Source organism: Dendrobates tinctorius, unplaced genomic scaffold, assembly GCF_039654945.1.
Source record: "Dendrobates tinctorius isolate UK_male_01 unplaced genomic scaffold, ASM3965494v1 ptg000043l, whole genome shotgun sequence".
Taxonomy (NCBI): domain Eukaryota; kingdom Metazoa; phylum Chordata; class Amphibia; order Anura; family Dendrobatidae; genus Dendrobates; species Dendrobates tinctorius.
In genome coordinates this window covers 1342043-1402990 of record NW_027361711.1, presented here as the reverse complement: position 1 = coordinate 1402990, position 60948 = coordinate 1342043, and the positions used below count along the sequence as shown (strand labels likewise).

The window sequence follows — 60948 nt, the reverse complement described above, 5'->3', positions numbered from 1 at the left end:
GGGGACGCTAGGCTCTAGTCCCTTACCCTATGATGAATATGTGCTGTTGGGATATTTTCTTGTGAGAACAATGTTAGCCTATGTGTATTGAATGATCGATTGCAGATTGGTCACTGCACACCTGAAATACAATCTAAATATATCAGAAAATAAACGACCGCCGATTGGCAAATATTTACTGGACGGCAGTCATTTAGTGCTGCTGGTCGGTTTGTGTGAACAGATCCTGTGTAGAGAGTAAAAAAAAAACAAAAAACTTGTATCACAAGTTATGTAATTTTCTTTATTTGATTTACAAAAGAAGTTACATGATTCAATATGAAAATAAGAAACTGTCTACAAATCTCAGACAGTAATAAACCATTAATTTACAATGCATACAGGAGTCAGAAGAACAACTCTTGTAGAAAAACAAAACCTCACCTCTAAATGTTTTTAAAACCAAATACTTAAAATCTATGAAAGGGGAAAAAAGGAACCACAAAAGGTGGTGTTTAATCACCCTCTATCACATGCCCAAGAAAGCTACATTACAGCAACTCAATATACAAAAATTAAATTAAAATGGAAAAAAAAACCTCTCTCACTCCATTGCAATTCAACGTAGCATTCACATATGTATAGCTTTCTTCCTGACTCATGTTTGCAGATAGTATAGGTGATTTAAAATCAGGAGAACTGGATCTGTTGAACGCCGGATATCTGTTGTTAAAGAAAGCAAGTGTAAATGTTGAGTGATCAAACACAAAAATGAGGACACTGTTAAATGCAGTTATATGTAGTAAAATAATGTAACAATTACTTAATGTCCACATTAAAGCTATGTGCACATGTTGCAGATTAGCCTGCTGAATTTTCTGCAGAGAATCCTCATCTCTTGGCAGAAATCGCAGTGAAAAACGCTTGCGGTTTTCATGCAGAATTGATGCGGATTTCTTGCGGATTGTAAGGCTGTGTGCACACGCTGCGGATTTTGCTGCGGTTCCGCAGCGGTTTTGGCCGCTGCGGTGTACAGTACCATGATTCCCTATGGGAATCAAAAACCGCAATGCAGACAGTGCAGAATTTTCCGCGCGGATTATCTGCGGTTTTCAATCCGCAGAAAGAATTGACATGTCAATTCTTTCTGTGGATTCCGCTGCGGTTTGCCATCTCCTCCATTGAGGAGATGAAAAACCGCAGGGCAAAACCGCAGAGCAATCCGCAGGTAAAACCGCAGGTATTTTGACCTGCGGTTTCACCTGCGAATTTTACAAAATCCGCGCGGATGAATCCACACCTAATCCGCAGCGTGTGCACACAGCCTAATGCTTTTTTGCTGTGCGGATTTGTTTGGTGGTACTGGGAATGGATTCGGTTGAAATTCCTTGGATTTTTCCGCAACATGTGCACGGCAATTCTTAAAGGGAACCTGTCACCCCCCCAGGCGGTTTTAAGTAAAAGAGCCACTTTGACAGAATGCAGCATTAGTGCTGCACAAGGTGGCTCTGTTACTTAGCTTCCGTTCCACCGCAGAAATAATCGTTTATAAAATTGTTCAAAAATACCTGAAATTTGACAGGGGGGCAGGTCTTTCTCCCTCTGACAGACTCCTCGTATCCATCAGTCATTTCGTATTTGGCGCCACCTCTCAGTTTTCTTTTGAAATGCTGGCGCCTGCGCTGTACTATAGTTTCGTGGGCATGTGCAGTTAGCGCTGCCCGTGCTGTCAGATCACATCCCGGCCTTCATATCGCGCGGCCACAGATCCCGCCCCGCAGTCGCTTATGATTTATTCACACTGTGGGGCTGGGAATCTCGGGCATGCGCAGTAGTTATCTGTGTCTCTCATGCCCAAGATTCCCAGCCCCGCAGTGTGAATAAATCATAAGCGACTGTGGGGCGGGATCTGTGGCCGCGCGATATGAAGGCCAGGATGTGATCTGAGAACATGGGCACGTCGGGCAGCGCTAACTGCGCATGCCCACGAACCTATACTACAGCGCAGGCGCCAGCATTTCAAAAGAAAACTGAGGAGGCGGCGCCAAATACGAAATGACTGATGGATACGAGGCGTCTGTCAAAGGGAGAAAGACCTGCCCCCTGTCAAATTTCAGGTATTTTTGAACAATTTTATAAATGATTATTTCTGCGGTGGAACGGAAGCTAAGTAACAGAGCCACCTTGACAGAATGCAGCATTATTGCTGCACAAGGTGGCTCTTTTACTTAAAAATGCCTGGACTACACTGCGGATTTGATGCAATTCCACGCGTCCAAAAACACTGCGGATCCGCATCAAAATCTGCAACATGTTTACATACCCTTAGGCTAGTTTCACACTTGCTTTTTTTTGCAGCGCGTTTTTCCCGCAAAAAAACGCATTGAAAAAACGCATACAAAAGCATACAACTGCTGCGTTTTTTTCAAGCATTTTTATGAGCATGCATGAAAAAAACGCAGCGTTTTTATGCGTTTGTATGCGTTTTTAGTGCGTTTTTACCGCGTTTGCGTTTTTTTCCAACATTAGGTGGCCCCTCACACTAACCCAAACCATGACTTTACTAACCCTAACCCTGACCCTAACCCTGACCCTAACCCTTAACCAAATCATACTTAACCCTAACCCAAACCCTAAACCCTAACTAACCCTAACCCTGACCCTGACCCTAACCCTGACCCTAACCCTTAACCAAACCATACTTAACCCTGACCCTAACCCTAACCCTGACCCTAACCCTGACCCTAACCCTTAACCAAACCATACTTGACCCTAACCCTGACCCTGACCCTAACCCTTAACCAAACCATACTTAACCCTAATCCTGACCCTAACCCTGACCCTAACCCTTAACAAAACCATACTTAACCCTAACCCTGACCCTAACCCTGACCCTAACCCTGACCCTAACCCTTAACCAAACCATACTTAACCCTAATCCTGACCCTAACCCTGACCCTAACCCTTAACCAAACCATACTTAACCCTAACCTTGACCCAAACCCCAACCCTGACCCTAACCCCCCTTAACTAACCCTAACTCTAACCCAAACCCCTAAATTCCATGGTTAAAAAAAAAAAAATGCATATGCAAAAAAACGCATACATGAGCATGCCAGTGCGCACATATGAGCATCCATAGGCTATAATGGCCATTTTTAGCGCAAAACGTGCGCATATGTGCGCATGCGCTTTTTTGCAGGGCCAAAAAATGCAACATGCTGCGTCTGGAAAATACAAACGCACACCCCAAAAAAACGCAGCGCATGAAAATCGCATACATGCGCTTACAAGCGCGCAGGTATGCGCACCCATGTTAAATATAGGGGAAAAAACGCATGCGCACATATGCGTTTTTTTCCAGCGCTAAAAAACGCAAATGTGAAACCAGCCTTAGAGATGAGCCCAAAACTATGCAATACCCTAGACCAGTGTCCACTTCAGTACACTGTGGCAGCCGCACCTGAGACATCTTGGTATACAGTGGGGAAAAAAGTATTTAGTCAGCCACCAATTCTGCAAGTTCTTCCACTTAAAAAGATGAGAGAGGCCTGTAACTGACATCATAGGTAGACCACAACTATGAAAGTCAAAATGAGAAAACAAATCCAGAAAATCATCTTGTCTGATTTGGCAAGATTTATTTTGCAAATTACGGTGGAAAATAAGTAATTGGTCACATAAAGCATGCAAGATTTCTGGCTCTCACAGACCTTTAACTTCTTCTTTAAGAGGCTCCTCTGTCCTACACTCATTACCTGTAGTAATGGCACCTGTTTGAACTTGTTATCAGTATAAAAGACACCTGTCCACAACCTCAAACAGTCATACTCCAAACTCCACTATGGTGAACACCAAAGAGCTGTCGAAGGACACCAGAAACAAAATTGTAGCCCTGCACCAGGTTGGGAAGACTGAATCTGCAATAGGCAAGCAGCTTGGTCTCATGAAATTAACTGTGGGAGCAAAAATGGAAGACATACAAGACCACTGATAATCTCCCTTGATCTGGGGCCCACGCAAGATCTCACCCCGTGGGGTCAAAATGATCACAAGAACGATGAGCAAAAATCCCAGCCACACGGGGGGACCTAGTGAATGACCTACATACAGCTGGGACCACAGAAACAAAGGCTACCATCAGTAGCACACTACGCCGCCAGGGACTCAGATCCTGCAGTGCCAGACATATCCCCCTGCTTAAGCCAGTACATGACCGTCTGAAGTTTGCTAGAGAGCATTTGGATAATGCAGAAGAGTATTGGGAGAATGTTATGTGGTCTGATGAAACCAAAGTAGAACTGTTTGGTAGAAACAAAACTTGTCGTGTTTGGAGGAGACAGAATGCTGAGTTGCATCCAAAGAACACCATACCTACTGTGCAGCATGGGGTTGGCAATATCATGCTTTGGGGGTTTTCTCTGCAAAGGGACCAGGACGAATGATCAGTGTATTTGAAAGAATGAATGGGGCCATGTATCGTGAGATTTTGAGTGCAACCACCTTCCATCAGCAAGAACATTGAAGATGAAACGTGGATGGGTATTTCAGCATGACAATGATCCCAAGCACACCACCAGGGCAACGAAGGAGTGGCTTTTTAAGAAGCATATGAAGGTACTGGAATGGCCTAGCCAGTCTCCAGATCTCAACACTATAGAAAACCTTTGGAGGGATTTGAAACTCCGTGTTGCCCAGCGACAGGAAGTGTGGTGGCCATCTTGCTTTTGGGCAGAATGACGCAACCGGAAATAGGGCGGCCTTTGCCGCGGGATGCGCCGTTTACACACCATTGCTTAGATTTGAATGAGGTATAGGAGGTGGGCGTTTCTTATTAACACACTCATCATGTGCCTGCGTCCCATAAGGGGTAATGGTGGACGGCGTGCGTTCCAAGTCATCTCAGGTGGATGTGTTCTATTTGATTGGCAGTTTATTTAAGTGCCCTCCTCATCAGTCTGCCTCACTCCATTGTCATCTTAGGAAGCAGCCTGTATACTCTGTGATGATGCCCAATTTGTGCTAATAGGTCCCCTGAAGAGTCATTAAGTGACGAAACGCGTCGGGATGCACAGGGACTTTGTAGGGCTATGGTTCATAGGGATTAGATGTGGACTGCCCTTGTTAGGGCGGGAGTCATGGGTGTCAGAATTTGTAGCTCAAACAGGGCTTGTATAGGGTGAACCCCCTTTTCTTCCTGACCTGATATGACTCTGATGGGACATCTGATCCTGGACATCCTCCATCTTCATGTGGTGAGATCTTTCCTTTTCACATTATGTTGATGGCCTTATTATTTTGATGTCTTTGTTATATACATGAATAGGCATATTCCTTGATAACCTTTACAGGGTAGAGGTCTTTTTAGTTCCTCTGATAAGGAAACTGTTCATTTTTTACTTGGCCTTTTTTTCATTGATTTAGTCCAAGTATCTTTTTGGTCCAATCTCCTCAAATTTTTGGACTTGGAATAGCCATATGTATATATTGGTAGTAATCTGTTACAGAGACTTATACAGTTACCCCCATTATGATCTGTGGCATTTGATCTAGTGATTTACTTGCACTACTATCTTTGGTAGCTTTTACATTAATTATTAAAAGTTATGTTTTGTTATTTCTCTATTGCTGATTTGCTACTCTGTATCGTGAGAATTTGTGGGTATTGAATCCACTTTTTTGCTGTATTTCTATTGTTCTTTGGGTATGGCAGGTTTTCTGTCAACTGGTCTAAATACGGACCAATGGCTAGCTGAAGCAAAGGAGGTATTTTCTGAACAAACGTTCACACAGAAAAAGTATCTCCCCACATATAGCGTTGCCTTTAAAGAACTTACTAAGGTATATCGTGACCAGATTATATCCTGGTGGGAGGTACAGAGCCTTGAAAATTATCTAAAGGCTGGTATCGTCCCACGAGGATTAAGAATCAATATTTCTGCAGGGGCACGACATAAGAACCCCAGTTTCATTGCCAAATGGGAAAAAGAGGCTACAAGTAGTTCCCTTCGTCTCATGCAACTTCTTTTAGAGGAAGAAAAGAAAACTTTGAGTCTTTTGAATGACCGTTTGAGAGACCAAATTGAAGTGACCAAAAAATTCTCTACGGAGACTGATTTTTCCTTAAAGGAAAGTAAGTTAGAAACTAATCTTGAGCGTTTCCAATATCATCTCAAGGAGCGTAAACATCGCCAATACTTGAGGGACGCACAAGATTTTAAGGATAATAAGGCCTATTTGGTTATTAGTAATCGTATTAACAATATTGATCTTGAAACTGATTTGTCTTCTACGGATACTGACTTCTCTGACACTGAGGGAAGGGGTAGAAGCAATAGGGGGAGAAATAGAGGTAGAGTTAGAGGCCGTGGTAATCGTGGTCCTCTGGATAGATCCGACACTACTGCGGGATCGCATTTTTTAGATCAGAGTTATCCTCTAAGGAACCGTCAACATCCGGTACGGAAATAAGAATCGTTCCTGAGGATAACTACTAATATTACCTTACCTTTCAGTCGTGTCCCTAATTCAGCATCTTCATCGGTCGCTAACGGTATACAGGTGGTTAATCTGTCCTCCAGGGTGCTCAACCGTGAAGAACTATTGGTTCTGCAAAAGGGTCTTACATTTGTTCCCAGTACAGACTTTGATCTGTTTCGGTCTATAAAAGATCTTAATCTGTTTTTACGTAAGGTACGTTGGAGAAAGTTTTTTCGTCAACAGGATAACCGTACTTGTATAGATATGGGGATTCCTGTTGATTTGTTGCCAGATGTACGCCTGTTATCTAGTATTGGTGTAGTGAACCCCAACGATCTTGGAAGGGGTCCCTTTACTGATTTAAAAAACAGGAGCACTAAAATGCCCCCTCCCATTGGAGATGTGTCTGCTATAGATATCTTTGAAAACTTGGTTATACAAGATTTGAAATCCTTACAAGGAAAGAAGATCTTTTCCAGGTATAATTGTACGAAAACAGAAATGGCAGTTATCAATAAGCTTGAGCAGGATGACCACATTGTCATTAAACCCTCAGATAAGAGTGGCAATGTGGTCATCCTTGACTCTACACAATATTCTAAAATGTGTGAGACCCTCCTTGAGGACAGAGTGAGCTATGAGATTTTGGATCATAACCCTACTTCTGACTATTTGTTTGAACTTAAAGGCATCCTGGATGAAGGTCTATCCATGAGAATTATTGATAAATCTGAATTTGATTTCTTAATGCCTAAAGATTCAACAGTTGCTACCTTTTACTGCCTACCGAAATTACACAAGGGTCTTTCCCCTCTAAAGGGGAGACCTATTGTGTCAGGAATGGGCAGTATTAGCCACAACATTGGCATTTATCTAGATCGTGTCCTGAAACCCTTCGTTGCCTCGTTACGATCCTTCGTACAGGACACTCCTGATCATCTTCGGAGAATAGAGGGATTATGTGTTGATCCTGAGGTTAATCTGGGTAGTATTGATGTGGAGGCGCTTTACACTTCCATACCTCACGATAAGGGGCTTGAGGCTGTGTTATATTTCCTGAATACCAGAGGATGTCAATACCGGGCCCCACAGCGAGTTTGTCATCAAACTACTTCGTTTCTGTCTCACTAAGAATTTCTTCTTGTTTGATCATAAGATCTACCACCAGCTCAGGGGCACCGCTATGGGGAGTCCATGTGCCCCGGCATATGCAAATTTGTTCCTGGGCTGGTGGGAGGAGACCCAGGTCTTCAGGAGTGGCTTGGATGTTATGGGACGAATCGAGCTGTGGGTTCGTTATATTGATGACATCCTGATTTTGTGGAAGGGTTCTAAGGATAGTTTTTCTGTATTTGCAGATACACTGAATCACAATGAGTGTGGTCTATTTTTTACTTCTGTGATTGACCCGTTTTCATTGTCCTTTCTTGATATATTGATTGAGAGGAAAAGTGATGGTACTATTACCACCTGCACTTACAGGAAACCCACGGCTACTAACTCTTTGTTGAGGTGGGACAGCAGTCACCCTATACATCTTAAACGTGGAGTACCTAAGGGTCAATACCTTAGGATACGTAGAAATTGCTCTACAGATGAATCTTTTGAGAGACAGGAGAGAGAACTCAGACAGATTTTTGGATAGGGGTTATCCTCTTGATGTTTTGAAACGTGCTTACAAACATGCTAAGGGTAAAACTAGAATTGAACTCTTAAAACCCAGATCCAGAATTGAAAATAAAGGTGAAATGAGGTTGATTACCACTTTTGATAATGGAGCAAGTGATGTACGTGCTATCCTGGCCAAACATTGGCCTGTGTTATTAATGGATAAGGATGTTGGAGGAGAACTTTCGATACGACCTCTAATCACGTACAAGAAAGGCCGTTCATTGAAGGATCGGCTGGTCAACAGTCATTTCACCAGACCTTCCCTTACAACTTGGTTGCCCACCAATGTGAATGGTTGCTTTAGATGTGGCCACTGCGTTGCTTGTTCCCACATTTCCCCTAGTGCTGGCTTTGTCAGTAATGTTACAGGACAGGCATATCAAATTAGGGAATTTATTAATTGTAGCAGCAAGGGAGTGATTTATAAGGCCACATGTACATGTGGCAAAGAATATGTGGGTAAAACCATTAGGGAATTCAAACGTAGGATTGGGGAACACATTGGAGACATTATCCATAAGAGAGATACCCCTATTTCACGCCACATTAATCAGTGTCAAGGAGGGAATGTTAATTCCATCCAATTTCTGGGGATTGAAAGGGTAAAAAAAACCACCAAGGGGTGGTAACTGGGATCGCATCATTCTACAAAAAGAGACTAAATGGATCTTTTGTTTGAACACCATGACCCCAAGAGGGCTTAATGACCAACTCAATTTTGGCTGCTATATTTAGGGTTTGATATGTGTGTTTTTTATTATTTCCTTTGTATATACTGTAAAATACCCTTTTTATATATATATATATACATATATACATATATGTTTGCTACCTGTATATTCTGAGTTTGAATTTTTGTTATTTTCCACCTTTGTTTTATTTTGATTCTGGTAATGCTCTTTTGAGGCCTTTGGATTTGGACAATATCCATCCCATGATTTTTGTGGTTGAGGCCTTTTAGAAATGCATAATCTGTCTATCCGCTTGTTTAATATCGGCTCACGGACTGATTTAAGCGCGCATGACGATATTGCCTTCTGGCAGTATTGCGACCCTTGTCGCATGTTTTACTTCCGCCCTGCTGGCACTGATGAAACATGAGTGCGCATGACCGGAAGTATGGCGGCCATTTTTCCTGCTGGCGCCGACGAGTGCGCATGACCGGAAGTGTGGCGGCCATCTTGCTTTTGGGCAGTATGACGCAACCGGAAATAGGGCGGCCTTTGCCGCGGGATGCGCCGGCGTTTACACACCATTGCTTAGATTTCAATGAGGTATAGGAGGTGGGCGTTTCTTATTAACACACTCATCATGTGCCTGCGTCCCATAAGGGGTAATGGTGGACGGCGTGCGTTCCAAGTCATCTCAGGTGGATGTGTTCTATTTGATTGGCAGTTTATTTAAGTGCCCTCCTCATCAGTCTGCCTCACTCCATTGTCATCTTAGGAGGCAGCCTGTATACTCTGTGATGATGCCCAATTTGTGCTAATAGGTCCCCTGAAGAGTCATTAAGTGACGAAACGCGTCGGGATGCACAGGGACTTTGTAGGGCTATGGTTCATAGGGATGAGATGTGGACTGCCCTTGTTAGGGCGGGAGTCATGGGTGTCAGAATTTGTAGCTCAAACAGGGCTTGTATAGGGTGAACCCCCTTTTCTTCCTGACCTGATATGACTCTGATGGGACATCTGATCCTGGACATCCTCCATCTTCATGTGGTGAGATCTTTCCTTTTCACATTATGTTGATGGCCTTATTATTTTGATGTCTTTGTTATATACATGAATAGGCATATTCCTTGATAACCTTTACAGGGTAGAGGTCTTTTTAGTTCCTCTGATAAGGAAACTGTTCATTTTTTACTTGGCCTTTTTTTCATTGATTTAGTCCAAGTATCTTTTTGGTCCAATCTCCTCAAATTTTTGGACTTGGAATAGCCATATGTATATATTGGTAGTAATCTGTTACAGAGACTTATACAGTTACCCCCATTATGATCTGTGGCATTTGATCTAGTGATTTACTTGCACTACTATCTTTGGTAGCTTTTACATTAATTATTAAAAGTTATGTTTTATGTTATTTCTCTATTGCTGATTTGCTGCCCCAGCGACAGGCCCAAAACATCACTGCTCTAGAGGAGACCTGCATGGAGGAATGGGCCAACATACCATCAACAGTGTGTGCCAACCTTGTGAAGACTTACAGAAAACGTTTAATCTCTGTCATTGCCAACAAAGGATATATAACAAAATATTGAGATGAACTTTTGTTAAAGACCAAATACTTATTTTTCACCATAATTTGCAAAATAAATCTTGCCAAATCAGACAAAGTGATTTTCTGGATTTGTTTTCTCATTTTGACTCTCATAGTTGTGATCTGCCTATGATGTCAATTACAGGCCTCTCGTCTTTTTAAGTGGGAGAACTTGCACAATTGGTGGCTGACTAAATACTTTTTTCCCCCACTGTATGTAAAAGGAGCATGGAAATTGTAATAGGCACCCAGAACTGGGGCACTTTAGAAGTTGCCCTGGTCTAGCTACCATAGAGGACACCGGATGAGAGTGGTGCGAATAGTTTTTCTCATTTTATCTACCACTTTATTTAGACTACATATACCTTCCAACAAAAAAACAAAGCAATACATATGGATTCATTCTAGCTTTGATTATTCTATTGACTATAATGATCGCTACCACAAGAGAAATTGTGTATCAGTTTGAGGTTAATAGCATCGCCATATAACTTATCAAATCCTATATTAATTTTTCCATAAAATGTACAAGTGCAAAGAGAAGTCAAAATGCTTTATGGGCAGCTCCTGAACCATACCTGTTGATATGAAGTTGTATAGACCATAACATTGGGCTGCTGTCCATCTGTAGTTATTAAACCAGCTGGTAACTGACCTGCTACAAAAAGTAAAATGGGCACATTGAGGCAAGAATAACATCTCACAACTCATGTTCAATCTCCTGTTATGTGAGCATGATCTCCCAAAATACATATGAATGGGTTGTATGATTTCACAAGGCAATGTCACGCAAAGAATTGCCCACACAGCGTTGGTCCAAGTTACGCTTGGTACAACAGCAGGGACTCAACGTCTGAGGTGGTTACACAGATCCTAAAATGGAGCTTGCAGAGATCCATGCACTTGCTGGCATTTTTTTTTTTTTTTTAAAAAAGACTTCATTTTCCACTTTTTTTTTTAAAGACAATGAGAATATTAACAAATAACAAAGAGTCATACACATACACAACACACGATCATACCAGTCCTCATGCTCATTCCACCTCCCAGATATGTATCACCTTATGCAGACATATGATAGAACTAAATATACAGAAGGCTCTGCTGGGAATGCCATCATTATCCACTGTCCCATACCTTATCAAATATAAGCACATCTCCTATTTTGTAGACTGGACCATATATAGCGGAATAGCTGTATTGACTAATTGCAGCCAGTGGAGCATACAGGGGACTTCTGTGGATTTACATGCCATTATAATTATTTTTCTAGCACAGAAAAACAGAATTCTAAAAAACAGTCTATCGTAGGAGCCATCAATAAGCTTACCTATAATCTCCAGCAGGCACACTTTAGGGGACAACACCCTAGGGAATTCAAAGTGTTCAAGAAGAAACAGAGGTAGCTCACACGAGGATGGAAGAATTTTTTTCGACAGGACTAAATTGAGTGCAAAAAGGAGCTCACCAATGGGGAAGATCAGATAGAAAGGAGATGACAAACTGGGAGACATGATCACATTTAGAAATGTACAAATCTTGATAAAAATCCCAGAAAATCTCATTAATCATATACGCAAAACCCTAATTGCATTCCTGATACATGGAATGGATACAGGAGGCCACTCAGCGTGAGCCAATATGTCAATTTCTTTTGCAGAGACGCTATTGTTGGCAAGAGAAATTACAAAATAGAATGTTCTGAATGCAGTAACTGCACGGTTCAGTGATCACATGCGGATTCACCTGCGTTCAATAGACGGCAGCACTTTGGATGCAGCGAACATGTGTAGCATCCAAAGCACTGATAGTTTCGGATCATGAGATCTCGGCAGATCTCGATACATCGTAAAGGTATCTGACCCAGACAGTATCTCATTCAGAGTGAAGGAAGGGAGGAAAATTGAGAACCAGAGCAACAAAGCAATCACCATACACACAATCAACACACATCATACCATACAGAAAACCACGTGTAATTATCAAAAATAACATTCCCCAACAAGTAACATTATTCCTGCTGTACCTTGCCTAACATTAATAGTGTAACCCTAGACCCTAAACACTATCTGAAGAACTACAGTTTTTCAGAAAATCTGAGAACAAATACGTGCTGGAAGTCACAAATCCGTGACCCTTGAAATAAAAGGTAAGTAACTTACTGTCACACTTAGCGATGTACCAGCGATCCCGACCAGCGATATGACGCGGTCAGGATCGCTGGTACATCGCTAAGTGGTCGCTAGTGAGCTGCCACATAGGCAGATCTCACTAGCGACATCGCTGGGGACGGTGATCGCTACTTACCTGTCACACCAGGCGATCCTGCGTCCTCCCGCCCGGCTCCACGCGTCGCTCGTCCTCACAGCAGGAAGCGCCACAGGAAGCTGACGACGAGAAACAGTCCTGAACGTTCTCGCGCGATCAGCGATAACCAGCGGGGGAGCCTGTCGCTGGTAAGTATCAGACACAGAGATATCGCTAGCAATATCGCTATAACGTCACTAGTTATAGCGATATTGCTAGCGATATCTCTTAGTGTGACATGCCCTTATGGTTAAAGTGGTTAGGATTTGGTAAGATAGACCTGATGAGCACACCCACTAGAGCTCTTTATAATGTCCAAGAGTCCACACTGCCATACATAAAGAAGCCGGAATGGTGGGTTCTTTTTCATGGTGAATACGAGGGGCAGCTTCAACCCACACTGGTGCATTGGCAGGTGATGTGGAGAAACGGGTAGATTTCCCATCCACTACTCTCAGCTTTGCAGGGGAATCAGGGCTGTGTAGTCGGAGTCGTGGAATCGGAGCCCATTTTGGTGGAGTTGGAGTCAAGGAATAGCTTAGTTACTCACCGATAACGGTGTTTCTCGGAACCCATGACAGCACCACGGAGAGAGGGGGTCCGCCCATCAAGGACAGGAACCTACAGACAAAAGAGCGGCACCTCTCCTCCGCCCCCAGTTGGTTACAGAGCATCAGAGGGTATCCCGGTTAGTTAACAAAAAAAGTATATACATAACATTATAGTTTGTATACTTATAGAGAAGCCTCGTGTCTAAGAACACACTCTACACACATTAAATCGTGCTCACCGCACACGTGAAAAAGGGGGGGAATTAAGCGGGTGCTGTCATGGGTTCCGAGAAACACCGTTATCGGTGAGTAACTAAGCTATTCTCCCTCACCCATGACAGCACCACGGAGAGAATTTCAGAGATTGGTAGCTTAGGGAGGGACCACCGCCTGAAGGACCCTTCTCCCGAAGGTCAGGTCAGATGCAGAGGCTAGATCTAGGCGATAGTGATTGAAAAAAGGTAGAAGGTGTTGACCAGGTGGCCGCCTTACAGATCTGCTCTATTGATACCTCTGATCTTTCTGCCCATGAGGTCGCCATTGCTCTCGTAGAGTGGGCTTTTAGACCCTCCGGGATGGTATTCCCACTGCATGAGTATGCCAGGGCAATCGCATCCCTTATCCATCTTGCCAGGGTACTTTTGGACGCCCCGAGCCCCTTCCGAGGTCCCTGGAAACACACAAAGAGAGATCCTTCCTTCCTACATCCCTTGGTGGCCTCTAGGTAGTGCACTAAGCACCTCTTCACATCTAATGTGTGAAATTTCTCCTCTCCTCTATTCGTAGGGTTTGGGCAGAAGGAAGGAAGAACTACCTCCTGTGATCTATGGAAGTGTGTTGCTACCTTAGGCAAGCAGGGTCAGGTTTCAATATAATTCTATCCTCCATAGTTTTAATGAATGGGGGTATTGCCGATAAGGCTTGAATGTCACTCACTCTGCGAGCAGATGTTAGGGCCACTAGCAGTATCGTTTTTAATGATAGGGTCTTTAGTGGAGCTGACTGGATAGGCTCGAATGGGGGTCCTGTTAGGGCTGACAACACTAAGTTCAGATCCCATGATGGTACTTTCTGGGTAGTTATTGGTCTAGACCTGGCTGCGGCCCTCATAAACCGTGATACCCAAGGGTCGCTCGCCACCTCCTGATTATAGAGGGCGCCTAGGGCCGCTACCTGTACCCTCAGTGTGTTAGTCGCTAGTCCCTGTTCTAACCCCCTTTGGAGGAATTCCAGGATTTTATCCATTTGTATTCCATCCTGAACCTTTGCCCCCGAACTGGATAGGAATTTCCTCCAGGTTCTACCATAGGCTCTGGTTGTAATTGGTTTTCTACTTTTTTGCAACGTGGAAATTAGATTTTCTGAAAATCCTTTCCCCCTCAGCAGTGACCTTTCAAATTCCATGCTGTTAAATGGAGGTTCACTGCTTGGGGGTGTAGCACAGGACCCTGCGATAGAAGGTCGGGGAGATCTGGTAGAACCCAGGGGTCGGTTACTGACATTATTCTGAGCCATGAAAACCATGTTCTTTTTGGCCAGAAAGGGGCTATAAATATTACTCGAGCCCCCTCTTCCCTGACTTTCCTTATCACCGCCGGGAGGAGAATGGTCAGTGGGAAGGCATACAGTAGTCCCCGTGTCCATGGGAGCATAAATGCGTCCAGGGTCCGAGGATTCCCTTTGGGATTTAGAGAACAGAATGCTTCCACTTTTTTGTTTTTGTGGTCTGCAAATAAGTCTATGTCTGGGGTTCCCCACATTTCCACAATCTTCTGAAAAACGGACTGATTTAGAGCCCATTCCCCTTGATGTAGTTGGGTACGGCTCAGAAAGTCTGCTGTCTGGTTCTCTACTCCCCGTATGTGTAGCGCCGATAGGGACAGTAAGTTTTCCTCGGCTAACCTGAATATCTCGGAGGATGCCTCCATTAGCGTTCTGGACCTGGTTCCCCCCTGGTGGTTTATATAGGCCACTGTTACTCGGTTGTCCGAGAATATCCGGACATGATGGCCCTTTAATGCTGGCAAAAAGTGACTCAAGGCATAATTTACTGCTAGCAGTTCTTTTTGATTCGAGGAGGCTTTTAGTTCTTGACCTCTCCATCCTCCTTGAGCCACACTGATGCCCATGTGTGCTCCCCATCCCACAGGACTGGCGTCGGTGGTAATTACATGTGTGATCTTGGCCTCCCAGGGAATCCCTTTGGACAAGTTGTTTTTGTCCTCCCACCAGGCTAGGGAATGAATAGTTTTTGAATCTAGCGTAATATGATGTTCCAAGTGGTCTCCTAAAGCCCACTGGTTGGTCAGGACATCCCACTGCAGATCCCTCATGTGTATTTGTGCCCACTGGACCGCCGGCAAGCATGCAGAGAGGGACCCTAACAGAGAAATTGCTTGTCTTAGTGTCATAGAAGGGTTTTGCCTCGCTTTTTGTACCATATGAATGATTCTGTCCCTTTTGTGATTTGGCAAGTAACACACTTGGATGTTTGAATCCAGTGTCAGGCCTAGGAACTCCTGGACTCTCCTTGGTTCCAGCCTTGACTTTTTCAGGTTCAGAAGCCACCCGAGGTTTTTTAGAGTGCTCATCACTCTGTCCCTCTGTTCTGTGCATTTCTGGCCTGAGTTGCTCGCTATTAAAAAGTCGTCTAAATATGGCACTATCAGAACATCCTGTTCTCTTATGTGAGCCATCATCTCTGCCACCAATTTCGTAAAGACCCGTGGAGCCACTGAGATCCCAAATGGCAGGGCCCTGTATTGGAATTCTCTTATTTCTCCTGCTATCGAGACCGCTAGCCTGAGGTATTGCCTGGATTCTTTGTGAATGGGGACATGGTAGTAGGCATCGCTGAGGTCTAAGACCACCATAAAGCATTGCGGAAAGAGAATTTTGATGGTCGATTTGATCAACTCCATCTTGAATTTTTCGTTCTTGATATAGCAATTCAGTCTTTTTAAATTTATGATGGTGCGGAAGGTGCCGTCTGGTTTGGTTACTAGGAAGAGAGGCGAGTAGAACCCCCTGCCTCTCTCCTGTGGGGGAACCTCCTGTAGGACTTTTTTGTCCAACATACTCAGGACCTCCTTTTCGAGGGCGTCTTGTTCGCTTTTTGACGACCTTATCGGGGTAATTATATATTTTTGCGGCGGGAGAGAATAAAAGCTTATCCTTAATCCTGATCTTATAAGATTTATCAGCCAGGGATTGTTGGATATTTTCTCCCAGGCTGGGAGGAAAAAACTTAGTCTCCCTCCCACCCTGGGCCCACAGTCACTTGGCGGGTTTTTTATCCCGGGACGAGTTACCGAAGATGAACCCCCTGTCCCTTCTTCTGTTTTCCCATTTTTGGTCTCTCGGGGGTCTCCTCTGAAAGAACTTTTTGTTCCGAAAGGACCGTTTAAAGCCCGTGGCGCTCACTGGTCCTAGGTTTGGGAAGCCTTTCTTTTTGTCGCCTGCCTTTTCGAGGATGTCATCCAAAGTTTCCCCGAAGAGGAATTTTCCTTCACAGGGAATGGCGCATAACTTCATTTTTGTCTGGAGATCCCCAGGCCAACATTTTAACCACAAAGCTCTTCTAGCTGCATTCGACAAGGCTGCCGTTTTGGATGACAATCTTATCGAATCAGCCGAAGAGTCGGCCAGGAAGGCTGCCGCCCCTCTTATCATTGGCATGGATTCCAGGATTTTATCTCTGGGAACCCCTTCCCTTATCTGTCTCTCCAATTGATCTATCCATACCATAAGAGCTCTGGAGGTACAGGTTGCCGCTACCGCCGGCCTGATGTTTCCCCCTGCTGATTCCCAGGTGCCCTTAAGTAGGGTATCCGCTTTTTTATCTAATGGGTCTTTCAGGGTACCCATATCTTCAAAGGGGAGCGCAAACCTTCTTGAAGCTTTGGCTACCGCCACGTCTAGTTTGGGGGCTTTATCCCACGATGTGGATGCCTCCTCATCAAATGGGTACTTTCTTTTGATGGAAGGAACCGTAGTGTTTTTCCTATCCGGTTTTTCCCATTCTTTATCTATGAGGCCTTGGACGTTCTTATTTAACGGAAATACCCTCCGTTTCTTTTGACCCAGTCCTCCGAACATAATGTCCTGGACTGATCTATCAGTCCGGGGGTCTTCCACCCCCATAGTGGATCTTACCGCTTTTACTAAGGCATCCACTTCGTCCAGGGGGAAACAATGACGACCTTCCGTCTCCTCTTCGGAGAATGACGAGTCGGTGTTTACAGTATGGGAGGTGACTTCCCCTGACGATAAGCTCTCTGATTGGGACTCTATTACCACGTCCCCTTTCCTTCCTTTCCTTTCCCATTTTTTGGATGAAAGGGCACTCTGAATTTCTGCGCGGATTACCGCCCTTAGGTCTGCGGCATGATCCAGGGTTTCACTGCCGAGGACCTCCTGTATACAGGAGTCACATAATTTTTTCTCCCAGGGCGTTGGTAATGGCTTCCTACAGGTGGGGCATTCCCTGTTCTTGGTTTTTTCTCTCTTCTTTCCCTGATAAGGGAAAGAAGTCTATTACAATGGGGAACATTCACGAAGATCCACTTACCCCCCATGCGCGGTTGCAGGTACCGGTTCTGGAAGTGGATCCAAATCCCTCACTGGGCGATCCACGGCAGGTGACTTGCTCCTTGCAGTTGAATGCTGCGTGGAGTGACTACTGGACCGGCTCTCCCGTCCGTCTTTATCCTTTTGGCGGTGCTGGTGATGCTGCCTATGTTGCTGCTGCTGCTTAGGCTGCTGTAGCTCCTCATGCTGGTCGCTATCCATCACGCCTGAACGCTTCCAGCCCTGAGGCTGCTTCAGCGTTCCAAATTTGAATAGGCCGCCCTGGCGTCACCTGTTTTCCCGGCCTGCACCGCTGCCTCCCCCGGGGAGTGCGCACTGCGCATGCGCCGACCGCGGGGACCCGGAAGTTCCTCCTTCTATTTCCGGGGCAGCGCCATCTTGGTATACCTCTGTACCCGGCGCTGCCCCTATACCGGCGTCCCCCAGCCCCTACTCCTCCCGGAGCGGCGGCCCGGTCCTCCCCGCCCGCTCACCCTGGACAGCCCCTCAGCTGCAGCGGTGGCGGCTTCGGCAACCGACCCCGCCGCGACAGGGGCCTCCCCGCTGTCTGACCGCGGACGGGACGGTCCCGGATCTTCACCCCGGTAAGTGTTGCGCTCCTGCTGCCGTGGTTCACCCGTCAAGGACAGGAACCCAACTGGGGGCGGAGGAGAGGTGCCGCTCTTTTGTCTGTAGGTTCCTCTCTTTGATGGGCGGACCCCCTCTCTCCGTGGTGCTGTCATGGGTGAGGGAGAAATTGAGGAGTCGGAGGTTTGCCTTACCCACTCCACAGCCCTGCAGGGAATAACACACAGTATTTATACCCCTTCTCTTGCAGCTTGCCGAAGACTTCAGCAAATGGAGAAGATTGTTTTCTGAAAGCAACTGAGAAATCCAGGTAAAAGGAAACCTGATTGTTGTTGTACAGCACTTCACCTTTATAGCAGATAGCCCTGCGTATGGCATCTCTGCCACAGTAATGCAATTATTGGACCAATATTGGCCCAGGAGGGCTACCAGGAGGACCTGGTCATGTGGGAACCCTACGTACTTGTTTGATGGTAAAGAACAGTGAAAAGACTTCTGCAACCCAGCAGATATTTCAACCAGATTTCAATGAATAATACGGCATCAGCCCCTTTGGTTTCTCCAGCAGGCCCACTACCCTGATGCTTTTTCTTCTGAGATAATTTTCAAAATCATCCGCTCTTTCACTGTAAGCATTGTTTTGTTTCTTTAATTCTGGTATCTGAGACAGAACAGACCTCTGCGTATTCTTTACATCCGATATTCTGTGCCCCGCCTCTGATGCGCCCTCTCTAATTTTCTACAAGTCATGTTTCAGAATCACAAATCCTGCCGGAGTTCATCCACTTTAGTTACCAACATCGCTTGACAATTGTTGATAGCTGACAGAATCTGGCCAAATTTCTGGTCAATGTTTGTAGAGGAGCAATAAGGTCTTTGAGGAGAATAAGGATGGGAAGACGTTAAGAATTCATCATCCACAGACAGAGAGAGGTCCGGCATGGAACCATGCAGGATCTTGGAATATTGCTCCAATTTTTTAAACACAGCAGCTGTAATATCCATCACTGTGCTGGCTGAAGTGGAGGAGTTATTGGCAGCAAGTTACTTGTCCAGGGAAAATCCCCACAACAGAATCAACATCTAATGAACAAAGCTGTTTTTTTGCGATTCTGCAAAGCTTTTATGCAGGAATTCTGGCATGAAAGCTTTGAAGAATCGAGCCCTCTGTCCCAACATATATTTCTAGGCTCTACATAGTAGAGGCCTGGCTCAGATATGCATATCTCATTATTGCATGTGTACTTACTGAAGGTTTCGTCTGTGAGTTCCTCCCCAAGGCCATCTGCTGTTGTTACAGTCCCGCCAATGCCCTTTTCACCTTTCATTGCCTTTTAAAACCAGAAATAATGTAATTAATCATTCTGCAATTGAACTTCACAGAGCAGCATCAAGAGTCCTAATATTGCAGTTTAGACATAAGGGGACATACCATAGAAAAATTTAACTTCCAAAGGATGAGTGGTCAGTGATGGTGAATTTTGGTAATGTATAAGGACTATGACAAGTGTCCACTGATTCTGTCTATAATGGCCTCCAATATGACAAGTCCCATTGCATGTGATAGGTGCTGCCTTGTGTCCCCCACCAGTCTTCTTCCTTTGCCAGAAGGGCCCGTTGGGTGACCATGACTGCTGATTGGCTGCAGTCACCTGACGGACCCTGCTGGAGGTGGAAGCCAGAAGACATCTTTAGCTGTACGGAGCAGTAGGTGAAGAAGTGGAGTTTCTTCAATTTAGCATCATCTAATTCTCTCTCTTAGACCGGGATCATACTACCGTGTGTAATGCGAGAAACTCGGACGAGTCTCTCGCATCAACACCCAGCGCTACCGCCGGCACTCAGGACCGAAACTGCGTCGGCATAGAAATACATGCAACCGTAGCTCCGGTCCTGAGTGCCGGGTGTTGATGTGAGAGACTCGTGCGAGTTTCTTGCATCACACAAGGTAGTGTGATCCCGGCCTCATGGAGAAAATCTGCTTGACTGACTAGATTATTCTTCACTTTGTGGATCATATGTGTTATCAATTGAACCTTACTTTGATGACAGAATAAACACGTGTGCTGCCAGCAAACTGCCTGCTTTACAAGTTACGTCAGCACTATGCAGCAAGAGAACCACCTGTTCCCGTGCAATAAATAGGCCTATCGCATCTATCTACTTACACATAAATAAGCCGCCAGTTTTAGCTACCCAAGACTTTACAGGAGTCCACAAAAAACCGCTTCCCCCAACGAGGACAGTACCAACCTCTCTAAATTTTTGAAGGTATAACTTCAGTGGTTCAACATAACTATCAAATCCTAAGGTTGACATAGCAAAGAGAATGTCTTCTCCATTGATGGTCTTCCGCTTCTCTTGATGGCACCTCTCACTTGCTTCGGACGTTATAAAGCTAATGAACTCGCTCACACATTCTTGTACACACTCCTTGGCATCTTTCGCTATCTAAGAACAAGAAAAAAGGGGAAATTGGTCATATTGAAACTATACTACCTGTTCCGGCAGGAGAACAAAAAAGTGCAGATAAAGTCCTGTGCTAAGAAGTAGACAGGAGGTATTTTGTGCACAGTTTTAGAGTGTATAATTAAAGGGAACCTCCCAGCTAATTCATGCTGCACGAACCCCGAGCACTATGAAGTGGACACTGGTTCCATCATTTCAGCCAGGCATGCTGTGGCATTTCAGGGAAAGCATGTTTAAAAGCAGGCAAGGGATGCCAGCCTGGCGGCTTCTCCCCGTCCTGCTCCTCTTCACTAACTGGTCTCTTCCTATACAAACACACATGTATGGAGGCTTGTCAATCAAGAATAGCAGGGTGTGGTGAAGCTGCTGCGGCCCAGCTTTTTGGAGTAGTCACCTGAACAGCCAGTTCTGAGGTCCACTTTTAAATGTTTTTCTGCTATGAAATGCTGCAGCGTATTAGATGAAAACATGCATACCCGAAGTGACAAGCTGGACTCCGATTCACATCGCCAGTGGTTCGGGTAGCACCAATTGGCTGTCAGGTTCCCTTTAAAGTGACCTTCCAATTGGACAGAAAAAAAAATGTAACGCTAGTGAGGGACTAATGTTACCCAATGCCCTCTTTTTTATTCCTTGAGGTGTCCCATTAGTTAACCCCTTAAAAAATAAAAAACAAAGCTTTATCATACCGCCGAACAGAAAGTGCAATAACGTGCGATCAAAAAGACGGATATAAATAACCATGGTAACGCTGAAAACGCCATCTTGTCCCGCAAAAAACGAGCCGCCATACAGCGTCATCAGCGAAAAAATAAAAAAGTTATAGCTCGCAGAAAAAGCGATGCAAAAATAATTATCTTGCAGTCAGATCAGGGGCTTATGTACAGCATTAAAGAATGCTGTAGATGAGCCATGAAAGGCAGTGGCCGCATCTTAAAGCGGCCAAAACAGCTGACAGGTTCCCTTTAAGACATGCTAGTGTGCATGGAGCCTAGCCAAACCAGTGAATCGCAAGGTAAAAGCGGTTCTATGCCCCCATACGCCATTGTGTATCACCACTTAAAGGTACCAGTATCAGAAACACACCACCAACACTTGGCTCCTGGGTCAGACATCCCCACACAATATACATATTCAGCTTGGTGATTTCATTTATTGTAAATTGGCAGTGAAGTATCCCATTATATTTAATGTGCAGTTCAGGAAATATGAAAAACTATTGTCAATTTAGGTTAAAAAACAAAAAGGATCACATTCTGCACAACCACATGGTCATGAACAATAGGCAACCAATTTATGCCTATTTCCTTCTATACCACATGACACCTGCTGTAAATGTGATCACTTGGCCGCATCGAGCTCACACCTTAGCCGTGTACTAGGGGCGAACTGACCACTACATATGACGCCACACCATCTCTGTAGATTGTCTAAAGAGTCTCATATCAAAGACCAACACTCTACCAGAAGCTGCCAACTCTAGAAATTGTATTGGCAAGGTACAAATTTACAACCTTGTAAATCTAGTTGGAAATTTATTTCACAGACAGCAGTTAGGAACCTATTAGAAAAAAAAAACAAAACAAAAAATAAAACAAAACATAGTATTGACCGAAGGAGCAAAAAGAGGCTGTGCAGTAGATTAATCTATAGACATTACTTTTCCTGTTTGTGGTATGGCGTTTTTCATTATCCTTGCCACATTGGCAATTGGTAGGTAAATATCTTGCTCTCTGAAACTTTCTTTTGAGCCATTTGTGTCATCTGGATCATTTAAACTATCTTCTGTATCTCCTGAAACAGATACAACAATAATAGGCTAAATAAGTATCCTTCTGATATGGACTGTAATACATAATTAAATGGATATAACAGTTTTACAAGCAAAAATAAGTCATTTAACATTGGAAAAGTTTGCAATTTCTCAATATTTTTTCTGCACCCGTTTCCAATAGTTTTCAAGTCCCTGAATGGAAACCTTCATTGATTACTCCCAGAATGAGATTATATATATATACACACACACACACACACACACACACACACACACACACACACACACACACACACACACACATTTAAACACAAATAAATTCCCAATCGTAGGAAGAAAAAGTATAGCACAACTCAAATTACAACTAATACACCCAAATCCCTCTGTCAAGACAATTAAGCAAAAACTAGGAATAAAAAGAGTTTTTGCAAACCAAATAAATTTTATTACATTAAAATTAATCAACACAGCATTACTGCTAATGCAGGCAAAAAAAGGGCATAAACAACAACAATTACACCTTACATATGAGATGATCCATATTAAATCAGTTCAAGCACAAAAAATTAATAAAACACCCCCGTTTTACATTTAAAGCCCAATATAGGCATTTGACCGCAAGTGAGGAAACAAAAGGGTAAAGTGCACTAGTGCTGTATTGCATAAGGGATTAACCTATTAGCATAAGTATGAAGTGCGCACACGAGCAGGGATTAGCCTATTGTCATAGGCAAAAAGTGCACACAAAGGTTAAACAATATAAGGTGTTGTAATCGCAAAACTTCCATGGAAGAAGAAGGAGTGCTGCCCAAGCCTGCCGCCCCAATGCACGTTACGCCGCAGCTTCCTACGCGCGTTCCAATTCACCAAATAATTTTGCCCCTATCTACATAATGGGGAAAATGTGTATGTATTGGCATCGGCACGGTCGTAGCTACAGCCACAAAATTTGGCACAGTCACACGTCTGGACCCCGAGAGCGTCATAGGCTATGTTGTGAGGCGAAATTTTAACCCCGCGTGTTCCAATTCACCAAACAATTTTGCCCCTATCTACATAATGGTGAAAAAAAGTGAAAGGAAAAGTGTTGGAGGCAAATTGACAGCTGCCAGATGTGAACAAGGGGGACTTAAAGAATGAGAGCAATGGCGCGAAACAGTATATACCGTACAGTTGCTAAGGTGGGGCCCTGACATGGGATACTCACCACACACGGGGATATGAACACACAGACAAAATGCGCCACACACTACCACGTGCTTCAACACATATACCACCCTCAGCCCACATTTCACCACACATACATCAACCTCGCCACATAAAAGTCAAAACACAAAAGTCGCCACTCAAAACTCGCCACACTGTCCCAGAGCTGTTTAAAAGATGAAAAATGATCTCTGATTGGTTGCTATCAGCAACAGTTTTCTTTGTAGACAGTTGTGGTAACTGAGGCCTATTATTCTTATCATTTCTATGGTGTTATCGTCCTTCTGTAAAGCTGGAAATAACACAATTTATTACCGTGCCAACACAGACCACCCTCTGACACAGACTGCAGGGGGAGCCCAGTATCACACAGGATAGGATTAGATACACGGCTCAGCAGTCAGTATCACACAGGATAGGATTAGATACACGGCTCAGCAGACAGTATCACACAGAATAGGATTAGATACACAGCTCAGCAGTCAGTATCACACAGGATAGGATTAGATGCACGGTTTTTATGTGCAATATAATCATTATAACTTGTTATAACTAACCACAGTTGGTTACTATGCCCGGGCAACGCCGGGCTCTTCAGCTAGTATATATATATATATATATATATATATATATATATATATATACACACACACACACATATATGCATACACATACATACATATCTCTGGCAAAACTTAAGAGACCACTTTCAAAATGTTCAGTTTGTCAGATTTTTCTCTTTATAGGTATATTTTTGAGTAAAATGTAAATTGCTCCTTTATTCTATAAACTACTGACAACATGTCTCCGAATTTCTAAGCACTAAATTTTGTATTTATTTTCAGAAAATGAGAAATGGTCAAAATCACAAAAAAAATGCAGTGATTGCAGACCTCAAATAATGCTAAGAAAACAAGTTCATAATCATTTAGAAACAACAATACTAATGTTTTATCTCAGGAAGAGTTCAGAAATCAATATTTTGTGGAATAACCATGATTTTTAATCACAGCTTTCATGCGTCTTGGCATGCTTTCCACCAGTCTTTCACACTGCTTTTGGGTGACCTTATGTCACTCCAGGTACAAAAATTTAAGCAGTTCTTCTTTGTTAGATGGCTTGTGACTATCAATGTTCCTCTTGATTACATTCCAGATTTTCAATGGGGTTCAGGTCTGGAGTTTGGACTGGCCATGACAGGGATTTGATGTGGTGGTCCTTCATCCACACATTGACCTAGCTGTGTGGCATGCGCATTGTCCTGCTGGAAACACCAGTCCTCAGAGTTGGGAAACATTGCTTGAACAGAAGGGATCAACTGTTTTTCCAGGATAACCTTGTATACGGCTTGATTCATACATCCTTCGCAAAGATTAACCTGCCCAATTTCAGCCTTGCTGAAACATCACCAGATCATCACCAATCCTCCACCAAATTTCACAGTGGGTACAAGACACTGTGGCTTGTATGCCTTTCCAGGTCTCTGTCTAACCATTAGAAGACCAGGTGTTGGGAAAGCAGAAAATTAGACTCATCAGAGAATATTACCTTACTCCAGTCCTCTATGGTCCAATCTTTATGGTCTTTGGCAAACTTCAGCCTGGCTCTCCTTTGCTTCTCATTGATGAAAAGCTTTTTTCTAGCTTTACATGACTTGAGCACTGACTCTAGGAGCCTGTTACGAACTGTTCTTGCTGTGCACTTCACCCCAGCTGCCATTCCTTTTTTAGGTCACTTGATGTCATCCTACAGTTGCGGAGTGATATTCGAATAAGATGATGGTCATCCCGGTCAGTGGAGAGTCGTTTTCGCCCTCTGCCGGTCTGTAGCTTTGTTGTCCCCAATGTCTGCTGCTTGACATTTTTGTAATGGACTTCCGCGTTATAAATTTTAAGGATGAAGGCAACATGACGCTCACTGTATCCCTCTGCTAGTAAAGCCAGAATTGAGCCCTTCTTTTCCTCACTCAAGACTTTTCTTTTCAACTCCTTTGGCATGGTTAAAAGCTATTTTTTCATTCATATTATTTTTGGGATATTACTAGCACTTGTTTTGCCATCCAGCTTGTCCTATTGCAAGAAGATTGTGAACACCACAGCAGGGTTATTTTTCGGGAAATAAGATTTGGTTCATGTGATCACCTAATCAGAAGCACATTAAGTAGAATGAGGTGTACTCTGGTTGGAATTCAACTGACACTGGAATGGAATGGCTGTCAGACATGTAGAGAAGCTGATTTTTATAAAACTGTGCAGTGGTCTCTTAATTTTTGCCAGAGCTGCATGTATATTATATACATGCTATTCTTTCTTTACATTATCTGAGAACTCAGTACTGTATAACAACTGTTCAGGAAACTGTTGCAAATTACAGGATGGTCCTATTAGGACAGAACTTTTACAGTTCTCACAATCAATTCTAACAGTCAAGAAGCAAGGTACAGAGAGCATGGTTTCCAGACTTACCATCATGGGGCTGTATTACATAGTGGCTCCCACCAATATAATCAGCAGAAATTCCTAATTGGGATGTGTCTGTTGTAGAGTTATCACCGTCCATCTGAAAATGGAAACATGATCTTTACAGAAATACCAATTCAAACTGCTCAAATCTCTAAAGTAAAGAGGTCACATCTGATCTCATATACAAGTGCATCTAACAACATTAGACTATCAAAAAGTTCATTTATTTCAGTTCCTCAATACAAAAAGTGAAACTCATATTATATATAGTCATTACAAACAGAGTGATCTATTTCAAGTGTTTATTTCTGTTAATGTTGATGATTATGGCTTACAGCAAATCAAAGCCCAAAAGTCATTATCTCAATAAATTAGAATACTTTATGACACCAGCTTGAAAAATGATTTTAAAATCCGAAATGTTGGCCTACTGAAATGTATATTCAGTTAATGCACTCAATACTTGGCCGGGCTCCTTTGGCATCAATTACTGCCCCAATGCGGAGTGGCATGGAGGCGATCAGCCTGTGACACTGCTGAGGTGTTATGGAAGCCCAGGTTGCTTTGATAGCAGCCTTCAGCTCATCTGCATTGTTGGGTCGGGTGTCTCTTATCTTCCTCTTGACAATACCCCATAGATTCTTTATGGGGTTAAGGTCAGGCAAGTTTGCTGGCCAATCAAGCACAGTGATACTTCACACTAGACCTTGGAAATCAAGGTCCCAGAGTCTGGAGGAAGAGTGGAGAGGCACACAATCCAAGCTGCTTGAGGTCTAGTGTGACGTTTCCACAATCAGTGATGCTTTGGGGAGCCATGTCATCTGCTGGTGTAGGTCCACTGTGTTTTATCAAGACCAAAGTCAGTGCAGCCATTAGCCAGGAAATTTTACAGCACTTCAAACTTCCCTTTGCCAGCAAGATTTTTTGGATATGGAATTTCATTCTCCAGCAAGACTTGGCACCTGTCCACACTGTCAAAAGTACCAATACCTGGTTTAAAAACAACAATATCACGGTGCTTGATTGGCGAGCAAACTCGCCTGACCTTAACCCCATAAAGAATCTATGGGGTATTGTCAAGAGGAAGAAGAGACACCAGACCCAACAATGCAGACAAGCTGAAGGCTGCTATCAAAGCAACCTGGGCTTCCATAACACCTCAGCAGTGCCACAGGCTGATTGCCTCCATGCCACGCTGAATTCATGCAGTAATTGATGCAATAGGAGCCTCGACCAAGTATTGAGAGCATTTACTGAATATACATTTCAGGAGACCAACATTTCAGATTTTAAAATCATTTTTTCAAGCTGGTGTTATAAAGTATTCTAATTTACTGAGATAATGACTTTTGGGTTTTCATTGGCTGTAAGCCATAATCATCAACATTAAAGGGAATCTGTCACCCCATTTTCGACCTATAAGCTGCGGCCACCGTCATCAGAGGCTTATCTACAGCATTCTGTAATGCTGTAGATAAGCCCTCGATGTAACCTGAAAGATAAGAAAAACAAGTTAGATTATACTCACTGGGGGGGCTGGGTTGGGTGCGGTGGGTGTCATGGTCCGGGTCCTCCCATCTTCTAGAGATGACGTCCTCCTTTTTACTTCTGCTGTGGCTCCTGCGCAGGCCGGGAAAGGTCAGATAGGTCCGGCGCCTGCGCACTGCAGTACTTTACTCTGCCCTCAACAGGGCAGAGTAAGTACGTCTGTGCAGGAGCCGTGGCAGAAGTAAGAAGAGGACGTCATCGCTAGAAGATGGGAGGCGCCGGACCGGACCACATCCCTGGGGTGAGTATAATCTAAGTCTTTTTCCTTCTCTTTCAGGTTACTTCGGGGGCTTATCTACAGCATTACAGAATGCTGTAGATAAGCCCCTGATGGCGGTGGCCACAGCTTATAGGCCAAAAATGGGGTGACAGATTCTCTTTAACAGAAATAAACACATGAAATAGATCACTCTGTTTGTAATGACTATATATGAGTTTCACTTTTTATATTGAAGAACTGAAATAAATTAACTTTTTGATGATATTCTAATATTGTGAGATGCATCTTTTTGTAGACAAGGTAAGCCGGCTACAGGGAGTTGTAACGTATAGGATGTTTTCAGTAACTAGTGATAGACCATATAGACAACACTTACAACAAGCACAAAGTGTGGAGAGTGGAAGAAAATAAATAACTGTTAATAAATGTAGAGTAATGCACCTAGGCTGGGAGTATTCGACTTACCGCATATATATTAATTGGAGTATACTCGGGACTACAGATCAGGAGAAGGACTTGGGTATTCTGGTTACAAGTAAGCTGAGCAGCAGTACTCAATGTTAAGCAGCAGCCGCAAAAGCAAACGAGATTTTAGGGTGTATAAAAGAGAGATAAAATCCAACATATTGTTACCTCTTTATAAATCACTTGTGAGGCGCCACATCTAGAATATGGGATTCGGTTTTGGACTACACATTCTAAAAAGGATATTGGAAAGCTATATATAGTTTGTATGTCCACACTAGGTTTTTTTTTTTTAGTGGGAGTGCAATGAAAAAGTCAGAAAAAGCGCTAACAAAAATCCTCCCGTACATTTCTATGGAAAAATAACTCGCCATATTTTAAGGCTTCTGAGCATCTCTTAAAATGCTTGAGGCTTCATTTGTTTTTTTGCCAGGCAGATGGAGTTAATAGGAAAAGTCGCCCCGGATGACTTTGAAAGTTTTTCAGCAGTTTTGCTTTTAAAAAAAAAAAAGCTAGCATTTTATTCATGGCTTAATGGATGTAAAAGAAAGGAAAAAGACTAAATAAATAATAAGGGAAAAATAAAAACAGCCCCACAAAATGTTTACATGCATTTCTTGTACTAAAATACTCAAGCGCAGCTTTAGGCCGGGATCACACATGCGAGAAACACGGCAGAGTCTCGCATGTTATTACCCGGCACTGCCGCCGACACTCAGGAGCGGAGCGTGCGGCCGCATAGCAATACATGGAGCCACAAGCTCCCCTCCTGACTGCCGGCGGTAGTGTCGGGTATTAACATGCGAGACTCGGCCGTGTTTCTCGCATGTGTGATCCCGGCCTAACAGTGTCTGATATTATTAGCACGATTTTATTTATTCCCATGCCTTAGCAAACAATAGAAAAAAAATGGGAACTGTGGGAAATTACCATATTTTTCAGATTACAAGACGCACTTTTCCCCAAAAAAATTTTGGGGGTGGGGGGGGGAATGTGGGTGCGTCTTATAATGTGGATACACAGTACCTTACTGATACCGTTGCTGCAGGATGCAGGCTGGGATGAGGGGGTGTCCGATGCTGCGAGGGCTCTGCCGACATTTTGTGAAAGGCCAGAGCCCCCGGCAGTTCTTCCATGGTTTCCTGTGTGGTGGACTCCGGGAAAATGGCCGCCGGGAGGCGACGCATGCGCAGATGGAGCTCTCGGTGCTGAGATCTCATCTCTCAAGATTTAGGTACCGAAAGCCTCCACCCGGCGGCCTTTTTCCCGGAGTCCACCGCGCACAGGAAAAAATGGAAGAACTGCCTGGGTCTCTGGCCTTTCACAAGATGTCGGCAGAGCCCCACGCAGCACCGAGGACACAGCGTAGCACCGCCGAGAACACAGCACAGCAGCGTGCCGCACATCGAAACACCCCCTCATCCCAGCCTGCAGCCACGCTCCACTCTTACCTCCTCCAGCAGTGACCCCGCTTCACCGCAGCCACCACCCCCGGTAAGCAATAAGACGCATGGATTATAAGACGCACCACCACTTTATTAAAAAATAGTTTTTTTTCCTATTCTTCTCAAAATTTGGGGTGCATTTTATAATCCAGAGCGTCTTATAATGCAAAAAATATGGTAAGTCATTGCACTACCTTTTGTACCTCTGGGGCAACCCCAGAGGAAGCTAGAGGCAAAATACGCATCCGGGTGGTACGCCGCTCCATACAGCTGGTCCGGTTCTGCTCTACTGTCATCTCTTACCAAAGGTAGTTCAATGCTACTTATATTGTGACATGCTTGCACTTCTGCAATATGATAATTATGCAGTGCGGTTATAACTTACATGATATGTATTTTCATACTCGGCATCTCTTCTTCTATGGTAAAGCACTCTATTTTGATTGTCATCATGGCTATAGGGTGGTTCTATAGTCTGAGTACTTGCTATTGCGGCTATTAACCTTGGACTCTACTCATGTAGACACTCTTGCTGGGCATTTCTGGAGGCACGTCCTAGTGTCAGGCTTTACTGTGTCATATTTTGCTCAATTCGTTCATTTCTGTTTTTTTGGGATAACATTATTCTTATCTAGTGTATTAGTAAGCTTTGGGTACCGTATTTATGTATAGGAAACATTTTTTTTTATATAGGAAGCCATTTGAATACTCCCATCCCAAATTTCATTACTATTATTTTTGATGCTTTACATCTATACAGTACTGATCACTTACCTTTTTGTGGTGTCATCCTTTATTGGTCACTTAGTTCATTTTAAATTACAGTTTTAATTAAATTTATAAATAATTATTGATTGTATCCGATGGTTCCTTTTTTTACTCCATATGATACTTTGGAGAGTATAGGTTTAATATTCATGGACGTAGCGCACGAACATAGGCTTCATGGATGTGTACACAGTCTGTGTGTGTGTATAGTACGTAAACAGGATACATACAGGTGTTGGACAAAATAATGGAAACAGCTAACGTTTTGGCATCATAATCTTCGAACATGTAAGGCTAGTTTCACATTAGCGCTTTTGAGCGCAGCGACGGCCTGCGCACGGCCGCCGCTAAGCCCCGCCCCCCTGCCGCGCCTCAGCCGGTAGCTCCGCCTACCGGCGTATGACGCTGCATGCGTCCCCTATCTTTTTTCACTGGGGCCAAACGCAGGGAGCGGGAGGTGCGGCAGGGGGCGGGGCTTAGCGACGGCTGTGTGCGGGCCGTCGCTGCGCTCAAAAGCGCTAATGTGAAACTAGCCTTATAAACATGCAAACTGTGACATATGGTAATGTTTTGTAGTCGATTATTTGTGTTATGTGATATGTGTATGTAAATTAACTGTTTGTTTTGCAGAATTGTAAGAACATTAATGAAAACCTGATAGCAATGGCAGACCTCTCGGATTTTCAAAGAGGCCAAATTGTTGGTGCTCGTATGGCAGGCGCTAGTGTAACAAAGTGCCCGAATGCTTGGCGTGTCAAGAGGTACTGTCTCCAAAGTAATGACTGCGTTTGAAAGAGAAGGAAAAACATCCGCAGCAATGCACAGGTCCGGCCGAAAGTCGAAGTTGACTGAGAGAGACTGTCGGACTCTAAAGCGAATTGTGAGAGAGGATCACAAGACCACGGCTCCGAAAATCACTGCTGAGCTCAATGAACACCTACAGAACCCAGTTTCCACGAAAACGGTTTGTCGGGAGCTGCACAAATCTGGATTCCACGGAAGAGCTGCAATTCGAAAACCGCTGCTCTCAATGACAAATGTTTCCAAGCATTTAGAGTGGTGTAGAAACCTTCAGAATTGGTCCCTCGAGCAGTGGAAACATGTGACATTCTCAGACGAATCATCGTTTACACTATTTCCGACCTCCGGCCGAGTGTACGTTTGGAGACAGCCGAAAGAAGCATTCCATCCAGACTGCCTTCTCCCAACCGTAAAACATGGCGGAGGTTCTGTGATGATCTGGAGTGCTATTTTGTGGAGATCCACTGGGCCAATGATATCCCTTCATGGAAGAATTAACAGCTGCGATTATTTAGGCATTTTGGGCGACCAAGTGCATCCTATGGTTCAATCACTGTTCCCGGAGGGGAACGCCATCTTTCAGGATGATAATGCACCAATTCATACAACTAGAATCGTTAAAGCATGGCACGAGGAACATTGTAATGAAGTTGAGCATCTCATCTGGCCCCCACAATCCCCAGACCTCAACATTATTGAGCATTTATGGTCGATTTTAGAGATTCAAGTTAGACGTCGATTTCCGCCGCCATCGTCGCTCAAAGAACTGTAGGGTGTTTTAACTGAAGAATGGGCTACAATTCCTTTAGAAACAATTCACACCTTGTAAGAATCCATACCTCGGAGAATTGAGGCTGTCATCGCCGCAAAAGGTGACCTACACCATATTAAACTAACTTTTGTTGATGTTTCCAGGTGTTTCCATTATTTTGTCCAACCCCTGTATATACACAGACCATATATACTCTACTCGAGTATAAGCTGAGGGACCTAATTTGGCCACAAAAAACTGGGAAAACGTATTGACTCGAGTATAAGCCGGATATAAATTGTCCCCTAATCGCTGTCCTTGTATGCATGGCCCCCCATGAGAAAAGCATAAAACCCAAACTCCTACTTACCTCCTCTGCGCGCCCTTGCAGCATCTTGTTCCGGCTTCCAGCAGCTCCTGCGGCCGAGCGATCACGTGTACCCGCTCATTAAGGTAATAAATATTTACCTCTCTCCACTCACCGGGGACACGTGATCACTCGGCCACAGGAGCTAATGGAAGTCGGAACAGGATGCTGCGAGGGCGCGCAGGGAAGGTAAGTAGGTGTTTTTTTTTTTTGTTTTTTTTTACAGCTACTGGAAGCCAGCAGCTGTTACTGTGCGCTATAAGAGAAATTAATACTCATTGCCAGTGCAGTGAATATTCATTTCTCTTTAGCAGCGGGCACAGTTACAGCCGCCGGCTCCTGCCTCCTGTGACCCACTGCTCCCCTGCCGGCTTCTGGGACAATGGCTGCTCTATAAGCCGAGGGGGGCATTTTCAGCACACAAAAAAAGTGTGCTGAAAATCTCGGCTTATACACGAGTATATACATATGAACAACACAGGCTCCAAGAATATGTACACAGGTGCCATGCATGCAAACAGCATACATGTACATATAACACACAGGTTACATGTATGTACACAGACCACATGGGTTAGATATATGTAGATATTACATAAGTTTCATGCACGCACACAGACCACACATTACATGCTCAGACACATACCACATGGGTTACATGAACATTACATGTATGTGCACATGACACAGGTTACATGTACATATTACATGTATGTGCACATGACAGGTTTACACACATGCCACACAGGTTGCATGGACATGTTACATGTATGGACACATGCCACATGGGTTACGTGTATGTACATATATGAAAGGTTACATGGGCGCTAACACACCACACGGGTTACATGGATGTTACATATTTGGACACACACCACACAGGTTACATGTACATATTAATTGTACACACGACAGGTTACATGCATGGACACAGACCACATGGGTTACATGTATGTATATATATGACAGGTTACATGCGCTAACACACCACACGGGTTACACATAAAATTACACTTATGTACACACGACAGGTTACATGCACGGACACACCACACGGGTTATTACATGTATGTACATGGCAGGTTACATACATGGACACACACCACACTAGTTATTACATGTATGTACACGACACATTACATGCACGGACCCACAACACATGGTTATCATATGAATACACACACACATTACATGCACGGACCCACACTACATTGGTTATTACATGTACAGTTGTGGCCAAAAGTATTGAGACCCCTGCAATTCTGTCAGATAATACTCAGTTTCTTCCTGAAAATGATTGCAATCACAAATTCTTTGGTATTATTATCTTCATTTAATTTGTCTTAAATGAAAAAACACAAAAGAGAATGAAGCAAAAAGCAAAACATTGATCATTTCACACAAAACTCCAAAAATGGGCCAGAAAAAAGTATTCGCACCCTCAGCCTAATACTTGGTTGCACAAACTTTAGCCAAAATAACTGCGACCAACCGCTTCCGGTAACCATCAATGAGTTTCTTACAATGCTCTGCTGAAATTTTAGACCATTCTTCTTTGGCAAACTGCTCCTGGTCCCTGATATTTGAAGGGTGCCTTCTCCAAATTGCCATTTTTAGATCTCTCCACGGGTCTTCTATGGGATTCAGGTCTGGACTCATTGCTAGCCACCATTGAAGTCTCCAGTGCTTTCTCTCAAACCATTTTCTAGTGTTTTTTGAAGTGTGTTTTGGGTCATTGTCCTGCTGGAAGACCCATGACATCTGAGGGAGACCCAGCTTTCTCACACTGGGCCCTACATTATGCTGCAAAATTTGTTGGTAGTCTTCTGACTTCATAATGCCATGCACACGGTAAAGCAGTACAGTGCCAGAGGCAGCAAAGCAACCCCAAAACATCAGGGAACCTCCGCCATGTTTGACTGTAGGGACCGTATGTTTTTTTTCTTTGAATGCCTCTTTTTTTCTCCTGTAAACTCTATGTTGATGCCTTTGCCCAAAAAGCTCTACTTTTGTCTCATCTGACCAGAGAACATTCTTCCAAAACGTTTCAGGCTTTTTCAGGTAAGTTTTGGCAAACTCCAGCCTGGCTTTTTTATGTCTTGGGGTAAGAAGTGGGGTCTTCCTGGGTCTCCTACCATACAGTCCCTTTTCATTCAGACGCCGGCGGATAGTACGGGTTGACACTGTTGTACCCTCGGACTGCAGGGCAGCTTGAACTTGTTTGGATGTTAGTCGAGGTTCTTTATCCAACATCCGCACAATCTTGCGTTGAAATCTCTTGTCAATTTTTCTTTTCCATCCACATCTAGGGAGGTTAGCCACAGTGCCATGGGCCTTAAACTTCTTGATGACACTGCACACGGTAGACACAGGAACATTCAGGTCTTTGGAGATGGACTTGTAGCCTTAAGATTGCTCATGCTTCCTCACAATTTGGTTTCTCAAGTCCTCATACAGTTCTTTGGTCTACTTTCTTTTCTCCATGCTCAATGTGGTACACACAAGGACACAGAACAGAGGTTGAGTCAACTTTAATCCATGTCAACTGGCTGCAAGTGTGATTTAGTTATTGCCAACACCTGTTAGGTGCCACAGGTAAGTTACAGGTGCTGTTAATTACACAAATTAGAGAAGCATCACATGATTTTTCGAACAGTGCCAATACATTTGTCCACCCTCTTTTTTATGTTTGGTGTGGAATTATATCCAATTTGGCTTTAGGACAATTCTTTTTGTGTTTTTTCATTTAAGACAAATTAAATGAAGATAATAATAACAAAGAATTTGTGTTTGCAATCATTTTCAGGAAGAAACTGAATATTATCTGACAGAATTGCAGGGGTGTCAATACTTTTGGCCACAACTGTATATACACACGATACATTACATACGTGGACACACACACACCACACGGGATATTACATGTAGTTACACACACACAAAAAAAAAAAAAAATAATCACCTTGTGGTAACCTTAACTTCTAACAAAGACCAGGTGCCACACAATAGTACATCTCAAAAATACAAATTTTATTAAATATACACAATTTATACACAGATTAAAAGAAGGTGCCAGACACGCCTCCATGATGAAGCAGTGCGAAACGCGCGTCGGGGCATAGAAGACGCCTGGGAAGCACCACCTATTTTGCGGTATGTTATTATGGCAAACATCCATGTATCCTAGCGTTACATTGTGAAGCTAGGGGCACTGTTAGGGAGTGTGCACTGGGGTAGTGGGTTTACAGTCTTTATTGACATGCCTATGGGTGGTTCTTTGTTTCACTAGTGGCTGAATTCCACGTTTACATTCCTGCTTGATGGGATAATGTGTATTACACTATATAGGATTATCAGTGTTGGATGAGAGGGAGTGCCGCTGGGGTAACGTGTTGATAGCCCTTTAATCACATATGCCTGAAGGCAGTTTACGATTTAGCAGTGGTTAATGCTCCCCCTGTATACACAATCTACTTTTCCCATAATGTGCTATACAGGAATGCCTTTTGCAAAATATTTCAGTGTTGTACTTCCATCATTTATGGGTCTTCTTGGGATTGGTCTGGCACCTTCTTTTAATCTGTGTATAAATTGTGTATATTTAATAAAATTTGTATTTTTGAGATGTACCATTGTGTGGCACCTGGTCTTTGTTAGAAGTTAAGGTTACCACAAGGTGATTTTGTTGTTTCATGGCGCATCATCCTCCTATTGGAGGTTAGCATTAGGCTGGGTTCACACGTAGCGGAAATTACCGCGAGAATTCCGGAATTCCATTCCGCGGGAAAATCGCATTTTAAATTCCCGTGATTTTCCCGCGGAAAAACTAGCATTGTGCAAGCGTAATTAGCTTGTAGAATTGCTAGCGTTTTCTAAGCGATCTGTAGCATCGCTAGGAGAACTGACTGACAGGATGGTCACACTCGTCAAACATAGTGTTTGACGAGTGTGACCAACTTTTTACTATTGACGCCGCCTATGCGGCATCAATAGTAAAAGATAGAATGTAAAAAATAATAAAAAAAATATTGTTATTCTCACCTTCCTACGCGCAGCATTCCCGCCTCTCTCCACGCTCCCAGTAATCCTTTGCGACAATTACCGCGATGACGTCTGTTCTTGCGGGATCGCGACGTCTCGCGGTCATTCGCGATGACGCCGCGCGAATGACCGTGAGACTTCGCGATCCCGCGAGAACAGATGTCATCGCTCGCAAAGGCTTACTGGGACCAGGAGAGAGGTGGGAAGGCTGCGCGGGACGTCGGAAGGTGAGAATAACAATATTTTTTTATTTTAAATTTTATTTTTTACAGGGATATGGTACCCAAAGCCCGGAGGACAGTCTCCTCTCCTTCAGACCGTGGGTATCATCCGCAAATGTTCTGCTTACTTTTCGCATGGTGTGCACAGCCACATGCGGAAAGTAAGCAGAACAAGCATCCCTATGGGTGCGGGATCGTCGCAATTCCGCGAAATTAATGAGAATGTTGCGGTTTTTTTTACCGCAACAGCGATTCCGCCACGGAAAAATACGCAGCATTAGCACAGCATTGCGAAATCCCATAGGAATGCTTATTTTTTCACGGCAAAATCGCGCGGTTAAAACTGCCGCGGAAACATGAAAAAACCGCCACGTGTGAACTCAGCTTTAAAGTGGGCATTATTTGTGAGGATTATGTATGTACACATGACATGCATGGACACACACAAACACACACGGACACCACACGGGTTATTAGATGTATGTACACAGCAGGTTACATAGATAGACACACACCACACGGGTTATTACATGTATACACACAGCAGGTTACATACATGGACACACCACACAACACGGGTTATTACATGTATACACACACAGCAGATTACATATATGGACACACCACACGGGTTGTTACATGTATACACACAGCAGGTTACATACATGGACACACCACACGGGTTATTACATGTATACACACAGCAGGTTACATACATAGACACACACGGGTTATTACATGTACACACACAGCAGGTTACATACATGGACACACCACACGGGTTATTACATGTATGTACAGAGCAGGTTACATACATGGACACACACACCACACGGGTTATTACATGTATACACACAGCAGGTTACATACATGGACGGACACACACCACACGGGTTATTACATGTATACACACACAGCAGATTACATATATGGACACACCACACGGGTTGTTACATGTATACACACAGCAGGTTACATACATGGACACACCACACCACACGGGTTATTACATGTATACACACACCACACGGGTTATTACATGTATACACACAGCAGGTTACATACATGGACACACACACGGGTTATTACATGTATACACATAGAAGGTTACATACATAGACACACACCACACGGGTTATTACATGTATACACACAGCAGGTTACATACATGGACACACACGGGTTATTACATGTATACACAGCAGGTTACATACATGGACACACACCACACGGGTTATTACATGTATACACAGCAGGTTACATACATGGACACACGGGTTATTACATGTATGTACACAGCAGGTTACAGACATAGACACACGGGTTATTACATGTATGTACACAGCAGGTTACAGACATAGACACACACCACACGGGTTATTACATGTATACACACAGCAGGTTACATACATGGACACACCACACGGGTTATTACATGTATACACAGCAGGTTACATACATGGACACACACCACACGGGTTATTTTATGTATACACACAGCAGGTTACATACATGGACACACACCACACGGGTTATTACATGTTTACACACAGCAGGTTACATACATGGACACACCACACGGGTTATTACATGTATACACAGCAGGTTACATATATGGACACACACCACACGGGTTATTACATGTATACACACAGCAGGTTACATACATGGACACACACCACACGGGTTATTACATGTATACACACAGCAGGTTACATACATGGACACACCACACGGGTTATTACATGTATGTACACAGCAGGTTACATACATGGACACACCACACGGGTTATTACATGTATACACACAGCAGGTTACATACATAGACACACCACACGGGTTATTACATGTATGTACACAGCAGGTTACATACATAGACACACCACACGGGTTATTACATGTATGTACACAGCAGGTTACATACATAGACACACCACACGGGTTATTACATGTATATACACAGCAGGTTACATACATAGACACACCACACGGGTTATTACATGTATACACACAGCAGGTTACATACATAGACACACACACGGGTTATTACATGTATACACAGCAGGTTACATACATAGACACACCACACGGGTTATTACATGTATACACACACAGCAGGTTACATGGACACACACCACACGGGTTATTACATGTATACACAGCAGGTTACATACATAGACACACCACACGGGTTATTACATGTATACACAGCAGGTTACATACATAGACACACCACACGGGTTATTACATGTATACACACAGCAGGTTACATACATGGACACACACCACACGGGTTATTACATGTATACACACAGCAGGTTACATACATAGACACACACACGGGTTATTACATGTATACACACAGCAGGTTACATACATAGACACACACACGGGTTATTACATGTATACACAGCAGGTTACATACATAGACACACCACACGGGTTATTACATGTATACACACACAGCAGGTTACATACATGGACACACACCACACGGGTTATTACATGTATACACACAGCAGGTTACATACATAGACACACCACACGGGTTATTACATGTATACACACAGCAGGTTACATACATAGACACACACACGGGTTATTACATGTATACACAGCAGGTTACATACATAGACACACCACACGGGTTATTACATGTATACACACACAGCAGGTTACATGGACACACACCACACGGGTTATTACATGTATACACAGCAGGTTACATACATAGACACACCACACGGGTTATTACATGTATACACAGCAGGTTACATACATAGACACACCACACGGGTTATTACATGTATACACACAGCAGGTTACATACATGGACACACACCACACGGGTTATTACATGTATACACACAGCAGGTTACATACATAGACACACACACGGGTTATTACATGTATACACAGCAGGTTACATACGTAGACACACACCACACGGGTTATTACATGTATACACAGCAGGTTACATACATAGACACACCACACGGGTTATTACATGTATACACACAGCAGGTTACATACATGGACACACACCACACGGGTTATTACATGTATACACACAGCAGGTTACATACATAGACACACACCACACGGGTTATTACATGTATGTACACAGCAGGTTACATACATGGACACACCACGGGTTATTACATGTATACACAGCAGGTTACATACATGGACACACACACGGGTTATTACATGTATACACACAGCAGGTTACATACATAGACACACCACACGGGTTATTACATGTATGTACACAGCAGGTTACATACATAGACACACCACACGGGTTATTACATGTATGTACACAGCAGGTTACATACATAGACACACCACACGGGTTATTACATGTATACACACAGCAGGTTACATACATGGACACACCACACGGGTTATTACATGTATACACAGCAGGTTACATACATGGACACACACACGGGTTATTACATGTATACACAGCAGGTTACATACATAGACACACCACACGGGTTATTACATGTATACACAGCAGGTTACATACATAGACACACCACACGGGTTATTACATGTATACACACAGCAGGTTACATACATGGACACACACCACATGGGTTATTACATGTATACACACAGCAGGTTACATACATGGACACACACCACATGGGTTATTACATGTATACACACAGCAGGTTACATACATAGACACACACACGGGTTATTACATGTATACACAGCAGGTTACCTACATAGACACACCACACGGGTTATTACATGTATACACACACAGCAGGTTACATACATGGACACACACCACACGGGTTATTACATGTATACACACACAGCAGGTTACATACATGGACACACACCACACGGGTTATTACATGTATACACACAGCAGGTTACATACATAGACACACCACACGGGTTATTACATGTATACACACAGCAGGTTACATACATAGACACACCACACGGGTTATTACATGTATACACACAGCAGGTTACATACATAGACACACACACGGGTTATTACATGTATACACAGCAGGTTACATACATAGACACCACACGGGTTATTACATGTATACACACAGCAGGTTACATGGACACACACCACACGGGTTATTACATGTATACACAGCAGGTTACATACATAGACACACCACACGGGTTATTACATGTATACACAGCAGGTTACATACATAGACACACACACGGGTTATTACATGTATACACACAGCAGGTTACATACATGGACACACACCACACGGGTTATTACATGTATACACACAGCAGGTTACATACATAGACACACACACGGGTTATTAAATGTATACACAGCAGGTTACATACGTAGACACACACCACACGGGTTATTACATGTATACACAGCAGGTTACATACATAGACACACCACACGGGTTATTACATGTATACACAGCAGGTTACATACATGGACACACACCACACGGGTTATTACATGTATACACACAGCAGGTTACATACATAGACACACACCACACGGGTTATTACATGTATGTACACAGCAGGTTACATACATGGACACACCACACAACACGGGTTATTACATGTATACACAGCAGGTTACATACATGGACACACACACGGGTTATTACATGTATACACACAGCAGGTTACATACATAGACACACCACACGGGTTATTACATGTATGTACACAGCAGGTTACATACATAGACACACCACACGGGTTATTACATGTATACACACAGCAGGTTACATACATGGACACACCACACGGGTTATTACATGTATACACAGCAGGTTACATACATGGACACACACACGGGTTATTACATGTATACACAGCAGGTTACATACATAGACACACACCACACGGGTTATTACATGTATACACACAGCAGGTTACATACATAGACACACCACACGTGTTATTACATGTATGTACACACAGCAGGTTACATAGACACACACCACACGGGTTATTACATGTATACACACAGCAGGTTACATACATGGACACACACACGGGTTATTACATGTATACACAGCAGGTTACATACATAGACACACACCACACGGGTTATTACATGTATACACACAGCAGGTTACATACATAGACACACCACACGGGTTATTACATGTATGTACACAGCAGGTTACATACATAGACACACCACACGGGTTATTACATGTATACACACAGCAGGTTACATACATGGACACACCACACGGGTTATTACATGTATACACACAGCAGGTTACATACATAGACACACCACGGGTTATTACATGTATACACACAGCAGGTTACATACATGGACACACACACGGGTTATTACATGTATACACACAGCAGGTTACATACATAGACACACACACGGGTTATTAAATGTATACACAGCAGGTTACATACGTAGACACACACCACACGGGTTATTACATGTATACACAGCAGGTTACATACATAGACACACCACACGGGTTATTACATGTATACACAGCAGGTTACATACATGGACACACACCACACGGGTTATTACATGTATACACACAGCAGGTTACATACATGGACACACCACACAACACGGGTTATTACATGTATACACAGCAGGTTACATACATGGACACACACACGGGTTATTACATGTATGTACACAGCAGGTTACATACATAGACACACCACACGGGTTATTACATGTATACACAGCAGGTTACATACATGGACACACACGGGTTATTACATGTATACACAGCAGGTTACATACATGGACACACCACACAACACGGGTTATTACATGTATACACACACAGCAGGTTACATACATGGACACACACCACACAACACGGGTTATTACATGTATACACACACAGCAGGTTACATACATGGACACACACCACACGGGTTATTACATGTATACACACACAGCAGGTTACATACATGGACACACACCACACGGGTTATTACATGTATACACACACAGCAGGTTACATACATGGACACACACCACACGGGTTATTACATGGACACACACCACACGGGTTATTACATGGACACACACAGCAGGTTACATACATGGACACACACCACACGGGTTATTACATGTATACACAGCAGGTTACATACATGGACACACACCACACGGGTTATTACATGTATACACACAGCAGGTTACATACATGGACACACCACACGGGTTATTACATGTATACACACAGCAGGTTACATACATGGACACACACCACACGGGTTATTACATGGACACACACAGCAGGTTACATACATGGACACACACCACACGGGTTATTACATGGACACACACCACACGGGTTATTACATGTATACACACAGTGACACGTTACACGCCGCTGTCCCCGGCAGAGGAGCCGCTCGCAGAGCTGTGTGCACTGGGCGCTATCCGCCTCGGGGATCGCACAATGGAGGCTGTAGCGTGGCTGTGCCCCCTCCTCCCGCCACCATTCCCCGGTCACCCCCCCATCCCGCGCCTTCTCCGGTCACCCCACAGCTGGGAACCCCGTCCAGCCCGCACCGCCGAGCACAACACGGGATGCGCGCCGTCCGCCCGGAGCTGCCATCACACTCAGCGCGGCGGCAGTGCTGACAAAGGGAGCCATGCCCGGCCGCCGCTTCCCGTCGCCTCCCTAAATACTCGGGCACTTTAGTGAGGCGGGCGGCACAAACACTGCCGGCTCCGGACATTTCATTCGAGCTACAGGGAGAATCGGTTAGCGATCATTGGCCGAAGCCAGGCACAAACCTCCAGTGCGGCCCTGGTTGGCTCCCTGCACGAATCGGCTGTTTGGTTGGACAGAAAATGGCTGCGAAGGAACCAGTCCCAGCGCGGAGCGGCGCTTCCGGGACTCGTGCTCCCCTCCCTCCACTCCAACTTCAGGCCTGCTGTTCCACTGAGGAAGTAACACGCCCTCCGCTGCTTCTACTGCGCAGACTCCAACCACAACGTCGCAGCAGCGGCTCTTCCAGGAGCCATTATTCCCTCCCCATGTAAGCTCTTCCTATAAGTCGCGCTGCCCTCCCGCATTCATTACACCACGTCCACACTTCCTGACAACACGCGCTGTTCTCATAGTGCGTCCTCCTCCCGCCTCTCACGGCTGATAGTCCGTGTGAGCCTCCCCCCCCCGTTCCCTATAGAGGCAGGTTGTGTGAGCAGCTGGGTCCAGGCTCACAGCTTTACCTCAGACCAAGTACACACACGGGCCCAGTCATTATTGCATTTGTTCCCGATTTTCGTCGCGTTTTTAGTGTTTTCATCTATTTTATAAGTGTTCACCTGGGAATTTTCTTTGAGGGCCAAGCTTATGGCTTCCAGTCATCATTTACCACTTTTCCAAAAGTAGCAAAGTTTGTCACGAAAGTGCTCCATTTCCTCTGTGGAGTAAGCTTTTTATTCGCCTGGAATTATGGCGCATTTTTTGTGCAATTTTGTGAAATGTGTTACACTTTTGTGTTAAATAGTTGACAAAAAGGTTATAGACAAAAATTAAAAAAAAAAATAAATTTTTACTTTGCGCAAAATTCATGATTCACGTGCGCAATTTTGAAGAAAAAGCTAAACAAAAAGTATCTTCAAAACCCAAATGTGGTGACTTGGGGCCATATTGTGTTGACAGCGGGGAGAATGGTGAAATTCATACTCGTATCTGTGGTAAAATACAACTTCCGAATTGCTAGCCGGTCCCAAAGTGAAAGCACCAGATGTTACACAGCTTCCATAGCTAAATCTGCATTATTATTATAAGGCTATGTGCACATGTATGCAGAAAATTCCTGACTGAAAACCGGACTCCTTCCCAGAAAACGCGCATTTTTTACACAAAAAACGCGGGTTTTTTATGCGTTTTCTTCCAGAGTGTCCCCAGACTCATAGAAATGCAGAATTTTCCGCAAAATTAATGAGCATGCTGCGTTTTTACCGCGGTGCGTTTTTTTCGCGGAAAAAACGCATCAATATGCACAAAAAGTGCAGAATTCATTAAAATGAATGGGATGCTTCTTTTAAGCGTTTTATAAGCGTTTTATTTGGTAAAAACGAGAAAAAAACGCTTACGTGTGCACATACCCTTATAGTGCCATTAATTCCATGGTGCATTACATGTGGATAAGGGTATACATAATAAAAAACAAGTACAATAATCATGAACAATACTACACATGAAATTCTCATAACCCATTAGAAATTTTCTTCAAGGATTTCTTTGTGCGCAGTAAAAAAACGAAATCACTTCTGAATTAAAAGGCCAGTCACATATTTCAGTCAGAACTGGCAAGAACTAGCCCCATGAAATATAATGGTGGCAATCCATTTTACATCTACCAATTAATCAAGACCGGTATTGTTCAGGCTGCTCTTGATGATGGGTGTGATGGAGTCAGAGGGGTCTGATTCTCCGGCGCTGAGTGCAGGTGGTCATGTAACTGCTAATATGGAGCCATATTCCAACTAGACGTGTCTGGCCTCGCCAGACACTTACATTGAGTAAGTCCACTCACTTTTAGTTTGCACGGGGCCACATGTATGCGTATCGCATATTTGCTGCTTTGCTGCATCTGGCACAGGGTGTCTAGAATCTGTGCAGGGTACAATGAAATCTCAAGACTATCAAGGGATTCTAGAGAGAAATGTGCTGCCATGTGTCAGAAAACTTGATCTCAGTTGCAGGTTATGGGTCTTGCAACAGGATAATGACCCAAAACACACAGCCAAAAACACCCAAGAATGGGTTCAAAGTGCTTACCACACCTAGATAAGCTCCATGGGGGGTCTAGTTTCCAAAATGGGGGTCCCTTGTGGGGGTTTCTACTGTTTAGGCACATCAAGGGCTCTGTAAATGCAACATGACGCCCACAGACCATTCCATCAAAGTCTGCATTCCAAAATGTCACTACTTCCCTTCCGAGCCCCGACTTGTGCCCAAACAGTAGTTTTCTCCCACATATGGGGTACCAGCATACTCAGGACAAATTGGACAACAACTTTTGGGGTCCAATTTCTCCTGTTACCCTTGTGAAAATAAAAAATTGCGGGCTAAAAAATCATTTTTGTGGAAATTTTTTTTTATTTTCACGGCTCTGTGTTATAAACTTTAGTGAAACACTTGAGGGTTCAAAGTTCTCACAACATATCTAGATAAGTTCCTTGGGGGGGTCTAGTTTCCAAAATGGGGTCATTTAGGATAACATTGGATCATTCAGAGATCCACAATGAACTTCTGGAGTGAGTTTGCTGCACTGAAAGTAAAGGGGCTGAATAATATTGCACGCCTCACTTTTCAGTTTTTGAATTTCCGCAAAAATTTAAAATAGCCAATACATTTCGTTCAACTTCACAATTGTGTCCCACTTGTTGTTGATTCTTCACCAACAATTTACATTTGGTATCTTTATGTTTGAACTATGATATGTGGGAAAAGGTTGAAAAGTTCCAGGGGGCCGAATACTTTCGCAAGGCACTGTATGTGTGTATGAGTGTTTAGTAAGCTTTGTGTCTACTAATGGCGACCTTTGGAGTTTACCACTCTCCAGTTCTCACAGCTGTGTGTCATTCCTAAACTTTGTGTGCTCCCTGCTATGCCTGCTGCTTGCCGGCCACTCATATTCTGCTGCTCTGGTCCTCGCTGTTCCACGTGCCATCCAGCAAGTGCTGCTTGATTATCAGAATCCACCTCACCTGGTGACTCGGTAACATCCTTATTGTTCACGGAAGATGATATAAAAATGGTAAAACAATCTAGCAGCAAGAGCTCAGAGCCTAGTAAAATATCTGTTCAAGATGTTGTTTTCAAGGCACAAACATGAGTGGGCTACAATTTCACTTCTGGAAGATGTTTCCTTCACAGACAACACTCGGACTGAAAATACAGTCATCTGAACTAGCCCATAAAGACAAAACACTGGCAGAAGAATGGACACACGGGCACCAATGTTGCATGTTTGGAACTGTTTGTCCAATTAAAGTAAATGGCTCCGTTGAGAGACCACCTGATTCAAGAATGGGCAGGAAAATGTTGTTTGAACGCAGTCAAAATCTTCTCAATTAGCTTTATGGCTTGGCCTAATTAATCTCCCACCACATACTAGAACATAGGGACTGATATCTTAGCTGCCTAATGTAATTATTAAAAATTAGAAAGCAACATCCTTATTACGCAACGGTCAAAAAATATTTTTTTCAATTTCAAAGTGGAACAATTGTTTGCAATTCACAAACAGATCCAGTTTTCTCTAATTGTTGAGCAGCTATTAAGTTGGTATGACCTTGGGAAAGGTTTGCATACTATTTAGTAGTTCATTCTCCTTTGTTTTATTTTGGTTTATATTATTTTGCTTTTCTACTGTAATGTATCAGGAGTGGAAGTGTTTCTGAGGTCTCTGGAGTCACAACACAAGTAGTGGTAGATAAAAATATAGGTTTTATTGTAGACGCGTTTCAGAGTCCATCCACTCCTTCTTCAACAAGATTCATTGCTCTGAGATGTCTCAGTAGCGGATCTCCAACCAAGCCGACAATATCAAGTGCTGAAAAATGCCTTGATATAAGGTGCAGTGCATGGAGACTCCAGCCAGCTTAGAATGGAAGATAGGACAAAGGTCTACACATTTCAAGCAACCGCAGAAGGTATAACGATGTCACATTTCATGTCCCATGATGTGATGCCTGCATGTGCGGGCCTCTCATAGGTAAGATGTATGCTGCTGTAGAGTTAGGCTTGTTTCACATTTCAGTTGTTTGACGTCAGTTGCAAACCGTCAAACTGTGAAAAAACGGATCCGTTTCCGCTATGGAAAAAACGGATGCACCTTATCCGTTTGTCGGACAGATCCGCTGCAGCCGCTAAGTGCATGAAATTTAAAGGTACAGAGGTCCGGAAAAGGAGAGAGAGATTTTTTTGTCTGTTCCAGAACGGCATTTAGGGTTAAATTGCATGAATGGTAAAATCTTCTGGGCATGCTCAGTTTAAAAAAGCGGTTCCGCCGCTGACAAAAATGTTCCCTTGTCCGTCCACTTCAGACGGCAGATGCTAAAAATCAAAAAACAGATGCAACGGACGACCATCCGTCACAATCCGCCGCTAATGTAAGTCTATGAGAAAAAAACGGACTCCGCCAAAAAAATGGCGGATCTGTTTTTTTCTAAAATCGGCGGATTGCAACTGACGTCAAACAACTGAAGTGTGAAAGAGGCCTTAGTGTCAGGTGGGGAGCCAGCGACTCTCTGCTCTGCTATGGATTTCAACTGGAGGTGTGTCCAAGACCACATCTCCTGTTGAAAATAATGCTGGCCTCCCTCACCAACAAGCCTGGTTGCATCTCCTGTGACCACAATTGTTAAGCCACTGCCTATGACAATTGCTCCCCACACTGAAGATGGTGGCAAGAGCAGGACGCTGCCTTGTTTAGTGCAGCCCACATTCCAAACTTTGGATGGTGTGTCCCGCTGGTTAATAGAAAAAACTCTACTGTGATTTATTAAAAACAATCATGCAGAACTATATTTGTTTTTCTTTTGAAAGTGGTGGGATGCTTTATAAGGACACAGTCCGGTTTGACCTTTAGTGTATAGAAACTTTAACTATTATTTTTTCATTGGCATTCTGTATGAATGAGTTGTATTTTTAATAATACTGTGTTGGGGATAAATAGCATTTGCAGTAGAATATCTAATAATTTTACCATTTTGTTTTGGGTTTTATTTTTTTGGTATTCCACCATGTAGTATAAATTACATTATTTACTAGTGGCTCTCAAAAAAACAAACAATTGTGGCATTGCTCTTCATGCATATGCATATATTTTCACTTAAACTGCACTGACGTGCAAGTTCCAGCAGAGGTCTCTCCACACATAAAAAATAAATTACTTAAAATGATATGACTATAAGCCAGAGCAATAAAGAGGGCTCCTATTAGTGTGATGAAAGACCTGTATGCCAGACTATAGTACAAGTAACAGTGATAAGTGAAAAAGGCAACCCTCAAAGGACAGATGCTAAGTAACATGTCCCCAGCCACTTGTGATAATTGTATACAGGTTCTCCAAGAAGAGTCCTTCCTTTTTCTTAGAATGTAATGCTAGCAGACGTGCTGTGTTGAGAGGTGCAAAGGTTTAACATGTAACACTAGAAAGAAGAGAAAGCCTTTGTTGTTTTTGCTTCATCATTGCAGTATCTAAGGTCACAAACAGGTTTTGATAGCAGATGAGAGGCAGCAGATCCTGTCTTCTTCATTCTAGAACTGTCACTGGTGATGGTTCCACTGCTTCAAAATGGGAAATTCTGTGAAGAAAGGGAAGGTTGTCATTGCCAATGAAAACCAGGTGAAGAGCTTGCGTCTCTACAAAGCAGGTAAGAAGATATGTTGGTAGTCAGTATTATATTGAATAGATACTGTATTTTTTTCGGTGTTTAAATTGCACATTAACACCATGTACCTTTGAAGTTGTAGCAGAACAAGCAGTGGCAGAAGGTAAAGCAGATGTTTTCAGAACCTTGATCAATACATTTTAAGGCTTGTTTGTAATCTGTTACTGCTGTGAACATAATTATGCTTGTTAATACCGTCTTATAAAGTTTATGTTTATTGTGCCAACTGTATTTTGTGAACAATAAATGACATTTTCATGTAACACAATACACAGTTGTACAGGGTGCTTATCATTAACAAGGTTGTTAGTACTTAGATTTAAAGAAATATTGTTCCATGTACATAGTACATTCACATACACCTGTTAACTTCCTTGGTCGGCTGCCCTGGACCTCTCTGTGAGAAGACTCCAGTTTCACCTTTGTTTAGTTTTTATATCACTTTTGTTACCGTATTCTGACTGATAACAAAAGCTATGGTTATCCTTCTGTAGTCTTCACCTTTCTTGTGTAAAAAAATATTTTCTCTCTCAGGTCTTGTGACATTTCTCTTCCATGTGGTGCCATTGCTAACAGCATGAAATAGTCAACTGTCTTCTAGACATTTGTTTAATGAATTGTTAGACTTAACTGGGGTGGAATTCTTGTTAGAATTTTGTAGGTCAAACTTTAGCAATGTGCCCAAGACTTTCATTGGGGGTGTACTAATTTTTGGAACATAGTCTTGAATGAATTTGTTGAGAAAATTACTTTTTGGGTGTGCAAAATAATAAATCTTGTTTGCAGTCAATGGCCCACATTTGTGGGAGTGTTTTGTAGCATGGTATCCCATATAAAATGTTGATTCTGAAAGGAAACTAAAGTTTTTTTTGTCAAGTCTGTTGGATGTATACATATACTGTATGCTGAGCATTGCATATATCCATCATTAGCACAGTTCACTTAGTGCTCCATGAAAGATATATCTGACATGTTGATCACACAGTACAACTTCTGTACTGTTGTGATCAGCTGAAGGAATCCAAATAATATGCACAGCCAGGCCACAGCTGTAAGTCCTAAGACTGGCATTCTTGTTGATCCTTGCAGTGGGCTGGGCTGATGGGCTGAAAGAGGGTTCACTTTCCCTCTAACTTCTCATGTGCCACTTTTACTCTTGACAACACCATAGACCTCATATGGCACTGCCAAGAGTGAGAGCAGAACATGAGGAGTTAGACAGAGGGCACGGGATCCCTTTTTCAGCCCATCAGCACCTCCACGGTGTGATTGTGGGTGCCAATAAACCATGGTAACCGGAGGCCTGAGAAAGGTCTTTGGGTCTGCTGCACATTACATCTAATCAGAACCTGTCGTGGGCAGGTCCTGATAAAATGTCAGTCACGTACTGACATTGTAATGATAGTATCCAATCATATTCAGCACAATGTTGTGTCGTTTATGATCATAACTTTGAAGTTTAAGCTGGCCATATACATTAGCTAGCTGTCAGCCAAGTGATGCTTAACTTGTTCTTTCAGCTGACAGCCATTTCCGCCAACTCTCCCATACACATAAGCACTAATTCGGCCACGCACTTATATGTCTCCTATGAGGAAGCTGCTGGTTCATATGGTGTTCGGAGGCTTATCTCTCAGAGAATAATGCAATCGGAAATCAGACATGTCCAATTGACATCTTCCCTAACGATCAGTTGACTGGTACCCCCATTTCATTATTATTATTTATTTTTACAGCACAAGTGATTTCATGGTGCTGTATATGAGGAGGGGTTACATACAAAACACAAATAGAAATGCGATGAATAAACTTATAATGACAGACTGGTACAGAAAGGAGAGAACCTTACCGTTGCAGGCTTAAATTCTACAAGATGTAAAACATTAGACTGTTGTCCGAACCCATAGAGATCAACAGGCTTGACTGATATTAGTCTAATGCAGCCCCTGAGGCTGCTTCATGTGGCCCACAGGCCAGGCCCCAGCATTAGGGGCAGGCAGACCAAGCCGCTATGAGGCCTGGCGTCATGCCGCTTCTTCCTCCCCATTCAACTTATCAGCATCATACACGCCGATTCAGTTGAAAGCAGTGATGAAGGAGAGCGTCAGATGACACTCGCTCTCTCATCATTCCTCCTCTGCTTCCGACTCAGAGGTGCGCGATGACTTCACTTCATCGTGCACCACGCTGTGCCTGCAGTGGAGCCGATGAGAAGCCAGAGCAGCAGGGAAACAGGTAGATGTAAGTATTCTGTGTGTGTCTGCATTATAGTGTCGGTAATACTGCTGGACTGTGGGGTTGCATTGCTGTGTGTGTAGGGGGGCTGCATGATACTGTGTGTGGAAGGGGCTGCATTGTGGGGGAGCTGCATTATACTGTATGTGTTGGGGCCGCATTATACTGTGTGCGTGAGGGCTGTATTATACTGTATGAGGGGGCTGTATTGTATTTTATTATTGTAATACTCTATTATACTCTGTGTTATACTCTATGAGGGGGCTGTATTATACTCTATGAAGGGGTTGTTTTATACTTTATGATGGGGCTGTATTATACTTTATGAGGGGGCGCTGCATTATACTCGCAGGGGGGCAGTATTCTACTCTATGAGGGGTAGTTGCATTGTACTCTGAGGGGACCATGCATACCAGGATGTGGATGAAGGGGCCATGCATACCACAATAGGGATGAAGAGGCCATGCATACCAGGATAGGAATGAGGGGGCCATGCATACCAGGATAGAGATGAGGAAGCCTTGCATACCAGGATGGGGATGAGGGGGCAATTTATACCAGGATGGGGATGAGGGGACCATGAATACCAGAATGGGAATGGGCGCCATGCATACCAGGATAGGGATGGGGATGGGCACCATGCATACCAGAATAGGGATGAAGGGGCCATATTGTAGTCATGTCCCCATCCAGGTCCTCATATTGTAGTTATGTCCCTAGGTTTGAGAGGAGGAAAATAAAAAATGAAACATAAAATGTGGTCAATTCTATAGTAATATACCCCATCCTGGTATATATATGTCCCCAATCCAGGTATATAGTGGGGAAAAAAGTATTTAGTCAGCCACCAATTGTGCAAGTTCTCCCACTTAAAAAGATGATAGAGGCCTGTAATAGACATCATAGGTAGACCACAACTATGAGAGTCAAAATGAGAAAACAAATCCAGAATATCACCTTGTCTGATTTGGCAAGATTTATTTTTCAAATTATGGTGGAAAATAAGTATTTGGTCATTAACAAAAGTTCATCTCAATATTTTATTATATATCCTGTGTTGGCAATGACAGAGGTCAAACGTTTTCTGTAAGCCTTCACAAGGTTGGCACACAAGGTTGGTGGTATGTTGGCCCATTCCTCCATGCAGATCTCCTCTAGAGCAGTGTTGTTTTGGGCCTGTTGCTGGGCAACATGGACTTTCAAATCCATCCAAAGGTTTTTAATGGGGTTGAGATCTGGAGACTGGCTTGGCCACTCCAGGAATTTCATATGCTTCTTATGATTCCACTCCTTTACTGCCCTGGTGGTGTGCTTGGAATCATTATCATGCTGAAAGACCCATCCATGTTTCATCTTCAATGCCCTTGCTGATGGAAGGAGGTTTGCACTCAAAATCTCACGGATCAGGCGTTCTGCTCCCTTTGCAGAGAAACAGCCCCAAAGCATGATGTTGCCACCCCCATGCTTCACAGTAGGTATGGTATTCTTTGGATGCAACTCAGCATTCTGTCTCCTCCAAACAGGACGAGTTTTGTTTATACCACACAGTTCTACTTTGGTTTCCTCAGACCATATGACATTCTCCCAATAATCTTCTGGATAATCCAAATGCTCTCTAGCAAACTTCAGACAGGCCCGGACATGTACTGGCTTAAGCAGGGGGACAGGTCTGGCACTGCAAGATCTGAGTCCCTGGCGGCGTAGTGTGTTACTGATGGTAGCTTTTGTTACGGTGGTCCCAGGTCTATGCAGGTCATTCACTTCATCCCTCTGTGTGGTTCTGGGATTTTTGCTCACCGTTCTTGTGATCATTTTGACCCCACGGGGTGAGATCTTGCGTGGAGCCCCAGATCGAGGGAGATTATCAGTGGTTTTGTATGTCTTCCATTTTTCTTATTATTGCTCCCACAGTTGATTTAATCACACCAAGCTGCTTGCCTACTGCAGATTCAGTCTTCCCATCCTGGTGCTGGGCTACAATTTTGTTTCTGGTGTCCTACGACAGTTTTTTGGTCTTCACCATAGTGGAGATTGTAGTGTGACTGTTTGAGCTTGTGGCCAGGTGTCTTAAATACTGATAACAAGTTCAAACAGGTGCCATTACTACAGGTAATGAGTGGAGGACAAAGGGGCCTCTTGAAGAAGTTACAGTTCTGTGAAAGTCAGAAATCTTGCATGTTTTTAGGTGACCAAATACTTAAGGCCCTTTTACATTTAGCGATGCACCAGCGATCCGACGAGCGATCCGACCCGGTCAGGATCGCTGGTGCATCGCTAAATGATCGCTAGTGAGCTTTCACACAGAAAGATCTCACAGCGATGCAGCAGCGACGCAGCGCACGATACTCACCTTTCACACACAGCGATCCTGGCGTCCTGCCGCCCGCCTCCACACGTCGCTCGTCGTCACAGCAGGAAGCCCCAGCAGGAAGCTGACGACGAGAAATGGAGCCGGACATTCTCGCGCGATCAGTGATGGACAGCGGGGGAGCCGGTCGTTGGTAAGTATCACACATAGCTCTCTCGCTAGCAATATCGCTATAACGTCACAAAACCGGTGACGTTTTAGCGATATTGCTAGCGATATCGCTTAGTGTAAAACCCCCTTTATTTTTCACCATAATTTGAAAAATAAATCTTGCCAAATCAGACAAGGTGATTTTCTGAATTTGTTTTCTCATTTTGATTCTCATAGTTGTGGTCAACCTATGATGTCAATTACAGGTCGCTCTCATCTTTTTAAGTGGTAGAAATTGTACAATTGGTGGCTGACTAAATACTTTTTTCCCCACTGTATTCCATGCTGCAACTGACAAATGCAATTCATTCTGAAGAAAACAAGCCCTCATGCAGCTTTAACAAAAAACAATATATATATATATATATATATATACACATATATATATATATATATATATATATATATATATACAGTGCCTTGCGAAAGTATTTGGCCCCCTGAAATTTTTCAACCTTTTCCCACATATCATGCTTCAAACATAAAGATACCAAATGTACATTTTTGGTGAAGAATCGACAACAAGTGGAACACAATTGTGAAGTTATTGGTTATTTTAAATTTTTGTGGAAAGTCAAAAACTGAAAAGTGGGGCGTGCAATATTATTCGGCCACTTTACTTTCAGTGCAGCAAACTCACTCCAGAAGTTCATTGTGGATCTCTGAATGATCCAATGTTGTCCTAAATGACTAATGATGATAAATATAATCCACCTGTGTGTAATCAAGTCTCCGTATAAATGCACCTGCTCTGCGATAGTCTCAGGGTTCTGTTGGAAGCACAGAGAGCATCATGAAGACCAAGGAACATAACAGGCAGGTCCGTGATACTGTTATGGAGAAGTTTAAAGCCGGATTTGGATACAAAATGATTTCCAAAACTTTAAACATCCCAAGGAGCACTGTTCAAGCAATCATATTGAAATGGGAGGAGTATCATACCACTGCAAATCTACCAAGACCTGGCCTTCCCTCTAAACTTTCATCTCAAACAAGGAGAAGACTGATCAGAGGTGCAGCCAAGAGGCCCATGATCAGTTTGGATGAACTGCAGAGATCTACAGCTGAGGTGGGACAGTCTGTCCATAGGACAACAATCAGTCGTACACAAATCTGGCCTTTATGGAAGAGTGGCAAGAAAAGCCATTTCTCAAAGATAGCCATAAAAAGTGTGGTTTAAAGTTTGCAACAAGCCACCTGGGAGACACACCAAACATGTGGAAGAAGGTGCTCTGGTCAGATGAAACCAAAATCGAATTTTTTAGCAACAATGCCAAACGATATGTTTGGCGTAAAGGCAACACAGCTCATCACCCTGAACACACCATCCCCACTGTCAAACAAGGTGGTTGCAGCATCATGGTTTGGGGCTGCTTTTCTACAACAGGGACAGGGAAGATGGTTAAAATTGTTGGGACGATGGATGGAGCCAAATACAGGACCATTCTTGAAGAAAACCTGTTGGAACCTGCAAAAGACATGAGACTGGGACGGAGATTTGTCTTCCAACAAGACAATGATCCCAAGCATAAAGCAAAATCTACAAAGGAATGGTTCACAAATAAACGTATCCAGGTGTTAGAATGGCCAAGTCAAAGTCCAGACCTGAATCCATTCGAGAATCTGTGGAAAGAGCTGAAAACTGCTGTTCACAAACGATCTCCATCAAACCTCACTGAGCTCGAGCTGTTTGCCAAGGAAGAATGGGCAAGAATTTCAGTCTCTCGAGGTACAAAACTGATAGAGACATACCCCAAGCGACTTTCAGCTGTAATCGCAGCAAAAGGTGGCGCAACAAAGTATTAAGTTAAAGGGGCCGAATAATATTGCACGCCACACTTTTCAGTTTTTGACTTTCCACAAAAATTTAAAATAACCAATAAATTTAGTTCAAATTCACAATTGTGTTCCACTTGTTGATTCTTCACCAAAAATTTACATTTGGTATCTTTATGTTTGAAGCATGATATGTGGGAAAAGGTTGAAAAGTTCCAAGGGGCCGAATAATTTTGCAAGGTACTGTATATATATATTTACATACTAGCTGAAGAGCCCGACGCTGCCCGGGCATAGTAACTAACTGTGGTTAGTTATAGCAAATTATAGTTGTCCTCCATCCCATAGTCCCGTGCCCATATACCCATCATACATATCAACGATCCCATAGGCCCGTGCCCATATACCCATCATACATATCGTCCATCCCATAGTCGAGTGCCCATATACCCATCACACATCCTCCATCCCATAGTCCCATGCCCATATACCCATCACACATCCTCCATCCCATAGTCCCATGCCCATATACCCATCATACATATCCTCCATCCCATAGTCCCGTGCCCATATACCCATCATACATATCCACCATCCCATAGTCACGTGCCCATATACCCGTCATACATATCCTCCATCCCATAGTCCAGTGCCCATATACCCATCACACATCCTCCATCCCATAGTCAACCATTATGACATCATAATGAGCGGCGGGGCTTGCAACCTATGATGACATCAGCGTCGCCATGGCAACCATTATGACATCATAATGAGGGGCGGGACTTGGTACACACACACTTTTTCCCCATTAAGTAGATAGGGGCAAAATTGTTTGGTGAATTGGAACGCGCGGGGTTAAAATTTCGCCTCACAACATAGCCTAGGACACTCTCGGGGTCCAGACGTGTGACTGTGCCAAATTTTGTGGCTGTAGCTGCGACGGTGCGGATGCCAATCCCGGACATACACACACACACACACACACACACACACACACATACATACATACATACAGTTGTGGCCAAAAGTATTGACACCCCTGCAATTTTGTCAGATAATACTCAGTTTCTTCCTGAAAATGATTGCAAACACAAATTCTTTGGTATTATTACCTTCATTTAATTTATCTTAAATGAAAAAACACAAAAGAGAATGAAGCAAAAAGCAAAACATTGATCATTTCACACAAAACTCCAAAAATGGGCCAGACAAAAGTATTGGCACCCTCAGCCTAATACTTGGTTGCACAACCTTTAGCCAAAATAACTGCGACCAACCGCTTCCGGTAACTATCAATGAGTTTCTTACAATGCTCTGCTGGAATTTTAGACCATTCTTCTTTGGCAAACTGCTCCAGGTTCCTGATATTAGAATGGTGCCTTCTCCAAACTGCCATTTTTAGATCTCTCCACAGGTGTTCTATGGGATTCAGGTCTGGACTCATTGCTGGCCACCTTAGAAGTCTCCAGTGCTTTCTCTCAAACCATTTTCTAGTGCTTTTTGAAGTGTGTTTTGGGTCATTGTCCTGCTGGAAGACCCATGACCTCTGAGGGAAACCCAGCTTTCTCACACTGGGCCCTATTTTGCTGCAAAACTTGTTGGTAGTCTTCAGACTTCTTAATGCCATGCACACGGTAAAGCAGTCCAGTGCCAGAGGCAGCAAAGCAACCCCAAAACATCAAGGAACCTCCGCCATGTTTGACTGTAGGACCGTGTTTTTTTCTTTGAATGCCTCTTTTTTTCTCCTGTAAACTCTATGTTGATGCCTTTGCCAGAAAAAAGCTCTACTTTTGTCTCATCTGACCAGAGAACATTCTTCCAAAACGTTTCAGGCTTTTTCAGGTAAGTTTTGGCAAACTCCAGCCTGGCTTTTTTATGTCTTGGGGTAAGAAGTGGGGTCTTCCTGGGTCTCCTACCATACAGTCCCTTTTCATTCAGACGCCAACGGATAGTACGGGTTGACACTGTTGTACCCTTGGACTGCAGGGCAGCTTGAACTTGTTTGGATGTTAGTCGAGGTTCTTTATCCAACATCCGCACAATCTTGTGTTGAAATCTCTTGTCAATTTTTCTTTTCCGTCTACATCTAGGGAGGTTAGCCACAGTGCCATGGGCTTTAAACTTCTTGATGACACTGCGCACGGTAGACACAGGAACATTCAGGTCTTTGGAGATGGACTTGCAGTTTTGAGATTGCTCATGCTTCATAACAATTTGGTTTCTCAAGTCCTCAGACAGTTCTTTGGTCTTCTTTCTTTTCTCCATGCTCAATGTGGTACACACAAGGACACAGGACAGAGGTTGAGTCAACTTTAATCCATGTCAACTGGCTGCAAGTGTGATTTAGTTATTGCCAACACCTGTTAGGTGCCACAGGTAAGTAACAGGTGCTGTTAATTACACAAATTAGAGAAGCATCACATGATTTTTCGAACAGTGCCAATACTTTTGTCCACCCTCTTTTTTATGTTTGGTGTGGAATTATATCCAATTTGGGTTTAGGACAATTCTTTTTGTGTTTTTTCATTTAAGACAAATTAAATGAAGATAATAATACCAAAGAATTAGTGTTTGCAATCATTTTCAGGAAGAAACTGAGTATTATCTGACAAAATTGCAGGGGTGTCAATACTTTTGGCCAAACTGTACATACATGCATACACACTTGAGCTTTATATATTATATATATATATATATATATATATATGGCTTTGTCCTAAAGCCCCAACATGGGCAACTCCTTAAGGGATTAAAACTTACAAAGCTTATATAAAGCCTTTCTCTGTGTTTTTGGATCATTCAAGGTGTATGCCTTGGGGTTCGGGCATGAGGACCATCAGAGTTTAATATGCTACTTCAAACTGAAACCTGAGTGCTTACTGCCATTAAAACGTATTGAGCGTTTTTTACAGTCACGCAATGATTTTTGACCACTTTCCTTCTCATGAATCTGCTGGCTACCAGTGATAGCTCTTTTTGCCATGTCCAGGTACTGTAGCAAGAGTCAATTTAACTTTTAACTTACAAACTAAGCTTACAACTGTATGTCTAGGGATATTCAATGCCTTTGCCATTATTTTCTATCTTCCTACTTATTTGTGCAAGACAATGATATCATGACTTTTTGGATCACTCTCTCAACTGTCCAAAAATATTCGTGAACTAGAAGCCATTGCCCAAGAGGAATGGGTTAACATTCTTCTAGAAATCGGCTGGAAACTAGTGTTCGGCCACAAATCACATTGGCAGCAGATCATTATAGCCAATGGGTGCTCTACTACATACCAGATGTACTTGTCATGAAGGGGTTGAATAATCTTGAGTCTGCAGTAATCATTAAAAGAGACATTTTGTGTGGAATTTGGAGAAACCTCTTGATATATTAAATATGTTGAGCTATTCAAAGAAAACATGTCATGAGGTGAAAAGTGGCCAGTACCATATGATTCCATAGATATAGATCTTTCTATTTAGCAGACCCAATATGCTAATTTTTATATTTACCAAGGGTGTGTTTTGCTCACAGGATTCTCTGCGGAGTATCTGAAAGCTTTTCTGTATAATTAGTTTTGTCAGCACCGCCCCTTTGTAAAGACCAAAGCAGTTTGCATATTGAGCACACTAAATAAAAAAAGGCTATATCTCTGTTACTGTATGGCAGATTTAAAAGCAAATTGTTCTTCTTTGATTGATTGGTTTATTGCAAACAGCAGGTAGTTTGTCAATTTTGCTAATGAATGCCATTTACAATAAGGGTTGAATAATTTAGAATGCAATTGAATACTTTTTATGGCTTTCATGCGTTATGCTTAAACTTCTACTACAAGTTCATTCTTCAACTTTGTATGGTGAGAATAGCTAGAGTCATCTTGACTTTGCAGTATTAAGGCCCCATCACACTAAGCGATGCACCAGCGACCCCGACAATGATATGACCCGGTCAGGATCGCTGGTGCATCGCTAAGTGGTCGCTAGTGAGCTGCCACACAGACAGATCTCACCAGCGATGTAGCGACGCAGCAGCGGTCGTTACTTACCTGTCAGATGCGGCGATGAAGACGTCCTCCCGCCCGTGTCCACGCGTCGCTCATCAGCAGGAAGCCCAGCAGGAAGCGGCCGACGAGAAACGGCTCAGGACGTTCTCGCGCGATCAGCGATAACCAGCGGGGGAGCCGGTCGGAGGTAAGTATCACACATCGGTGACGCTTTAGCAATATTGCTAGCGATATCGCTTAGTGTGACGGGGCCTTTAGCAGACTGATGGATGATAGCTATGATATCACCACTCATCAAGCTGTGCTTAAGGAAGATCATGACATAGTGTCAGACTAGTGTCCCTCAGGCCTATCAGAGGAATTGATTTGATGTCCCTGTTGCTATCTTCCCATTTTTCATTTATTCTTTGAGTTATCACACATATATCAAATAAAATAATCAATCAGCTTATGGATCCTAGTAACAAAAGCTTCATAGTCAGCTCCACATAGGGTTATCTTATTGTGGATCTCTGAGACCATGTTTTGTTAGGGGACCATTATAGCATTAGAGCTGATGCTCTATTACTTTGGTGGGCCAGCTTGACCCGTCCATCACAGGGCATTTATATTTTCAGGACGTGAGAGCTTGGCCACAATGCAAAGTTTGATATGGTCCCAACCCGTTGTGATGGTTTATCATTCTGCAATCTGAAGATATGCCAAATTTATCAAACAGCTTGTGACACTGTGATAAATTTGGTGCAGTCTTGTTTAAGTTTACACTCTAAGGTAAAACTTCCCCAATGTCTTTTTTTAATGTGATCTCAAATTTGTGTATATTTTTTAAACGTTCCTAGTGTGTCCCCTAGTGAGTTCTTTTCTTTATTTGCCTACACGTACATCAGAATATATTTGCTCTTTAGAAGCTGCAATTAGTTGGAGTTAAATGATACAGATTTTATGGATTACAGGTAGGCATGGAGTAAAACCTTCTCTCCTGGAGATGAGTGAGTGAAACAAGAATGCATTATCTGTGCAATGAGCAAATGAACAAAGAACATTACCTGTGTACATCACTGAAATTAAATCTGAAAACAGAT

The 60948-nt window shown here is 43.3% G+C and overlaps 1 protein-coding gene across 1 annotated transcript; it reads right to left on the bottom strand.

The window, feature by feature from the left end:
• Positions 1–257: 257 nt before the first annotated feature.
• Positions 258–43880, bottom strand: NFYB (nuclear transcription factor Y subunit beta). Its single transcript, XM_073575137.1, has 7 exons — positions 43718–43880; positions 26319–26412; positions 22534–22667; positions 20658–20855; positions 19654–19735; positions 10968–11047; positions 258–702 (listed from the first exon to the last, which is right to left on the bottom strand). Exons 2-7 carry the CDS (start codon positions 26410–26412, stop codon positions 670–672), a joined length of 621 nt encoding a protein of 206 aa, XP_073431238.1. The 5' UTR covers positions 43718–43880; the 3' UTR covers positions 258–669.
• Positions 43881–60948: the final 17068 nt, after the last annotated feature.

What these genes read in the sequence shown, in the direction of transcription:
- NFYB (XM_073575137.1), bottom strand. Translation starts at nt 26,412, where the DNA reads ATGGACGGTGATAACTCTACAACAGACACATCCCAATTAGGAATTTCT. An exon ending in CCATACCACAAACAGGAAAA is followed by an intron (nt 20,856 to 22,533) that starts GTAATGTCTATA and finishes TCTTGTTCTTAG; the next exon opens with ATAGCGAAAGATGCCAAGGA. An exon ending in ACCTTCAAAAATTTAGAGAG is followed by an intron (nt 19,736 to 20,657) that starts GTTGGTACTGTC and finishes TGGTTTTAAAAG; the next exon opens with GCAATGAAAGGTGAAAAGGG.